The sequence below is a fragment of the Vicia villosa genome, linkage group LG5 (genome assembly GCF_029867415.1).
Source record: "Vicia villosa cultivar HV-30 ecotype Madison, WI linkage group LG5, Vvil1.0, whole genome shotgun sequence".
Taxonomy (NCBI): domain Eukaryota; kingdom Viridiplantae; phylum Streptophyta; class Magnoliopsida; order Fabales; family Fabaceae; genus Vicia; species Vicia villosa.
In genome coordinates, this window is record NC_081184.1 from 146,343,448 (window position 1) to 146,415,536 (window position 72,089).

Consider the following 72,089-nt stretch of genomic DNA (forward strand, 5'->3'; position numbering starts at 1 on the left):
ATAAGACCACAACATGTTAAATTGCTTGCTTGAATCACCTTCCACAAGTTGTCTAACTATTTGCCTTGCCTTGAATTCCCTACAACCTAGGATTTATGTGGAATATCTACGCCTAACATCTGTTACCACGTCATTCAACTCCATCTTAGTGTTATTCTTCAACCCATCCACAATGACCTTAGCAACCCACTCAACTTTAACACTTTTGTTGAAGAATTGTCTTTCACACTTGTGCTTATAATACAATGTTTTTATCCTAAATGTTGTGGATGTTATGACTCTACTACAAAGTATAATGTGGTTACACTTCTTATCCTTACATACAACCCTACATCTATTGACATCATTTTTTTCGAACCTCGCATCCCTACCATTAAGAAGGTTATGCTCTAGTATAGCATCTTTAGACTGTCTCAATAAACAAAACTCCATTCCAACTTTGAAATTATAATTCTTACTAAAAACTTCTTCTGCATTGAACCTGATTACACATGGCCTTTCATCACCACTGTCATCATGAACTCCACTATCCAATTCATCAGTCATGTAGTCCTCCTCAATTTCATGTACCTTGCCCACCTCTTCAGTGATAAACATGGTATTGGCTGGTTCCCTAGGGGCATCACGATTTTCTACAGGTGGAGTTATAATTTCACTATCAACATCTACACCAACTTTTTCCTAAACTCAACTTTTCAAACCCATTCATCCTCTATTCTTCACTATCATCAAAGTGGTCATCCCTCACAGATTCATCACTGCAGTCATTTATTTGTTCCTTCTCTTCTTCACAAGACTTACCAATCCCCTTTGCTCTAACATTATCCATAAATTTGAAGTCTTCTACATCTAGTTTTGGCTCACAATATATCTCAATCTCACTTTTATTCCCAACAAGAACATATGTAGCCAACTCAAAAGCACCTCCATCATCTTTGAATGATTTCAAATCTGCTTAAAGTGATCCTTCATCATGTTTCCACCACATATTAACAATGTTGAAATCAAACTCAGGGGCAACATTTTTCACTATGTCACAGGCTTCAAAGAAAGACCAATAGTCTGGATTTTGACTACTAAAGGCATACACTTCTCCACCATCTTATTTTAAGTCAGGGTCTTTTACAAAACAATCCCTTGTATAGAAAACTACCTTATGTAGCCATTTCTTGTACGATCAATAAACTCAAATTCAGATTTTTACAAATTAGGACAACCAAATACAATAGAAACTACAGATAAAATTACATGTATACGTTGTCGTATACTAAATAACTACGGTTTCAGATTCAAAATCTTTGGCCTATACTAATTAATGTTTGTTTAACTAACATTAACATTACAAAATTTCAAGAAAAGCAACAATAAGAACAAAAGGACATATCTGGGACCACACAGATGAAAGTAGGGAACAAACCCCACGTGAATGTTCAATTTGGGACCACAAATTGGAAAATTTGATGCTGGGACCACGCGAACCTTGCAGAGACGAAGTGTGAATGCGTTTAGAGTTTTAATATGCCAACGAGAGAGAGAGAGGGGGGGGGGGAGAGAGAGGAAATGTGAAGAACAAAGTCAAAATGTCCTCTTGTTTAAGATAAAGTAACGTTATCACATGTCAACACTGACGAATCAGACAAAAACAACTCCATGTTAGCATCTTAACTTTGATACACATAAGCCTTCAATAGTAGAATCTAACGGGAGAGACCAATTGTGCTAACGTAATATTTTATGAAGACTATCGTTTGAAAAAAAAAATTATCGAGACTAAATTTAGAGGGTGTCATATTTATAGTGATTAAAAATATATTTAACCTAAAAAATTATAAAAATATAAAATAGTAATATAGTATGTGATGATAGAAAAAGTTTTGAGAGAATTTGAACAAAATTTTCAATCGATTCAAAATTTCTTTAGTTATTTGAATACCAATAAAATAGTTGATACAAAATTCACAAATTTAATTGAATTTAAAAGAACTTTTATTGTTTTAAAAAAAAATAGTGATTGCTTAATTAAATTTTAAAAAAAAAATATAAAAAAAATTATAATGAAAAATTTTCTTAAAATCCATTAAAATGTAACTATAATAAACATGAACATCGTATGACCACTTCTACTGTATGAGTGCTCCCCCGCCAATACAATTTTCATTCATGTCCAGGTTTAGATTACCTCGTACTGCACCCGCCATTTTTGAAAACCCAGTTTCTTCCTTCTCCTCAATTCCCTTCAAAACCCATTTGCAAAATGAAAACTTTTCGGATACCAAACAGCAATTTGCCACTCTGTGTTCCAAAGGGCGCTTAAAAGAAGCATTCGAGAGCTTCGTATATGAGTTATGGTTAGAGCCTCGTTTGTTCTCGACTCTCCTTCAATCATGTATCTCCACAAACTCTGTATTTTTAGGAAAACAGCTTCATTCTTTGATATTTACTTCTGGGTGTTCCTCAGACAAGTTCATTAACAATCACGTTCTTAACCTCTACTCGAAATTTGGGGAACTTCATGCTGCGGTTAAACTGTTTGATAGAATGCCGAGAAGGAATATTATGTCGTGTAATATCATGATCAAGGCTTATCTTGAAAAAGGAAACCCTGAGAATGCTCAGAAGCTGTTTGATGAAATGCCTGAGAGAAATGTTGCCACGTGGAATGCCATGGTTACTGGGTTGACCAAGTTTGGAGCGAATGAGGAGTCTTTGTTGTTGTTTTCGAGGATGAATGTGTTGGGTTTTGTGCCGGATGAGTATTCATTTGGGAGTGTGCTTAGGGGATGTGCGCATTTGAGAGCTTTGGTTGGAGGGCAGCAGGTTCATGCTTATGTTGTGAAATGTGGGTTTGAGTTTAATTCGGTTGTTGGATGCTCTTTGGCTCATATGTATATGAAAGCGGGAAGCTTGCATGATGGGGAGAGAATTATCAAATGGATGCCGAACTGTAATTTGGTTGCTTGGAATACACTTATGGCTGGAAAAGCTCAAAATAGGTACTTTGAGGGAGTTTTGGATCATTACTGTATGATGAAAATGGCAGGATTTAGACCAGATAAGATTAGTTTTGTGAGTGTGATCAGTTCGTGTTCAGAGTTAGCAACCCTTTGTCAAGGGAAGCAGATTCATGCTGAGGTAATTAAAGCCGGAGCAAGTTCTGTAGTTTCTGTAATTAGTTCATTGGTTAGTATGTACTCTAAATGTGGAAGTTTGCAAGGTTCCATCAAAGCTTTTTATGAATGCGAAGAGCGAGATGTTGTATTATGGAGCTCAATGATTGCTGCTTATGGGTTTCATGGTCAAGGGGAAAGAGCCATCAAGCTATTCAATGATATGGAGCGGGAGAATTTGGCGGGAAATGAAGTTACGTTCTTGAGTTTGCTATATGCTTGTAGTCATTGTGGACTGAAGGATAAAGGACTTGGTTTCTTTGATATGATGGTAGAGAAGTATGGACTCAAGGCTAGACTAGAACATTATACTTGTGTGGTTGACCTACTAGGCAGGTCTGGTTGTTTAGACGAGGCAGAGGCTATGATACGATCCATGCCTGTAATAGCAGATGCAATTATATGGAAAACATTATTATCTGCATGTAAAATCCACAAGAATGAAGAAATGGCAAGAAGGGTTGCTGAAGAAGTTCTTAGGATTGATCCTCAAGACTCAGCTTCATATGTTATACTTGCTGGTATTCATGCTTCAGCCAAGAGGTGGCAGAATGTTTCTGAGGTGAGGAGAGCAATGAAAGACAAGATGGTGAAGAAAGAGCCAGGCATAAGTTGGGTAGAAGTGAAGAATCAGGTTCACCAGTTCTGTATGGGTGATGAAAGCCACCCAAAGTCTATGGAGATTAATCAGTATCTAGAAGAATTAACTTCAGAAATGAAAATGCGGGGCTATGTGCCTGATATAAGCTCTGTCTTACATGACATGGACAATGAGGAAAAAGAATACAACTTGACACACCACAGCGAGAAAATAGCTATTGCTTTTGCTTTATTGAGCACCCCAAAGGGGGAGCCAATTCGAGTGATGAAAAACTTGCGGGTTTGCGGTGACTGTCATGTTGCCATCAAGTACATATCAGAGATTAAAAATTCAGAAATTATTGTTCGAGATTCAAGTAGGTTTCACCATTTCAAAAATGGGGTATGTTCTTGTGGAGATTATTGGTAATTATTTGTTCATTAATTTCCATTTTGGAACATGTTCACGATCATGCAGCAATTGCAAGTAAGAGATACTATGACCTTTTTACTGTAGCAGTTTAGGCTTTCATATTAAAACTTGCTTCTCATCAATTGTTCTAGTCAAATTTTGGAAGGACTCAATCCAACACAAATTTAGAATGAATACTCTTTTTGGTGCTCTGTCTAATACCTTTGATGGGCCCAAGACAGCTTGATATCCCCACTGCGTGTTCTCATATAATGGGTGATTGATTTGAGAGGTTACTAGATAACTGCATAGGAAACATGTTAGTGGTTAATGGTTTGGTGCCTCATATTTAGGCAGTAATTGAGAAGGGGGTATGACCACCCAGAAACGTACAAGATGTGGACTCCACTATTTCATGACAGAACATTATGTTATACGATCAATCTACATTCCATGAAAAGATCATTTGTTGCAAAAACTAAAAATTTGATGAAGGAACATGAGTTATAGAAAAGTGGCATTCTTATTCTTGTCCTTGTTGGCACCTTCATGCTGATTAAAGATGGAATTTTTACCCCAGCTATATCAGGTATGCCTTCTCTCTGAGGCTAACTTATTGTTCGCATTTTAATATTTTTATGAATGTCGATTTGCTAGCTGTTCACCAAAGTAAGTTTATCTATCAAAGTATGTGCTTCTGAATATTATTATGCAAACACAGTTGTGTAGATTTACCAAACCGTGAAAGCAAATGGCAAGACCATTTATTTATGGGATGAGTAAACGAGCACAATGTTGTAGATATAACTGGTTGGAAAGATTTTAAATGACATCATATATCACTTATACTAAAAGGCTCGGCAAAAATATGCATTTAAAATCAAAGCTTAAGAGGATACAACTGGTTGGAAAAATTTGAAAATATTCTGGTAATCAACAAGTATATGGCCACATTCAGAATAGAAAACTTAATGGTTGCTTCTCTCTTTTTTTCGCTACCTCTGTCAAAACTTTTCCCATGTCTTTTTTCCTTCCAAGACCAGCTTACATCTTGCTATCCCATGCTTCTGAAATAAAAGGCCACCGAATCTTGTTCCTGATGCAAATATCTGCGTCCAGTCTATTTCAGTAATTTCCTTTGGACCTGTTTTTCTTTCTACTTAATTTTATGTTACAATTTAAGAATGGTGCAAATTTGTTTCTTAACTTCTGTTAGATCTGTGATTATCTTTAGTTTTGCAGATAGAATATACTAGCCAGTATTTGTTGTTGCAACAACAGCAGCCATCATTGTGAGTCTGGCCACAATAACTGCAACTTTTTCGATTATTAAGCAAGCCCTTGTTCATGGATGCGTTGTGGGAATTAATGTTGTATGTATATCAAAGAAATTCCTCGGCCAGATATATATTCCAGATATTGATTGGGTCCTTATTATCCTTTGCATTGCTGTTGCTTCTGGGTTTGAAAATCAAAATCAGATTGAAATTTCTTATGGTAAGCTGTTCCCTTGTTGAAAATACTAGCATTGTGATGACACTGTCATACTATTTTTTTTTTAAAGTAATTTTATTGTCTTTTAGCTATATTTTTTTTATTAACATTGCATGATTTTGAGTAAATTATAGCAGGAGTTACATGGTGGATGTTACAGTGAAGAGAGATGGGACCGTGGCGCGATGCATGCCAAAGCCAATAGGAAAATAATTATGTGATAATCACGGTGCAATGGGTTGAGATCGTGGCGCGATTCAGCATCCAATCGCAAGCTGCCAAGTGGATTAAATGATGAATTACGGCGTGATGGTTTTGGATCGTGGCATGATTCATGCATGCTGAAACCTACACAATATGAGAAAAACTTGGAAAATTTGCAAGAGTTCAGAATTTTTACAGAAGGATTACAACTCCAAGCATTACTACACGGAGTAGCATAAATAGTAGATATTTGGTGTAGCAAAAGCATAACTAGTAGATATTTCATCATGATTGTCAGCATGCCAGTGTACCAACACGATGTTAGTGTTTATAAAATAATCTCTTAAGAGTTATCTTTTAAATGGTTATCACTCAAATTGCAATGCTGGAATCATCTAAGCTTACAGCTTTGCTTCTGGACCACAATTACTACTATTCTTATAATGTGTATTTATACTGCATTCTTGAGTGGACTTCTATTTCTATATCACAATTAAATTTATAGAAACATTATAATCCTTAATATGTTCTCTATGATTCTGAAGTTCTATTTTTATTTTGCTCCCTCTCATTTTCTTGTTAAAAATTCTCTTCATTTTAAAGTTGTCAGTTGTAGTAGTGTAACATTCTCTATTGTGATAACATGTGCAAGTTTCTATTGCAACATTGTTCTCTAGGTATGTGTCTATTCTTCATACCTAGAGATTTGATTTCTATCCAATTCTTCTGTCCTCTATGAAATTCTAACTTTACAAGTTGATCTGTGTAGGGAAGTACTTAGCTACATACACATGTTAGCCAAATATTTCCATGTTGAAATTATTTGTTGAGGTTAACCATGTAGCCAATTAAAAAAGGGAAAAACATCAACATAATTGCATCATTGCTAACTCCCTAAATTTACACCATGTTACAAAGCTAATAAAGAGCCTCACATGTTGGTTAAGAAATGTATTAAATTTAATGATTGAATATATCAAAGTTTAGATTGATGAATGGTGTTTAAAATGTGGTTGTAATCGGTTTTAAGAACTAACTCATTCAATCCCAAAATTTGTATATAAAGTTGCAATAGTCAAATAAAGCACAAACGAGTTACTTGAATTGATCTAGTGAATGATACATAATGCAAGAAAAGAAAGATTCTTGCTAATTACTACTAGTTACTATTGAGAGTTCCCATCCCTGTAGCTACTTGGAGAGTAGTTGGATTTGCTACAAACCTTGAAGAAAATGCACATAACTTATAATAATAATCTTCATCCAACAAGCTCTCACATCCAGTTGTATCAAAATTCAAAGAATAGCTCAGAGGATCATAGCAGCATTGAAACGAACCTTCTGATTCGGCTACGTGATCTCTTCATGAGAATTTTTCTCATCAGTTTTGTCATTGAACAACAACATGATGATGATCTTGTAGTGGCCACAGTGACAGATTCACCTCAAAAAGAAAAAGTAATAAAGATAATAATTAATAATGGGAATATATTTATTGGTATAAGTTGGGTTGTTGACTGAAATGTAGATGAGGCACGTGAACACTATAATTAGCATAGATTTAAATATGTATAGATGAAATCTCAAGTGATATTTGATTTTGTTATAGTAAATATGGTAATATTTGATTTGATAAAAGATATGAATGATGGCCTCAACCAAACCAAACCAAGTGACGGCAGAACTCTGAGCATATGGTATGTCATGTCCGGCTCCATTTTTTCTTCTTTTTATAGTTCATTTTTTTTCTTATTTATTTCAAATAAAAGTGATTCTATCATTTTAGGAAAATGATAACATGGCATTTAAAAATTATATGAACATTTTCTTAAGGGTCCTATATTTAACTTTTATGACAAAAGACACATTATATTTATTTGCTCATTTTGAATCTTGAAGAGGGGTTAAAAATGATGTTATCACTCTCTTTGGCTTAAAGTGCACATGATGTTTAACTTATATGAAATTAAAGTGCACATGATATTTATTTGCACATTATACTTAAAGTGCACATGATATTTATTTGCACATTATACTTATATGAAATTATTTTTAATAAAATTATTTAACTTAAAGTGCACATGATGTTATTTTTGAATAAGTTGATAAACTGTACCTTAAACACCCTAACATCAAGTTAGTACAACAAGGGCATTGCAATCTAAACAGTAGCATTGTCAAGTTCAATTTGTAGTTGTATTTGTCTTTCACTCTAACTAGTTTTTCCTCCATATACAACAACTAAGTGGTTTTTTTTCCCATGCATCATTCATAGTACTTTATCATATATATGTATTTTTTTTTTATTAAATTGAAGATGGAATAAACTGTGAGTCAGTATAATATGCATGGCAGTGAAGTCGTATTATTTCTGTATACATTGACCAGTTACTGGGTTAGTGCTATGCATATGAATATTATATATGCTTTATATGCTTTTGTCATACCATCATGTGCCACTCACTATATTCTCTGCATCCGATTCTATATTCTATTTCGATGTAAAAATTGATATAATATATACATTTTTTTATGATAATGATCATATTACCGTTATACGTTACTCACTCAATGATCAAAGGAAAGAACACGTGAACAAATATGACTTGGTCATGTTTGGTTTAAAATAAAATTGAAATTAAATTAGTTTATGTTTGAATATTATGACCTAATAGTGGTTCTTGCTAACTGTGTTTAAACAGGGTTTTTTTTTTCTTTCCGAATATTAAACTGCTCTCTTAAATATGTTTTGAAATATTGTTTAAAATTGTACAAATAGATTATCAATTACGAAGCCTCGAGAATAAAAAAAACACAAACACATTTTTCAGTATACTACTGCAATTAGGGGCCGCCCAACCTATTTAGAGATTTCAAGCAAATTGGCATATATTTTACCAACTCAACTATGATGATATATATAACTAATGTGTCATTATATATTTTTATAGTTAAATAAAAAAAATTTGAGGCCTTTTTTTAAGTCCAAAATTTTGAGACCTAAAGCCCTAGCCTAGGTTGCTTGGGCCGGCCTTGACTGCAATCTAGACGATGTTTCCATACTAACCAAGAAGAAATCTATTTGCTACCTTCTACTCTTATGATAAGTTTATATGTTTCCAGACACCTCTAACACGTGTTCAAGGGACGACGATTAATAATATGGTGAAAATGCGAGAAACACAAAAAAGAGGGGGGACCGAGGGGGGGGGGGGGTGAATTAAGTTGCACCAAATATAATCTTTTCATAACACAAGATTAACAGGTGAATAAAAATAGATGAACACAAATATTTTTATCCTGGTTCACTGTTAACTAAGTTACTCCAATCCACCCGTCAAGGTAATTTTGCCTTCCCAATAATGACTTAATCCACTATAACCAAACTGATTATAGACAACAACAATGATCGCAACCATTGTCTTTTTGAGATTTCTGACTAATCCTAGTCTCTCAAGGAAACAACCACAATAAACTTATGGTCAACCTTGCTGACAACCCCAACAAGTTCAGTTGATCCTTATTGTGAAACTACTATAACCGCAACCACACTCTTCTCGAAGGAATCTAATCAACCACGTTGATTACAAGTGTGTATTAAAAAGATGCTTATAATAAGCAGATTACACAATGTTTTAGTACAACAACACAAAAGTGTTGATAAACAAGATACGAACAAAAACTCCTTGCTAAAAATACAAAACTATACAAAGAATTTCTCTAATAGAGTTTGTGCAGTGCTTTGGTGTAGTTTTGTAAAATTGATTAGTTGATTTCAAATTCTTCTAATGGTTTCCTTTGTAGAGAAGGATAGATTCGTTGGAGGGTACAATAGGAAAGCAAAGTACAACTGTAAAATCCCCAACGATCATGGTGGGAATGGGTGATAATAAGTACAAGTTGGATTGTCTTTACGCCACCCTATAAGAGTAGAGATCATAGTTTATGTTAGTACTTTTATGCTCACCATCACACGCAAGTCGTTATTGATCTTCTAAGTCTTCAAAGGCTTCTGATTATATGTTGATTGAAGCATGTTGTAGATGATCAGAACTTGAGTCTTCAGAACCTAAGTCTTTGAGTCTTCAGAACCTATTCAGCAGAACCTTGTCTTCAGAGTCTTCAACACTTGGTCTTCAAAAGCGATGTCTTCAGGTCTTCAGAACTTGTTCAGCAGAACCTCGTCTTCAGCATCTTCAGAAAATGGGACACATAAGCAAAGCTTTAGAAGGCCGCCAAAGCTTCCTTTATAAGTCACGATCAGAAGCTCTTGTACTAACATTCCCTAGAACCGTTTCAGAAGTAGCATTCCAGAATCTTGACTTCCATTGTAACACAACACTAGTATTCTTTCAGAGAGTTGAGGTGAGTACCTGATGACGTCACACACCTTCTTACCAGAGTCAGAACCTGTAAGGAAAAATCCACACATACAGTTGTTCCTTCAGATAACATGTAAAGTTATCATCAAAACTTAAGGCCAGATGCAGAATCAATCTTGTTCTTACAATCTCCCCCTTTTTGATGATGAAAAAACCATGTATTTTGATAGAATAATTTATAATGGGTAATCATTATAAAGACCCCCCCTGAATCTGTTAATACTTTAAATATCATTTATGCTTGTTCAGAGTCTCCCCTTGAGCCCAAGACTCACAAAATAAATTTTGAAGTACAAAATGAAACACAGAGAAGGAATACTTCTCCATTGACGTCTCATCAGAGTCTGACTAGAGCTGTCTGGTATTCATCTTAGAACTTGGCGTACTATCAAAACACTATGAGTATCAGAATCTTGTTTAGTTACTGTCTTATTGCCAACATCCAACATCAGAACTATAACTTTGGTTTTCCAGAAGCTTGATCACACACCAGAAGGTGCCAAACAACACATCATCAGAGGGTTCAGCACTTGAACCATTTTGTGATTGTACATGTCTTTTGACCATGTCTTCGATTATATCTTCTGACCATATCTTAAACTTTGTCTTAGAATATGTCTTCTGACCATCGGTTAGAACACGTCTTCTGACAATGTCTTCTGACCATATCTTATACCACGTCTTAGAATATGTCTTCTGACCATGTCTTAGAACACGTCTTCTGGCCATGTCTTAGACCATGTCATCTGACCATATCTTATACCACGTATTAGAATATGTCTTCTGACCATGTCTTCAAAAGGTTCACAACCTCTAAATTAGTACCAGAAAAAGAGCAGACTTACTACACTTCTAGAAAGTTCTCAACTTCTGAAGTATTAGAGTCTGGTCCTTCAAAATCAGAAGTATCAGACAATTCATTTAATAAAGTAAACTCTTCAGTTTTTCAATGGTCAGAGAAATTTTCAATAAAATACTTTAAGTAAGAATACTTCTGATAACAGTGATCCTCACTAGTTTAAAGTCTCACATCCAAAAACTAATAAAAGAGTCATACATATTAGATAATCATACATTGTTCTGAAGATTTGCAAATCAAGCATCCACCCTTTTTTTTTCCTAAAATTGGTACATAGATGCTTCTCCGAAATTTTATGGGGTGTATTCGGAGTTGCATCTCCGAAAACACTCATGAGTGCATTTTTTAGTTATTTAAACAATCTTATTTCATAAATGCATCTCCGAAAACTTCCATGCCTGCATCTTGGACAGAAACATTGTTCTAAATTCGTATTTTTTTAATCCATTTCAATCTGACTAACAGTGTCATAATTTGATTTAACTATTCTTACCAGTGTTCTATAAATCAACGGTGAATATATAATGGTTTTTTATTGCGAGGTTCTTTAAATTTCAATATTTACATATGACCTTGTTGTATTCATGGGAAACATAATCACATGAATAATTAAATTATTACCTAATTAGGGGTCAAAAGTTGTCACTACAATGGCTTCTTCACGTTTTTAAGTTACTCAAGAAACGTAACAACTTGTTTTTGAAAATTTCAAGCTCGTAAAGGATTTTAATGATCAGTTTCTTGTACGAAAAGAGCAGGGTATAGATAGAAGCTCAGTTAAAAATGTTATGCTTAATCATTTTCAAGAAGTAATCGACAAGGTATTTAACCATTGGATTTAAGTATCTGAAGTCCAATAATTTGAATGAGAAACCCGGGACTTACAATTATTATTAATTAAACGCGTTTTAAGATGCATCTCCTAAAAAACACCTCATTTTGAAAATAAAGGTTAATTTAGAGATGCATCTATTGGTTAAATTTTGACAAAGTGAAAGTATTTCATTTGCGCTTATTTTATGTGAAATCGGCGCGTCCGGAGATGCATCTCTGAAAATTAAAGATTTTTTACTTTTCACCAGGAGTTAGGTAGAACCTATAAGGATGAAAAAAAAAATCTCATAAAATAAAATAAAGAGACAAATATTAGTGATGTGCATAGCAAGATGTACAAGCCCAAAACAAGAAAAGTCAGCGCATCAGTAAAGCCCTAACGTGGATGAATGATTTCAATTAGTGGTCATTTTACAAAATTTTGCTTTATGTTAATTGATGTAATAAGAATATTCTAACGTTAGAGGTGATATTTGATCCCCTTTCCTTCTTGGAAGTTTTTTAGATTTCTTATTTGTTATTTAAAACACTTTTGCCGAGACATTTGAGGCATAAATCAATTACCAATTTAAATTGGATTCTCACTTCTTCATTTTTTTGGATAGATAGAGGGCCTAAGCCCAAAAGAAAAAACAACTATAAAAGAGCATCATTGGAAGCAGAAAGCCCAATGGAATCAGAAATAAAATAATTGGAAATAAAAGAAGGGACATTGTTATAAATAACAAAATCCCTATCAAGTAGCGCATGCTTCATGATAGCGGAACCACAAGCGCATCAAAATCTAAAAAAATATTATTGTCCGTTTAAATTTGTAGTTGAATTTGTCTTTTCACAAGTACTCTTTCACTCAAATTACCTTTTCCTCCATCTAAAGCAACTGAGGGCTTTTTTTAATCTCATTCACTCTTTAGAAGCTTTACAGAGTCCAGACTCCATTCACCAGTCCCTTCCATTATCACAATTTATGCACACATCCCAACAACTATGAAAAATATAATACTACTACAATTCAGTAATACTAGTGTGTTCAAATTAATCATTTACCTTGTTCAACTTTTTGGCTGCACATGCGTGAATGATAAACTGATCATAGAAGAGGTAGGTTTGTCAATGTTTGGTCCAAGTGCCAATATAAATTAATAGTAAAAGTAAAAAATGTTACCAAAACTGAATCTAGGTAACATTAAAAAAAGAAGGGTTGAAGTTGATAGTTAAGATCGAAAGGGGGTCCCATAGTAATAGTTTTTGCATGAACATGGATGGCAGTGAAGTCGTATTATTTCTGTGTACATTGACCAGTGACTGATTAGTGGGATGCATATGATATATGCTTTTGTCATTAACATGTGCCACTTACTATATTCTCTGTACTCTATTGCTTTCATACTGATATTTTTTTCATATGATATAAATTATTATAATACTCCTAATGAAATAAAGTAATGAATTACCGTTATACTTTATGTTCTTGGTAGAAAAGCTTACTCAAAGATCGAAGGAAGTAACACAAAACCACTCAAATTAAGTCACAAGTTTACAAAACCTTTGGGCTTGAAATTAGATAAATACTAAAGAATAGTTTTTTCTTAGAAAGAAGAGAAGGGTTTGAATGAAGAAAAATCATTGAACTTGGACCAAGATAGAAGTTATTTGAAAGTATATGTGAAATTTATATTAAGTTAAGATATCAAAGTTTTTGAAGGGCATGCATGAAAGAACAGGCTGTGTAGTGTCACGGATGTGGTGAAAGGATTTCAAACACCAAAGCCATGTAATATAGAACACATTATTATTTGGTGTTCATTTCGAGGAACACATGAGTAAGAATTGAATCTTTCATCCTAATTGTAAGTACAAGCAATAGGGCAAAACAAATACCATGACTATTCTTCTCATATTTTCAATAATATGAACGAACTGAGAAGAATAATTTATTATTGGGGACAACTTCTCTACGTCACAAAAAATTGAGTAGTGTACCTTCAATCAATCATATAACACTATTTAATTTTATCATCTTTAATTATTTATTAAATGATATACTTTTTGGTTGTTTTCAATGTATTTTAACGCTACCCAACTTTTATGATGGGTAGATAAAAATTCACCTTTATTATTTATTCTTTGTCTAATTTGATTGTGAAAGAAAAGGTTTATAGTAAATTTATTAATATGAAATAATAAATTTATTCATTATCTATTCTTTTATCTGAATATCATTACTTAGGATAAAATTCATTTGATACCAATAATATAAAATTACATATCTATTTATCTATGAAATATATAATTTTCTAAATAAATAAGTATTTTTGTATCGAAGACTTTTTCGGCTTTTTAAATAATATATTTTAGGTTTAAATAGTCTTTTATTGGTCCCTGTAAGTTGGCGTGTTTTTGATTTTCATCTATGTATCTTATTTTTCTTGAAAATGATTCCCAAATGTTAAAATTCTTTTGGTTTTGGTCCCTAAAACTAAAATCCGCAGGAAAGTTTCAAGGAAAATCCTCCAGAAACCTGCAGACTTTCATGCGGATTTTATACAGTAACGAAAACCAAAAACACGCCAACTTACAGGTATCAAAAAACTATTTAAGCCTATATTTTATAAATAAGATATAAGAAAAATAATTGTGATGATAAATTTATGAGTAATACATTATATTTTTAAATAATTACATTTATAATTAATAATTTCGCATTAATAGGAGGTGCAAGTCGCAATCTTTTATCTTGTTTACAAATTCAATACAATATTCTTAATTTGATTTCGGTCAAGATTTTTGATCTAGTTTTAGAGACATTAAACATGTTTTAAAGCACTTGCGACATACTAGTACATCTAAGCCAATTGTCAACGTCTTGTTTTAAAGGGGATGTACTTGTCATACAAATTCCGAAACATGAATATGTTGATAGTCTAGATAGCTAAAAAAAATCATGAAAAGATAATGTTGAAGAAAGAAGAATCTTCTCCAACAACTGACACATTGCATAAAAAGTTAAATGCTTTTTGCAATGCTCTGGATAAATGGTCTCTCACATTTATTGATTTTTTTTTTCATTTTCATCTATTAAGGATCTTAGGAGGGTTTTGGAAATAGGGTCGTGGACTCTAGGGTATCCTTCACATATTCACCTCGACATTGGTCTTCCATCCGAATTTGATTAAAAAAATTAACATAAAGTGTTGGATTAGAATACATGGTCTTCCTATTGAATATTAAAGATCGCGAATTCTTTTTGTTAGTTCCATGATTTTATGATTGGCATAATTTTGCTAAAACATAGTTCTTAACTGATGTTGAGCAAGATGTTGAAACATCTTGACCAACTGTCATGACAGGTTTGGCTGCCATGCATTTTAACAGATGTTCTGCCAGATGTTATGACATGCTATACCAGAACATCATGACAGTTCAGACTAGATTTTAATCCTTGAAGATTTGATTGAAAAATGTGAGTTCTATGAAGATTCAAGCATCCATACAGGCACAGTTAATCAAGGAGTTTTTAGGACAAATGTACATTTGATTTGGTTTCAAAAAAAGGATCATTGAGACTTTTGTAGGTAACTAAGATTTGATTTGATTTGATTTGTTCCTATTTTCTGTGAAGATCTTGCAGCTGATTGAAAAAGGATAAAATTGGATTTTATTCAGAAGTCCAAACCCATACTGCAAGAGTCTATAAAAGGAGATTTGTTAAACCTAGTATAACAAGCATTCACAAATAAAAACTGTGTGCAAATAAGGGTTGGTGTTTTGGGAGTCTTTTAAGGTTTATCTTCTCATACATTGAGGTGGACTTTTAAGCAAAAGAATTTAGTATTATTCTTGATCGAAGCTTTTAAGCAAAAAAAAGAATTATTTATTTAAAAGTGTAATCTTTTTATTTAGTTCCTCTGGTCACAAGGTGTGTGACTATTTTTATCACTGAGGTGATTGAAAGTGAGATGCTGGCATATCTAGATGGTGATTTCTAAGTAGAAGTTGCATGGGGTAGTGATTAGGTGACATATCTGAGATTGCTTAGGCTTTGAACTAATACTATTATAGAGAATTTCCTCCCTATCTTGGTAGCTCCCATATTAGGTGTTATTGCACTGAACTAGATTAACAATTTACTGTGTTCTTTATCATTCTGCATTTTATTTTAGTTTTGATATTTGTGTTGTCTGTCGGTAGATGTTATAGCATCTGTCTTGACATTGTGTGGTGTTACAACATCTGTCTTGACATCTGTTTCTAAGTACCAGAATTTCAATTGGCATCAGAGCAGACACCTTGTTCCGTCTATTAGGTGAGCTCCAAGGAGAATATTTTCTGGTACTATGGATAAAGAAGGAGGATATAACAACATACCACCTCTGTTAGATGGATCAAATTATAACTGGTGGAAAGTCAGTATGGTGGCTTTTCTGAAATACATGGACAACAAGGCTTGGAAGGTTGTTTTAAAAGGATGAGAACATCTTGTTCAGAAGTACAAAGAGGGGAATGTGTCCTTAAAACCTGAAGAAGATTGGTCTGAAGAGGATGATAAATTGGCTCTTGAAAAATCCAAAGCTTTGAATGCTTTATTCAATGGAGTGGACAAGAATGTTTTCAAGTTGATAAATATTTGTACTGTTGCCAAGGATGCTTGGAAAATCCTCAGAATAACTCATGAATGCACATCTAATGTGAATATGTCTATACTTCAGCCTCTCATTTCTAAATTTGAAAACTTGAAGATGAATGATGATGAGACTATCCAGAAATATCATATGAATATTCTTGAAATAGCAAATGCATTTAGTGCCTTGGGAGAAAAGATGTCAGAAGAAAATCTTGTAACAAAAATTCTTAGGTCTCTACCTAGGAAATTGGACATGAAGGTAACAGTAATTGAAGAAGCTCATGACATCAGCACTATGAAGGTTGATGAAATTGTTGGCTCACTTCGAACTTTTGCATCCAGTACTAAAGATGATCTAGATACTGAGGAAGGATTGTCCAATACCATTATTTTACTTGGAAAATAATTCAATAGAATTTTGAAGATAATGGATAGAAGAGGAAGACCAGATGTCAAGAACATGTTATCTTACATCAGGAATGATAATGATTCTCCGAGTAATCCCATACCTGAAGAGAAATTCAATCAAAGCAAAGGCATTCACTATTATGAGTGTGAAAAATAGGCTTTACTATATCTTGTCTGATGACGATGAGTCAGAAGATGAGTCTACAATTGAGACTGCCAAACGGGTGATGTCTCTTTTTGGCAGATGTGCAGATGAAGTAGAATCATGTGATGAGAATGATCTCTATAAATACTAGGATGTGTCCTACAAATATACTTGTGACAAATGTGAAGAAAGTCTCAAGACAGAAGAATAACAAAGAAAGATCATTGTTGATCTAGAGAATGAAAAGAAGGAACTTCTATGTACTGTTTCACATCTTTAAAAATAGGTAACCTTCTTAAATTTCAAGCTTTACCACTTGACAAACTCTTTGAAAAGGATAAATAATGGAGCTGAGATGTTGAAAGAGGCTGAAGAGACAAAAGTTAAATATCAACAACATAAAAGGTCTATAGAAAAGTTCCTTCATGCTGAAAAGAAAATGATGATCAATATGTCCAACCACAAATTAAAGCAAAGGTAGTTTGTATTTGTTGGTCTTCTACATTGAATTCATTAGCAATACAGAGGAAAATATATTAAACAAATTAATAGATTTAAAATATACATAAAATATATCTTTAACGGATTTTCTATCACCAAACATTTTATACCTTATATAATGATATTCATCAGACGGTTTCAACAACTATTATATTTCAGTTTTTTGACCTCTTGTTACTTTGTTGTTTTTGTGTTGAACATTAACTATTAGGGGTGATCGTATCCGAACCAATCCAAAAGCAAAACCGCAAATCGAACCAATTCAAACCGAAACCGCAAAAAACCGCATTTGATTTGGATGATTTTGGATGATTTTTGGAGTGAACCGCGCGGTTCGGTTTGGTTTGCGGTTTGCATTTCACAAAACCGAACCAAACCGAACCAAACCGCATGTTTAACTTAAGTTTTGAATTTTAATAGTTAATTTATTATCTTTCCAAATCCAATTGCATAAAGCCACACCTCACGTTTTGAATTTTAATAATTAATTTATTAACTTAAGTTTTGGCATAATCAACTTAGTTTTTGTATTTTATTGAGCTACATATATATGTAATTGTCTAGTGTCTAATATATGTATTTCATTTATAATGTATTTTTAGTTCTCTATTGTTCTTATAATATAATTTCTTTTGTATGGTATAATATCATATATTATATTGGCATTGAATTAGTTTCCTTTTTCCTTTTATTTCAGTACATTTTTATTTTATAGTGTAAACCGCAGTCAACCGAACCGATCCTAACCGCATTGGTTTGGTTTCGTTTGGTTTGGATGACTTATTAAAAATCAACCGAACCAAACCGAACTGCATGCATTTTTATCTCGCGGTTAGGATGACTTTTATGCTCAAAACCGAACCAAACCGCACCGCAAACACCCCTATTAACTATAAACTTGCCTAATATTTAATACAATATCAAACATCTTTCTTTTCAAAGTCATGAATATGTCTTTGGACAGAACCATGCTCATTATAATCTCAACAATAGTTTTCTTCTTTTCAACATCTAAACGACCGACAACTAGATGACTTGTTAATAACTTGCAATCGATTTCAAGATTATGTACATCACATACCATATTAAGTATTCAAACATTTTGTGACAAATAGTACTTGCACAAGTTAAAAAGGCACCGACATTTCTTTGATTTGATTTCATCACGTTTCAATTTTAGATGTATTTCTTTATACTCACCGCTTCTTTCAAGTCATCACATCATGAGCTTTTCTTCTACCAAACATCTTGATGATCCATTTAAGCATATGAATACGTAACGTAAATGTCACCGTAATGATAAAATATTTCTCAACTTCAATTATAACAACATCGGGTTTAAGAACACATGTTCAGTGGCGGAGCCATAAATTTTAGGGAACCTGGGCAAAAATTTTACACCCTGTTTTTACTAATTTTACACACTGTTTCTACTAATTTTGCTCTTGATTTTGTTTAAAATTTTTGCCTTGATTTTGTCCAAAAATTTCATACCTTGTGTTTACTAATTTTGCCCTTAATTTTGTCTAAAAATTACTAATTTTGCCCCTGAGATTGTCTAAAAATCTACTATTAAGTAGGGAGTATACAACGAAAAGAATGATTTATCCCGGATGCGTGCCCGAGCTCGCTGGGCTGTATATCGCCCATGCACATGTTCATTAACTTCTTATACATAATTTGCATCTAGACCCACAACATATATATATATATATATATATATATATATATATATATATATATATATATATATATATATATATCTTTCTTTTCTATTTTTTTTCTTTCCTCTCTTTTTCTCTTCTTTCATTTTCTCTCCTTCTTTTTTCTTTCCTTCTTCCTTTCTTCTACTTTTCTTTTGTAGCCATTTTTTATAATTGAATACCTGAAACACGATAAAATACCGCCATAATAGAATATAAACAAATAAAAACTAAAAGAAGAAAAGAGAACCAAACAAACATTCCTAGATTTGAGAAGATCTTTTCAAAAAAGATTTGAAAGATTCAGAATGATCATTCTCAATGATATCAACATTACCAAAAACTCAAATAACGAAAAATATAAATAAATATAAAAATATATTATCTATAATTAAGAGCAATAATGAAATTTATGGAATAAAAAAACAAAATTGATTAAATGTAATAATTGAATATAAAGAAAGATTTTTGTGAAAGTTTAGAATGTTGAATTAAGATTAATAATTTCCTAGGATGCTTCAGACTCAAGAGTTTAAAACTTAGTATGTCTGAAATTGTTCATTTGAACCAAGTCAAAACAAAGTTCTTAAAATTAAAATCACATTCTCTTTTTTGAAATGAAATTATGGAAGTTAACCAAGAAAGGAAAAAAAAATTAAAGGAGCAGAACAGAAGCCCGGACATGACATACCATATTCTCTGAACTCTGCCGTCACTTGGTTTGGTTGAGGCCATCATTCATATCTTTTATCAAATCTAATATTGCCATATTTACTATCACAAAATCAAATATCACTCGATATTTCATGTATACATATTTAAATCTATGCTAATTATAGTGATCACGTGCCTCATCTACATTTCAGTCAAACCAATTCATATAAATATATTCCCCATATTAATTATTGTTTTTTTTATTACTTTCTCTGTTTTTTTTATACGAGATCTATCAACAGATTTGCATTAACATCTTTATTCATATTTTATTCAATATCTTACCTCACTTTTTATATAAATACTAACTATAACCCTCACACACTGAGTGAAGCTAGCTTACTTGCACTCACCAAAAAATGTGGTCTATGAGTTCTGAAAACAACACTTCCACCATGAAGATGAAAGATGAATCTACCACCACCATGGCAACAAAGTCTGAGGCATCTACAAGATCATCATCATCATCATCATCATCATGTTGTTGTTTGATGACAAAACTTGTGAGAAAAGTACTCAAGAAGAGATCACATAGCAGAATCAGACAAGGTTCGTCTCAATGTTGCTATGATCCTTTGAGCTATTCTTTGAATTTTGACACAAGTGATTGTGGGAGCTTATTGGATGAAGATTATTATTATAAGTTCTGTGCATTTTCTTCAAGGTTTGTGGCAAATCCAACTACTTCATGCCATGTTCTTCAAGTAGCTTCGGGGAACTCTCAATAGAAGTTAATTAGTTAGAATCATTAAGAGGATTAATTTTCTTCTTAAAATGTAGTTTGAGTTGAGATCTTGCATATGTATCATTCACTCTAGATGAATTAAAGTGAACCGTTTGTGGTTTATTTTACTATAATATATTAATATTATAATTTACGAATCTTGCTTATTTGTTTTTATAATTTTTTCGAAACTGTTATATAAATATTTATGTCAGTAGGTAAGATAAATAAACAGATATTAATATATTAACTATTTTCATCAACTTGAATTGACAATGGGATGAGCATGTTGGTTACTTAATTAATAATTATTTTTTTTCTTCTTTTGGACAATGTCTACTCCTAGTCAAAAAGAAAGTATAGATCATGACCTAGGACATTGCGCTCATAACTTTATTTTTTAAGTATTTCAAATTAATAAATTTATATGGTACTCTCTCTCTCTTTTTTCTTTCTTTAATGAAGTTTCACAACTATTTTTAACAAAAAATATACAATTACAAATAAAAAATGTTTAAACAAACACAGATAAATAAATAAATAGCTGAGTTGATATCATTTAATGTTTTTCTGTTTTATTTGTAACTTGTAAGTGTGGCTAAATATTTTTTTTTTATTTGACGTTGTGTTCAAATAATATTTCTCAACCTCCTTTTATTTTGATTTTTTAAGTGAAATTTAATATGGATTTGATCCAATAGTGGACTTTACTATTTTTTTTTTAAGTGGAATTAATATGGATTTGATCCAATAGTAGAATTTACTATTTTATTATTTTTTATTTAAAAAATTAAGAATTCACAAATTTAAATTTTTTTTTTTTTAATTGTAAGGTGGTCTGAAACCACCACAAAATATATTGAAAAGAAAATGAGAAGAAACAGAGAAAAGGAAACAAAAAAGGGGGGGACCGAACCAAAACCCCTTAGTGAGAAATCCTATAGCAAGGAAGACCGATACTATTTCTAGCGAAATCCATTAGAATCTCCCTATGAACAAAATCCCACCAAATAAAATCATGGACCTGTAAACCTAAATTGGCTAGTCTATCCGCACATTGATTTCCTTCCCGATAAATATGAGTGACAAAAAAATTGATGGATCTAGTATGTTGAAGAACATTCTCCCATCTGTTCCTCATCTCCCAAGGCACGATGAGGGGTTTAGAAAACGCCAGGAGCACCAGCTTTGAGTCAGTCTCTATCCAAAGATTATTCCAATTGCGCTGCCTAGCGATTTCAATAGCGAGAATAGCGCCATACAACTCAGCCGAAAAGGCATTACCAGCACCAATAAATTTTGAAAAGCTACCTTGATGTTTTCCAGTATGGTCTCTGAAAATGCCGCCACAAGCTGCACGCGAAGGCGCCCCTGAATACGCGTCATCCGTATTGCATTTTATCCATTGCATAATCGGGGGATGCCAAAGAAATTCCTTGACAGATAAAGCTTTAGGAGGATTGACTTTGATATTAAAACTCTTGAGAAGGTGGAAGTCCAAGATAGAGTTCGACCCGGCTTTTGATGTGGCGTTGCCCGTGGTTGCAACATCAACCTTAACAGCATTGAGAAGAGAATTCCAAATTAAGGTTTTATCCTCAAACCGCCTAATGTTTCTAGCTTTCCAGATTTGGCTGACAATACTAAGCGTCGCCGCAAGCATAACAATCTTACTCTGGGCAGATGAAACTTTGTTATGGGCAGCCCAAATATCCTCAACAGAGCAGAAATTGTGCGACATAATCGACGATAAGAAATTCCATAACCTGGCAGCAAAAGAGCAAGAGAAGAACAAGTGATCCGCGGTTTCCTCGTACCTGCCGCAGAGAGAACAAATGGATGGAAGGTTAAAACCCCTTTTCGCCATATTTTCATCCGTTGGAACCTTTTTGTGGATCAGCCTCCAGAAAAGCAAAGAGTAAGAGGCTGGAATATGGGCATTCCAAATGGTCTTCCCCCAAGCAGTGGCTTCATACTTGCGAGACTGGAAAACGTATGTAGATTTCAGAGAAAGAACTCCATCTGTGGCCGGCGTCCAAGCTAAGAAATCTTCTTTTTCCGAAGCGGACAGATGAATATTAGAGAGGAGATTAGCTAGCATGGGATACTTTACCTGAACATCACCCGGAATACACCATTGACGGTTCTGGATGTAAACCGCAGCTTTGTCATTAATGAAAGGAGAGGAACCGGCAAAGGGGAGAATCGAATCAATTGCAGCCGAACCTTGCCAATGATCAGTCCAAAAGAAAATTCTGTCACCATTTCCTATAAGCCAGCAGGAATTTGTTTTCACCTCTTCCATACACCCTTTGATACTACTCCACATGGAAGAGAAGATATGGTACGAAATATGCCGTCTGTTACGAAACACTCTAGCTCTAAGCAAGCAAGCCCACTGCTCACTAGAATTAAAAAGGTCCCAGCAATGCTTTAGATTGGCCGCCTCATTAAGAGCGATTAAAGAACGAATTCCCAGCCCACCCTCGTCAAAAGGCCTACAACATTTATCCCAAGACACAGTGACTGTTTTGCGAGTGTCGATGTCGCCACTCCAAATAAAATTCCTGGCCCATCTATGGATATTCTTCAAAACAGAAATTGGCCAAGAGTAAATCAGCAGAGTGTGAATCAACATGCTTTGTATCACAGATTTCACGAGAACCAGCCTGCCCGCAACAGATAATAAACTAGCTTTCCACGCCGAAAGTTTTGAACGAATTCTATCCGCTATCCCCTGAAAATGAATGGGTTTAGGTCTGCCCCGGAAAATAGGAGCCCCCAAGTACGTGAACGGAACATGACCAGTATTGAAGCCAAGGCTAGCAGCAATGCAAGAATGACGCTGGTTGGAAATGGACCCTGCATATATGATAGATTTGGAAGGATTCACATGTTGCCCAGACGCAGAAGCATAATTCCTAAAAAGAGAAGATAGAGCTTCTATAGATCTCTTGTCCCCTTTGCAAAAAACCATGATGTAATCGTAGTAGGAAGTGATCACTTTTCATGATAGACATGTAGCATGTTCTACTAGGCTGAATCATGTGCACACTCTATGAATAACAATTATATTATTTGGTTTTTATTTTAGAGTTTAGAAGCACAAGTATAAGACTGTAAGAATACAGATGTTATGTATTTTTTTATAAACTTATTTGATCTAACTATTAACCAGAACGTTGATTTTTTTTGCCAAAAAAGAGTTAAAATAATTTAATAATTAGAGCTTTGGAGGACACTTCTACATACACATAATAGGTTGTTTTTAGAAATTTTATAATAATTTTATAAATTTTTGAAAATACCTTACCATATAAGTTATGCTATGTTGACTAATACTTATATCGTACTTAATAAGGTTATTTTAGTAATGATACTCATTTTATCATTGAAATCAACATAATTAATTATTTTCTTAAAAAGTGTGAAAAACTAAAAAAGGACACCTATTGTGAGACGGAGGGAATAGTATATGTTAAGGTTCATAAATATGATGAATAATGTCAAAGAGGGACAATTTCTAATTTCAAATGCCCATGTTATGGAGGGACAATTTCTATTACGTTGTTAATGTTTATTCTTCATGTAACTTAATTTGAAGACGAAGCTATGGAAGGAAATTATCGAATTTAAAAAGAAGTTTGTAGACGGAGAACAATGCTTGTGTGGTGATTTTAAATCGATAGTTTGTTTAAAGGAGAGGAAAGAGGGTCTCAACTATAACAGGACATTTGAAACGAGAGAATTCAAGGATTTCAGAGAGGAATTGAATCTTATCGACTTTATGTGTAAAGGAAACAAGTTCAGTTAGTATAGTGGAGATAGTTTCTTTTGTCAGGGCTTCTGATATATAGATGAGGGATAGTGGGTCAATTGATAGGAAAAAGGGACATCTCCCATCGTTGTTCAATTTGAATTATGATCAATAATTATGTCTGGGGACCTAAACCGTTCAAAGTCTGTGATTGTTGGTTCGAAAACAAAAAATTCATTTTGTTTGTGGAGAAGGAGCGAAAAGTTTAAGAGTAGAAAGAAGGTGTGATTTTGTTATTAAAGAAAAACTCAAGATGCTTAAAGGTCTGTTTGGTTCAAATGAGGGAGAGAGGAGGGGGGATTTTAATGGAGGGAAGGGAAAGGGAGGGACGATTTTTTTTTAAATTATATATATGTTTGGTTCAAACGAGGGGAGGGGAGGGGAGGGGAGGAATTATATTAATAATTTACTTTTTTATCCTTATGATTTTATATAAGTGATATAATATTAACAAGTGAAAATTTCATAAATATTTTTTGAAAATAATATTTATAATTTGAGTGATTAAAAAGTCATAACTTATCACATAACGTCACTTGATTCATATTATAACTTTCTACACAAATTAAAGTATGCGTTGATGTGAAATATAATCCCATGCATTCGGCAAAATTGCCGCATTCATGCAGTCAGGGCATTTTAGTCGTTGAATCTTAATCAAACGATTTAGAAAAAATGGATTTACTTTATATTATAATTTTAAATCGCCTCCTTTAAATCTAAACCGTCCGATTTTCATCGAACGACCACCAAAGCTTGAATGCGTAACTGTAGGGGCACTGACCGCAGTGGAACTGAATCTGTGTTGATGTGTGGATAACAACTTTTAAATACATAAAATAAATTATTATTAAATATTATATATATATATATATATATATATATATATATATATATATATATATATATATATAGTAAAAATAGAAAAAGAATTAACATAAATAAAGATAAAAATAAAAATAATAATAATAATAATTAAAAATTGCAATGATTATAATTTTTATTAAATAAAAAACAATTTGAAGGCCAAGAATAATTATAATAAATTGAAGTAATAGAGAAAAATCACAAAAAATAAAAGCAGAAACACAAAAGAAAACAATGATTTTGAAATAATAAAATAAAATTGAGGATATTTTAGTAAATATATTAATTTATTAAATATCAAAAGTCACATTCTCTCCCATCCCCTCCGATTCCCTCCGGTTTGGGGGAACGCAAAAAGTCTGATTTTGAGGGATTTTGCTCCCCCCTCTCCTCCTACCCCCCCCCCCCCCCAAATAGAACCAAACACATTTCATTATAAATGTTCCCTCCCCTCCCATCCCCTCTCCTCCATCTACCTCGAACCAAACACACCCTAAAGGAAGTCTAAGGAGATGGAACTTGGAAGTTTTTTTGGTAGGATTAACTTGAAAGTGGAAGAGGAGAAAGAAGAGATTAACAAAGTGGGTGAGTTGCTCACTTATTGTAAGGAGGATCGGGTGGAGGTGCTAGTCTCTAGAAGAAGTAAAACATCTATTTTATTATGGAAGAAGCTAAATTTCAAAGAGAATATGCTCATTCAAAAGTCTAGGGTGAAGTGGATTAGAGTTGAATATTTGAATAGTTGTTTCCTCCACAACATTATGAAGGGGGAGAAATAGGAGGAAATTTTTATGGTCTATTCACACTTATAGTGGACTACTTGAATTTGTAGGTGGGGTTAAGGAAGAAGTTAGGAAGCATTTCAGTGAGAAGTTCAGGTAACCAAAGTTCAATAGACCTCAACTTGATGGGAATGGATTTAGGTTTCTTTCTCATTCTGATAATTGCATTTTGGAAGAAACTTTCTCAGGTTGAGTTGTGACTTTCTCAAGTATATGATGAGAAGAATGAAGTTTGATTATTTGTGGATGAAATGGATAAAGGCTAGCATATTCTCTAGTTAGATGTCTGTTTTGCTTAATTGGAGCCATATTGCAGACTTTGAAGATGGCAGGGGTTTAAGGTAGGGTGACCCCTTATCACCTTTCCTTTTTGTTATTATAACAAATGACTTAGCTGGCTTGGTGAGAAAAGCTTATGAGGTTGGAGAATTTAGAGGTTTCAATGTTTAGGAAATGTTTAAAGTTAATATTCTCCAATTTGTAGATGACACTTTGTTAATTGGAGAAGAGATTTAAAAAAAGTGTGGTATATAAAAGCAGTTTTTAGAGGATTTGAGTTTGTTTTAGGCTTAGGAGTCAATTTTCACAAGATTAGAGTTATTGGAATTAATATTAGCACTCACTTTCTATCAGCTGCTGCCAATTTTTTTATCTTGCTGGGTTGAAGTCAAAGCCTTTACTTTTCTTGGAATTCCTATAAGTCAAACCCAAGGAGAATCAAGATGTGGAAACCATTGATAGAAAAACTTAAATCTAGATTGGAACAGTGGAAAGGAAGATTGTTATCATTAGGAGGCATGATTACAATTCTAAAGTCACTTCTATGTAATTTATCGATCTTCCTGCTATCTTTTTACAAAGCGCCAATGAAGATTTGGAGAGACGTAGAAAAAACTCAACAAAGATTTCTATGGGGAGACAATGAGGATAGAAGGAGAATTCACTGGGTAGGATGGAGTCAAGTGTGTAAACCAAATCGTCTAGAGGGCCTTATGGTGAAGAGAATAAGAGACTTCAACCTTGCCTTGATGTATAAAAAGAGATGGAGGATTCTCGAGAAGAAATGGACTATTTGGACGGATTTGTTGACAGTTAGATACGATAATATTACTCACCAAATTTTGATAGCGAAAGTAAAAACTTCAAGATTCCAAAATCTTCTTGGTGGAAGGACTTAATTACAATTGACAGGAGGGATGCTAGTTCTGCTTTTGTTTTTGCAAAAAATCTTAAATTCATTATTGGAGAAGGAAGCTCTATTCCCTTTTGGAATGTTGTATGGAGGGGAACTTTTAGTTTGAAATCCATATCCCTCGATTTATACCAAGTCAATGTTGCGGGTTCATTCATTTAAGACCAAGATGACTGAAAGATAAAAGCTTTTGATAAATTATGGAAAACTCAATTTTCGTTTAGAATAAAAGCTTTTGGGTGGAGGTTTTTCCTAAATAGGCTTCAGAGTAAGGATCAATTGAGAAGGAGAAAAGTATTATCATCTTACCACGAATTCTGTTGCATATTTTATTTTAGGAAGAGGAGAATTTGGAGCATTTATTCTTCAACTGTCAAGAGGTAAATAAGATTTGGTAGGAGGCGAAGATGTGGTTAGGAACATCCATGAGGTTTAAAGGACCAATTTCGATGAAATTCTTTTGTTGTAGCAATAGCTTGAAGAAGATCAAAATAAAAAATGAGAAGGAAGTGGTTGTGTGATTGGTGGTTCTTTGGTATGTTTGAAATCTCAGGAATGAGATTTTATTCAAAGATTTGATTTGCAATGTATGAGATTTGGTTTGGTCAATTAAATTGATGATGTGTAAATGGTCTATTATAGGAAATTTTTGTTTTTCCAATTTTACTTTTACGAGTTTTGTATAGATCTCATTTCTTGTTTAGCCTATGTTGCTGTTGGTTGAGAATTTTTCCTTCTTCGGATTTTCCCGAAGGACAAGAGTATCCCTAATACTATTTTAATAGAATGTTTGCTTAAAAAAATTTATTAATACAATTCAAATTAATGAGTTCTCAAACGTAAACAAAATTTATCGAGTAAAATAAAGTTGATGGATGAATAGAGTATAAAGATTGATTAATATATGTTTTTAATTTAATATTTGAAAATGATTAATATTATATATTTTATTAAAATAAAATATAAAAAAATGATTAATATATATATATATATATATATATATATATATATATATATATATATATATATATATATATATATATATATATATATATATATATATATATATATATATATTGAAAATAAATGGTCAATTACTTTAATTTTATAATTAATACAATACTAAAATTGATTAATAACACAATTTTATATTTATGTTATAAAATAATTTTAATTTTTCAATGAATAATTTTTAAAAAAAATTGTCAAAAAAATGAAAATAATGAAGACGATTAGTATATAATAGATAGTGAACTACTTAAATGAATTAAAATATAATAAATGATGGTTAGTTAATGAAAAAAATAATAAATATTATTTTGATATTCTAAATAAACAAATAATTTGAGACTAATAATAAAAATAGAAAAGATGGTTGTAAATTGTAAAACGGAGGGATTACTATTTAATTACTATTTTCATCAAAGTTGAATTAACAATGCTGTCAACATGGGCATGTTAATGATTATTTTTCTCCCTTTGGAACAATGTCTACCCGTGGTCAAAGCCAAAGTAGGACATAGTCTAGAACCTTACGCTCAAACTTATTTTTAATTTATTTCAAATTAATATTACCTCCGTTCCTTTTTATAAGAGACAAGTCATTTTTTAGGTTCATTGAATAACTAATGTATTTGGTCTCTTTATAGACTAGATACATTGATTATTCAATGAATCTAAAAAGTGAATTTTCTCTTATAAAAAGGAACGGAGGTAGTAATACTAATAGTAATGGTACTCTTTTTTTCCCCATGTAGCACACTATTCGACAAGTCATATATAATTAGGGGTGGCAAAACGGGCGGCCCGCCCCGCCCGCCGTTCGCTCTGCCTTATGCCCGCCAAAAAACGAGTGGGGCGGACATGTCAGCCAAGTAAAATGGGCATAAAAATCATGTCCGCCCCGCCAATATGGCGGGTTGGCGGGCGGCGGGCTTACCCGCATATTTTTATTTATATTTTTTTAATGGATTAATAGGCTTTTTTTACCTTTTAATTAAACTTTTCTCTTATTTTTTAAAACAATTTTTTATTTAACTAAAAAAAGAGTGAGTTTTGGAGGAGCGGCAGGCTTTGGCGGAGCGGATAAAGCGGGCGGCGGGTTTTGGCAGGGCGGACTTTGGCGAGCGGCGAGCCTAAAATCTCTACCCAACCCACCTTTTTTGACGGGTGCGCGGGCGGCCCGGCGGGCCCCGGCCCGTTTTGTCACCCCTATATATAATCACAACAAATTTCACAATTACAAATTAAAAATGTTTATACACACATAAATAAATAAATCACATTATTTCATATTTTTGTCTTTAAATTTTGTTTATTCATATGCGTATTTTTGTCTTTAAATTTTGTTTATTCATATGCGTATTTAAATATTTTCTATTTAAAGACGTGTCAAAGTAAGCGTAAGTATTTACTGTACATGTTTTACTTCGATATTTTTGCGTGTGAATAAAAATAACAAAACTGAGAAAAAGATATCGAGTGTTAGATGGAATTAAATGAAAAGGAGTTAGTTGCAGTAGAAGTGATGAGATTCCAGCATAGACATAGACATGTAGCATGTTCTTTTAAGGACAAATCATGTGTACATACATACACATACTATGAATGGCGATTTTTAGAAGCATAGGAGTGGGAGAGTGTGATAGCAGCTAGCGATGTTATTTATTTCTTGATACTTGAGCACCCATGTGCTGGGTTGGCTACTTTCCCCTAGTGTATATTCTTTCCAACTCTGGTAAAAAGTATCATAAACAAGGAAAATAATAACATGTGCCTAAGGATAAAACTAATTAATAAAACTAATCTTATTTATTAAGATATTACTATAAATTATAATTAATAAAAAATTAAATAAAATGAAAGTTAATAAATAGGAGTATAATAAAAATAATAATAAATGTTATTAATATTATAAAAGAATAATTATTTTAAAATAAAAAAACGTGCAAATAAAACAATTTTTATAAGACGGAGAAATAACATTTAACTATTATGTTATTATCACACAAATACTTGTTGGTATTATCAAACAAAAATTCATTCAATTTAATAGGTAAAAATATGTCTTAAAACTTTAAATTGAAGAAGAGAAGAGTCATAAAACGGATGTCCAGAGCAGCAGTCGGAGGAGGAGGGGCTAGAATTGTGATGGCGTCCGATGAATAAAAGATTTTGGATCAAAAGAAAAAAATGTGTTTCATTGTGTATACACAATACAACTTAAATTATTAGAAAATATATAAGTTTTGAATAATGAGTTTACATACCAAAATTCTCTCTCATGATAAAAACAAAGTATTTGGCTTTTCTATCACTCGCTGAATTGGTTAGAGATTATCAACCTGCACAGTACATCTTATTTGATGTGGTGTCATAGTCAGTTGCAGTAAACATATTTAACTATCAGTAAGGCTCAATTAAACCATGTATGTTAGAACATTAGGAAGTAAATACTATAAAAATTATTTTGCGAGTTAACATGCACAACGACTAAAATAGTTATGTCAGTTGGTTATTAGACCGTCATCATTTTTATTAGAATTATCAATCATAAAAATTAAAATAAAAAACAGGACAACTAAATAAAATAACATAAAATAAAGTAGAATAAAAAAAATTTATTCGGTTCCCTTCCATGCAACGCTTGTTTAATGTCATTAGCTTGACGCCTCATCATTTAGGTTATGGTGATATATATGACACAAATAACACATCATTTTTTTTCTTCTTTTGTTTGATATAGGAATCTCATGAACTTGTGGTATTCATGATGTTGCTTCTAAATTCTCTTAAGTTTGATTTTAGTGAATTAGAGATAAATGTGATCCAATACTTTTATCATTTTATTTTCTTTCATCTGCATTATTGTTGAAATAGTTTTTAGGGATACTCTTTTGTTGAAGATTTTTTTGGTTGGGGATATATATACCTTCACAAATTGTTGAATTCAAAGTTTCATCCAAAACTAGATCATCCTCAAGTTGCACTCTTTCTCTTTTCCCATATTTTCTTTTTACTTCAAATCTTCTATTCTTAAAATCATCTATTTCATCAGATGGCATGTATTCTTCTTCCAACTTTAACTCTCTCCAAACAAATATATCTGGGTAGAAGTTAGTTTCCTTACATTCGTTCAGAATATTTCTTACTTCCTTCTTATATGGTTTAAAAAATTTAGTCGCTTCTTCTAAAATGATTTCAGAATCAGGCGACCAACAGGTAGGAGATACAGGTGTTAATGTATCAAGAAGATAATACGACTACAAAACTCATACAATTTCTTAGTAGAAAAGTATTGAAGAATTCATGAAGTAAAAATAAAATAGATTTTTTTTATAATTAAATTAAAATCAAAATCAAATCAAATCAAATAAAAAACAAAAAATTTATTCTAAGCAACAAAATTTCAACTAAAATAAAAAACTGTAAACTTTATAATCTTTGGCAGTATCAAACAAAGACGGCTAAAACTTGATCGGTAAACTAGCAAGTGTACTAATATGTCAATATAGTATATCAAAAAATCTCGATGTCATTCCTTATGTGTTTGCTCTGCTTCAAGGTGTTTTTCTCATTGTCAAGAAATAAGAATATCGTCCAAATAACGTTTCCTTCATTTAAATACGAATTTGGGCCTCCAAATGTCAAAAAAAAAGTGTTAGAAACATGTTTAGAGGAGTGTGGACACGTTTAGCGGGAGTTTGGATATGTTTGGGAACATTTGGAGGCATATGGATGCTGCCAAATGTATTTGGAAGCGTTTGGACACTGACTTCTTTGCTAAATGCATTATACCATATGAGAAAAATGTTGAGTAAACATAAGGATAAAACATTGAAAATGGTGAATAATCAGCGGCTGACTGGTGTTTGGTGGCTGCATGTGTGATGGTTTAGAATGTAGTTTGAGATAGAGGAAAACGGTAAAAATCCTAGTAAGGAAATTTAGAGAGACAATGGTAGAAATTCTTAGAATTTGATAAATCTTTTGAGGTATCTTAGGGGGTTCAAAAAACTTCTAAACACAATGAGTTTGTGTGATTCATATATATATATATATATATATATATATATATATATATATATATATAGAGAGAGAGAGAGAGAGAGAGAGAGAGAGAGAGAGAGAGAGAGAGAGAGAGAGAGAGAGAGAGAGAGAGAGAGAGAGAGAGAGAGAGAGAGAGAGAGAGAGAGAGAGAGAGAGAGAGAGAGAGAGAGAGAGAGAGTTTAGGAGATTGAGAAACACTTGAAGTAAAAAATAGGTTTGGTTCTTGGGAACTTGGGTTATTGTTTTCTTTTAACTAACTTTTAATCTCTTGTAACAATTTTTTGAAGTAACTGAAGTTGCATGTCTCTGCTACATTAACGGGGAGACTTTGTGTGTCTCTGTAATATGGTTTTGTTGCTTGTCCTTTAAACTTTATATCGGTTTTATTCTTATATCATTGAGTCTCCTCTTCAATTGCGCATTTTTTAGGATCAAGTTTTAGATATGTATATTTTAACATGCATAATTCAAATTGTTTGTGTTTAAGTATGAATATTTTACTTTAAGTCAATTAGTCGAGTTTTTGGAACAAAGACCATATTTGAGATTTGTTCAAGTCATGACACAAGTTGAATCTCAAAACAACTTTGAGGGAAGATGATATCTGACATGTTGCACCTATGTCAATGATTTAATTGTTGGCTAATGGACTTACACTAGTGTGTATGGAAGATTAAGGAAAATCTGAGGATGATGCATGAATGATGTGAGGATCGGAAGTGGTTGATCAAAGCTACCAGTTTGTTGTACATGTCAGGACTGATTTCAACTTTGCTATCTGGATGATCAGCATTAATGAATGATGAATGATGATCCTCATCATAGGTATCCACATTGTTGGAAAATCCTACCTTATCTTCGAACCTAAAGTCGGGTGGAAATCCATGTTCGAAATAACATGTATCAAGAATGTGACTAGTTTTCCCACAAAATGAGCAGACTTTGGAATTTGATGAGCCTCTGCCTTTGTAATTTGGCTTGCCATGACCTTTGCCTTGTGTTTGCTGAAATCTTCCATTAGCTGGGGGGATTATGTGGGTATGTCAAGAGAATCTTTGAATTTTTCAAAAGGAAAGAAAGTGGTTTACTGTTTTTGTTGTTGCAAGATTGAAGAGAAAGCCCTTGTAACATCCTGTAGGGGGTCTAGCATAAGGATTTGAGATTTGACATTGTTGAAATTCTCATTCAACCCCTTTAAAAAAATTGATGACATATTTCATATCTCCGCTACTTTTTTATTGTGAAGTGTGCACCACAAGTGCAATTAAGAAGAATTCTAAGAACTTCTAGGTCTTTCCAAAGGGTTTTAAACTCATTGAATAGGCAGTCACTGATTTCACACTTTGTCTCATGGAGTGGATTTGCTGGAGTATATCACACAATCGAAAATGATCCCTCTTGGAAAAACGACTGTAAAGATATGTCCATTATTGAGCAGCATTATCGACATAGATGGATGGTACTTTGAGCGATATCAGGAAATAAAGATGATGAGATTCATGAAAGAATAATGTTGTTGCGCCTTTTTCCAAGTATCGAAAAGAGTATCATCTTCTTAGGATCATCAAAACACAAAAAAAATCCCACTCATACCTTACATCAGAATAAAAAAACTCATTAAAATTCAATATAAGATCTTCAACTAGCTCTCACATTAGACATCATTTAACAATTTTGGATAATCGGGACAGTCAAGTTCATATAAAAATGATAAAATGGAACAATGCATCGCAGACTCGTCGTTCATGTATATTTGTAGATCATGTATAATTGTTGTCTGTCTTTCTACAATGTGTCTGGAACTGTCGTATAATGGTTTCAATTTAGATTTGACACTCCAATTTTTTTTTTACAATTATTAGTGTTATATAGATTTCTCTAAATTTGAATATTACGACGGTTTTAACATCACAATTCTCCTAAACTGAGTTTTACTATAAATTTTGATTTCAACCGCCACAATTTTCAAATGACGTGGAAGTTTGTCCGAATAGTATAATCTAAACAAACATACCATGTATGTTTGAATTTTACTATATTATGGAAATCTATAAGATTTGAGAAACATACACTGTAATGAACAATTTCTGGAATTAGGGTTTTTTTTAAATAAATAAAAAAACAGCCCAAAGCAAAAATCTTTGAACAATTCTATCAATCGATTCTACCGTTTTTCGCGATCAGACATATAATGATTCAGCATGAATCGAAGCATAGCAAAGGGATTTGAGATGTAGAAATGGGTCATCCCACACTCTGACACTCGCATATTATGCAATTAAACTTTCTTATTCGTTTTCTTTCTCAAATAAATTTCTAACTTAATAGACTAGTAGAATTAAGCTCTTCTAAGGACATGGCATGACCTCAAAAGGCATATCGTTGAATGTGTTTGCAGTATTAATGTCTGCATCAATACTTCACAGCTCATACTACATTATTAATACAATGAGTGTAGAATGTTATGAAAAAAAAAATTATAATAGCAAAAATCTACCATAGTAAAATAGACAAAAAAAAAAAGAGGCAATAAAGTACAAACATTACTCAGCAAGCAACACTATATATTTCATTTCACTTGGAGAAAAAACTTTACATGTTCTCAACAATACTATATTTGCTACTTCACTCACTGTCATACCTACAAAAATTCTAGCACATTGGTAAAAAGGCTTCAGCAGCAAGAAAGAATATGGTTTCCGATGTTAACCAAAGACACTACTACAGTTCCGTTTCCTGATCCCTCGCAGCATGATCTGAGACAGTTCCCTCAGAAGATGCTTCCCCTCCATGGGGCTGCTCAACCCTGGAGGGATCTGACTGAGTCTTGCTGGAATCTCCACTATCAGGGACTTGTTCTACTTTATGTTCTTCTGATGAACACCAATTTTCCGGTGATACTTGCCTGGGCTTCTTACTTCTGAAGGCACCTTCTGAGTCTTTGAATTTGGCTCTGCCAACTGGCCTTGTTGGCAATGGAAGCTTGCTCTCAAGATGAGGGCCAGGAGAAATACAGGATGCAACCAACTGGAGCACTTCAGGAGAAGGAGATAGTCCCGAGCTTGTCTTTTTCGATAAGTGTGATGAGTTTGCCACTTTTAAATTAAGAGGGGGCAAGTTGAGGTCAGAATCAAGCTGCTGAGGCCCTGTCGGAGGAGGAAATGATGGTGGAAAAGGAGTTGAGCTTGAAGCACCATTATCACCATGGTGGCTGCTGTGAAAGTCTGGACAAAAATCTGGAAGAAACATCTTGGGCTTGTGTGATTTTCTCTTCCTTTTCTTCTTGAGACTACTCCTGGGATCCTTTGGTAAGGAAGGTGGTGGTCCAGGGATCACAAATGGAGGAATTGTAGGCTTATCATCTCCATAGAGCATGCGAACTGAATGAGCAATGGCCGATACTGTGGGAGGAAGTTCAGGATCAGGAAGTTTGGCAGGGGAACTCACAGCTTGTCGTAACCAGTGGGGAAGCTTATCTTTTGAAGAACTACATCCCGCTACTTCCTCCCCTTTTGAGTTCATGTGATCTGGTATAATAGGATTGGATAACAATCCTGAGCAAGTAGATTCACCTTTTACTACATTGATACTACAATCACGTGCATCGTTTGGTGATTCATCCGGAAGTACAGGCAACTTTCCACGCTTGATGTTTCCACGCTCATCCTCCTGTTGCTGTATATTAATGTTGCCTGAGCAATTCAAACCTAAAGAACTCAAGCTGGCTGTTCCAAAAGAATTGAGTAGAAATGGTCTTTCTGTTGGCACATAGGAGGAAGTTCCTGGTCTATCAATTGTTTCAGCAGAAGCATCATCAAGAAACTTTCCTCTGTGTATATCATGGTTCCAAGATGGAATAGATGCAAAGTGATCATTTTGCAGACTAGGTCGATCCATGGTTCTAAAATGTGGAAGACCAGATGCAGCAGGACCACCTAATCCTAATTTCATGTCAGTCAAATGGTTTTGAAATTTTGACGGCAAAATAAATTTGCTGCCTTGCAAGGCCCTTTCCATCATTGCATCAGAAATTGGAAAATGAGAAGATTTGGTAGACTTGGTTGTCTTGGAAGATGATCTTTGCACAGGAAAAGCTGGCCCCTGAAAGACCTTTACTAGTTCCTCCTCCCACCTCACTGATAAATCTTCGCATGTTTTATACTTTGAAAACTTTAACTTGGTATCTCTGAGCATGGCATCCCAATTTCCCCTTCCATGCCTACGAACACCAATCCAGAGGGAATCAAGTTCATCTTCAGACCAACCATCTGATTTTGACTTTTTTTTCATTAAACTATTTGGTCCAGACCCAGTTCTCATCATTATGTTTTCAAGAACTTTCCGATGGTTTTCTGAAAATGATGATAGTGTGGTTGGCTTTTGTCCTAAACCCAAGGTGGGTGGAACATCCCTGTCTTGCTGATTATATCTAAATAAATCTTCTGGGGGCATTTTAAAATTAGGTAATGTTGGGAGGTCTTGCATAGATCCATTCAGAGCTTCAAGTCTGCCTCCTATCGACAAATTAGGTAAGAGCTCCGGATGAGAATTTGGAATGTTCTTTGTAGTGAGTGGAAATCTTGCCAGCAACCTTTCGTCGAAAGGCAGTTTTGGCAGGGCCATTTTCTCCTGGAAAGCAGAGAATCTAGCACTTGGACTCTCAAATGCATCAGATTCCTTTCCTTGCACGGGGGGTGGAAACTGCAACAACAAAAAGACATCAATCATAGTGACATGTGCATAAAGTCAACAATGATTGAGAAAAAAAAACCACTAGCATATTAAGAGAGCATACTGGAAGAAATGGGAGGAAGTTATCAGGGATGCTATTTCTGAAACTTTGTTGTAAATTTTCTGTCGATGCGTCCAACAGTTTGGTGTTTGCTGCCTTTTCCTTACTTCTCGTCTCAGCATCCATGGATGTCCCAGTGCAAGGGGCGAGGCTGAATGGAAACTCTTGTCTGGCGCCGTGCCTATTTTGTCTCCAGTTTAACTTTGAAGTGTTACCCTCTGATGATTCTATTTGATTAGCATTAGGAGCACAGAGCCCTAGAACGGGCAACAAATTGTTGCTTGGCATAGAGTTTGTCACATTAATCCTCCCCCTGTTGTGGTAGTTTGAAGGCAAAAGTTCAGGTAAAGATCGGCCTGGATTATTGACAGGAATATTGAAGGGATGTCTTTTATGTTTTGAAAGCTTTTCGATCCTTGATAAGGAGTCAGTGTTAATATCTTGAGCTTCTGAAAGTAGACTATTTTTATTATCCTCTATGTTGATAGAAGTTCCTTCTTGAACTGAATGTATCGGCTCAGCTCCTAGATCTCCATCTTTGGCTATCAATGGAGGATGCAAGAGTGACACGGTACCTGGAAGTCCTTCAGCAGACTGCGATTCTTTAACTGCGTTCCTCTGAGCAAGTCTTTCCCTCTGCCGAGCACGGAGTTTAGCACTGTTGATCATTGACAAGTGCAAATATTTCAGCATTAAAGACCTATTTTATCATGATTCTGAAAACATTTGGATATAACAGTGCCAATCAAACTACCAAAGACATGAAATATCCTGGTCCGTGTGTTTGAAAATTACCAATTACAGAGAATAATTTAAACCTTAAATGCTTGAGTGCCCAAATTACCACTATCAGTGTCCAACAACAACAAAAATACCATTATCAGTTTATCATTAGCATGCAGGATTTGCCAAGAGCGCCACGTAAGTAGTTTCCAGAAGTCAAAATGACAGCACAAAAGGTTATATTTACACATGCTTTTTTTGTTCTAAAAGAAACCAGTTAATAAAGAAAGGAGGAAATCCTTTTTGACAATGTACCAGAACACTATTAGAAAAACAAACTCCTCAATATAAATAAAATAATGCATTTTGAAGTAATTGGTATTACATACTTAGGTTGAGAAAGGGAAAGAATGGGAAAAAAATCTGATTCTTAATTTTCTTTTCTTTTTTTTGAATTATGATGCTGAGTGCTATACTCAGGATTGTTTGTGTATTGAATTGAACCACTATAACTAATCAGATCTATGTACAAGAATAATACAGCAAGCAAAAGTACAGAGAATTATAATCAGATAACACATTATACATATGGTACTGATGACATATCGATAATAAACAATGGTACTGATGACATATCTATACTCTCTAATCATGTTGAATAATAAGTTTAATTCAGAAAGCTTGAAAAATAAAACATACAATTTTGTCTTCAGGGCCCGTCCGGCTGGTGTGTATTCGCGCTCAGGTTCTGGTGCTTTTTCCTCCTCACCACCACTCTGGTAGAACAAACACATCAATAGAAAACATTAATGAAACATGATTTCTACAAGGAAGAATAAAAATGTTAAGAAACTAAATAATCAGAGCTAAAGTGGTGAAGCAGACTAACAATCTAAATTTTAACAGTCAGTAATTAAGCAAGTGATTCTCAAAATGTGATTAGGGGTCTATTTACAGCCTTCAACAAAACTAATAACTAAAACTAATATAAAACTAAGCTGGAAATAAATAGAGACAGGAAGGAGATGACACTCAGTCATTCTACATATTTCTAGCGATTTTCCTAATATTTTAATGGTATTTTTCGTTCACTTTGTGTGAAACAGAGCAAAACAGGACATGATTCAAGACATGGAAAAGCTCAACTCAATTCAAACTCACTCTAACTAGACAAATTCTACAATGTTTCATGGTGAAAGTTACAGGGACGAGAAGTGGGGCGAGGCATAAACACAAGAATTGGAAGAAAATTGTAAAATTGAAGAAATCAGCAATTTTCCGTTAATTTCATGAAACTAATGTGTTTTGCATGCTACTGGAAAAAATGTGCCACGCCAAGCACATCAACGCGCCATGTTAAGGGAATCTGAAGGAGGCCACATAAGCAAAAGCAAGTGAACGTAGCGCATCTGATGCTTCGTGTGGTACTCTTGTGCAAGCCAGATTTTTAACCACTGCATTGTTTTGACCATATATAGATTTTCGTAAGTCTGATTGAGGTGAAACTTGCGGCAAAGGAAAGCTAACTCCAGGGCTATAACTTTCATGGAGAAGTCAAAGTTTAATTTGGTCCGTAAAAGGACAAAAAACCGGAGAGTTGTGAGAAGCAGTGAATAGTGACAAACCTTCCTGCTCCACGTCAAGTACGCAGGGTTTTCAGTATATGAGGTCGATCCTCAACAGTGAGGTATCTTGGAGAAATAACTGGATTTTAAAGGTGGTGATGAATGTGTACGATGTCTTCAACTTGCTATTTCCATTAGAAAATTTGAATCATTACGCTTAATGCTGATGTGTTGAGAAAAGGTTTTGGAAATATTCTTCGTTGTAGATCCATCATCCAGTATGGAAGATTTTTTCATTTCAGAAGGTGAGGCCATGGATATGAATCATAGGCTTTGATAATTGATACTACATTAGAAATGGAGAGGGTGATGATTTCATCATCTTGAATATTCTAGAAAGAGAAAGGATAGAGAGAATTCTGTTTCTGAGATAGTTATGAATAACAGAAAATGATTATATTATTACAATGAATAGCTTGATGCTATTTAGGAAGCTGTGACTGACTGACTTAGTTACAACTCAGTTACAGCTCAGCACATGGTTTGTCATAACCTATGAAGCTCCGACACGCGTACGACACACGTATGACACGTATCATACACGTTTTTGAAGTGTCCTACAGAAAAAAACAATTAAAATGCAACGGACATGGATACGACACGCTATTTCAAATAACGGACATTGCGACCTCTCAAATTCTCATTATGTAAAAAAATAAAAATATTTTTTACCTTTCATATTCCATTTCCCCACTCTAAAAACAACTCATATTCCTTATTTTTTTCATCTTCTCTGTTTGTTTTCATCTTTTTTTGTTTTCATCTTCACCGCTCGCCGATATTCCACTGTCGCTACTGTTGGTATTCCACTCTTTCTCTTCGGATACTCATTCCTTTTCTTTTTTAATTGAAAGTACCCAATTTAAGTCTTTTTTGTTGTTGATTGAAAGTACTAAGTTTAAATATACATAAATTTTGGTTCTCATTTTAGACTCTATAAATTGTGCTCATAAATTGCATTATTTTATTAATATATATAGTCGAGTCCGTGTCCTATGCTTTTTACATTAGCGGTGTATTCGTGTCCGTGTCCCGTGTCCGAGCTTCATATGTCATAACTGCCTTCTAGACAGTTCTAACTAACTAATTTGTTTGCTGATTGCTAATTTGCTTTGCTAGTTACAAGCAAAGCAGTTACAGATATAACTACTATGTTATATACTCTAATAGTTTTGAATATTATCAGAAACCAACACTTCTCATCAGTCATCACCTCCCAATTGGAATTAATAAAGCTTACTAAGAAATAAATTATGCTAACTAGCAGAAAGAAAGCAAATTACCTCACTCACTGCTTGGATTGGGTGTGGAGCATATGCTTCTCGATATGAAACAGCTTTCCTCTGCCGCTTCCCTCGACCAAGAACAGCTTCTTCCTCACTCTGATATTTCTCCCACCTAGGAACCAGATTAAATGTACAAGAAAATTCAAGCTAAGACATTAGTCACGCCAATTGATGGCTAACTATGCTGTCAATATAAATGCAGCCCAATATGAGTTAATTTTTGCACACATTTATAATTATGTCAGTTATAAAGAAAAAACCTGTTCCGGTTTTGCCTAGAAGATTTTATTTATTTAAAATGGTTTCTTGTAAACTAATCATTCACCATCATAAGATCAAAAAGTTCATTGCACACTACTTCAGTCCTCACAGGTAGTTACATGTAAACAACAAGTAATGGTCGGCCTACATTTTGATTTCATGTGATGGGTGTTTTTAAATACAACTGATTTCTAGGCCTTTTGTCTTCATTTGATCACTAAAGCTTGTAAAGAAGAAAGCAGTTTGACTATAAGAGAAAGAAAACTAAATACAGAACATGAGGATTGTGAATATCCTTAAGGGATGTGAAACAAGGAATGAAAGCAAGGGAAAAAACAAGTCACCTCAAAAGATGTACTCATTTTCTCAGAATATCCAATATACAAACCTCCATAAAAAAAAATGTAAGATTTGAATTTCTGTGTCTAATCTGACCATAAAAGCCTGTATTTACAAATTAATGTGATTTCTAACTCTTATCCCATTTAGCAGACTAATTTGGAATTTTACACCTAATGCATATTTCACACATGACTAACTACACAAATCATGTGACTAATTCTAACAGAAACCACGAACAAAAAATCAAAGAAAAACCAAAACCTAAGCCTTATTACACCATGTGAGGCTGGCTTAATAGAAGCCAACAGATACAAGTAAAACTAGTCTTAATAAGTATCATAAACTTTTGTTTTCATTTGAGGTCATTTCCAACAAGGAGGTACCGCTGCTCTTATCTACAAGCAAGAGAGCTCTCCAGCAACATAAACAACCCTCTCATATATATTTTTTATTTAATAATGTATCTTAAAATGATATTTTTCATTATTGCTAAATAGGTATTTTCCTATACAGCATAGTCCTTTATGCAGAACTTGAAAATTGTCAAATAGAATCTCCTTACCTCAAACGCAATAGACGGTCCCATTCATTTTCTTCACCGCCAATCACTGCATTATCCTCTTTCTTCTCAGAGTTTTGTGTACATGTGTCATCAGTTCCATGAGGAGGGGACTCACCCTCTACATGTTCTTCAGTCGGTTCGTCATTCCACTCAGGGGCCTACATAAAAAAATCAACCACGATAAGGAACGGAGTATTTAATATACCACCTGTATCTACGAGCATGGGGAAACAGTCAAAGTAAGAGTAAATAAAGAAAAGGTGCAACCATAATGTAGATTAGGCAAGATGTGTCATTCAAAGGAATCCAACTCAGGGCACTGTATGTTCCTAGGTGATAATACATAGAGAAGTAAAAAGCATGGTTGATGCTAGGTCAAGCGCAAGGAAGCATTGGAGAACCACCTCTTAAAACCTAACTATCAAAAGGAAAGAACCGAGCCACTTAAATACCCCACCGAAAATCTCATACTACTCGAAGTGGGACTAAACTACTCAAAGTGGGACTTAAGCACCATATAATACCCAAGTCCCTATCATAGCACCACCCTTGAGAGTCAAAGTCTAAGGCACTTTAACCAGCCTTTCTGGTCAGGCCCTTCGTAGGTATTTCTTCCCGACTACCCGACAAGCAGCTCTGATGCCAATTGATAAGTATTGAAAGGGAACTCTCCCTTAAAAACTAGCTAACAAGGAGAGAGAACCAAGCCACTTAAATATTCCACTGAGCATCCCATACTACTCAATGTGAGAGTAGGATTTACCAACTTGAACGGGAGTTTGAATTGTAGGAAGATTTTCCATTATTTCCTTTTATTTATATGGATTTATTTCCTCTTCTTTGCACAACTATTTTTTATATTATTCATTTGAGGACAGATTCTCTATCCTTAATTATAGAAAAGCAATTAATAGAAATTATGTACATTAAGTCCATAAAATGTAAGTTGTGTTTTTATGCAAAATCTAGTTTCCAGTCAATTATATCTCTCTTCATGAGTAAGATTCTAGGTTCTACACGAAACTCGGAACCAAATAAATACTGTGACTACTAGATATTAGTCAATTACTTCACCTTCATTGAGCCCAGCATATCATTCTCAGAATCCCCTTCAGCAATGTCTGTTGAACCATCTTGAAGGTTAGAACGATCAAGCAATTTTAAAATGGCATTTTCATCCCACAAAATCTTGCTGCTGCTCTCTGTACACTTATCCTCGTATACGTCACCAAGACCACCAGTCCTCTTCCGATGCTTGTGTTCTATATCTGCTACTGCCTCATCTTTGTTACTATTATTATTCTCACTTGTATCTTTTCCATTCAGGCCACAAGAATCATTGAAGAGTTCTTCAGTTCCCCATTTTAAAATATCTTCTACCTCTTTTTGAGACCCAGATTTACCTTTAAAAAGCTGATCAAGCATCAATTTCTTTTTAGCAAGCTGCAAGATGCGCTCTTCAACGCTGGCACGAACCACAAGTCGGTATACTAACAGTCTATTTGATTGCCCAATTCTGTGTGCTCGATTCATTGCTTGGATATCTGCATGAGGGTTGAAATCAGAATCATAGATGATGACAGTGTCAGCAGTGGCCAAATTTATCCCAAGTCCACATGACCGAGTGGATAATAAGAAAACAAATCGACTTTTGTCTTGGTTGAAGCGTGCAATTGCTGTCTGACGATCTGCTACAGACACAGAGCCATCCACTCTCTCAAATGTTCTAGGCCCAAATTCTATGTTCAAATAGTCCTCCAGGATGTCAAGAAGCTTTGTCATTTGTGAGAAAATAAGAACTCTATGACCTTCCCTATACAAAATCTTTAGCATAGAATGCAAAAGAGTCAACTTTGCCGAAGCCTTTATTCTCATTTCATGAAGGAACTCAACAGATCCAGAATCAGGCTCAGTTCCTGGTATGAGATATGGATGATTGCAGACCTTCCTCAGTTGCATCACAATGTTCAGCATAGATGTCGGAGCAATACCTTTCCCAATATTTCGCAATACTTGATAATTCTTTGTAAGCATTGCCCGATAATATTCAGCTTGGATGGATGACAGCTCAACAGGAACCATTCTTTCTGTCTTGGGAGGAATATTTTGCATGGCATCCTTTTTAAGTCTACGAAGCATATGAGGAGAAACTAGTTTTTTCAATTCATCAACTTTCTCTGCAGACGTAAGATCATTAAATCTCTCCTCAAATGAAGAGAGGGAAGGAAATGATGCTGGCTGTAAGAAATTAAGCAAGTTGTACATCTCACCAAGGTTGTTCTGGAGAGGGGTGCCTGTCAACAGAACACGATGTTGAAAAGAGCATGAATTTAGCAAGCTAAACAACTTACTTTGTGAATTCTTCAGTCGATGGCCCTCATCAACAACAAGAACTTCCCAAGGAACTCCCCGAAAATGAGGATAATCGGCAAGAACCATTTCATATGAGGTTAAAAGCACATTAAACTTATAGGCTTCTGTTTTCTTATTCAGCCCACTTGGATCACTTGCATGCCATTCATACTGTCGAATTATGGCTCTTGCTTTTGCACAGCCATGATATTGAACAACATTCACATCTGGAGCCCATAGCGAAAACTCAGCGAGCCAATTGCCCATAGTGACAAGAGGTACCAGAACCAAACAAGGACGTGAAACTTTGAATTCAAAATACAAAGATGAAATAAAAGCACAAGCAGATATTGTTTTCCCAAGCCCCATCTCATCAGCAAGTATCACATTCTTGGACTTATACCAGCATTTACGCAACCAGTTCAGAGCCTCAAGCTGATGAGGAAATAAAGAACCCCCTTTTAGCTCTTTAGGTTGCTCTGCAAGACTAACTACATCGTTTAGACGGTCACTACTTTTTTTAGTTGAATTTTCCTTTGATGCATCCCTTTCCAATGTGAGAGTTTCAAACATTTTAAAGCGTGTAATCAAATGAGAAGAACTTTGAAGCACAGGTTCATCTAAACTTTCCCAAGTGCACTCATCATAAGGATTTCCAGCCCACTTAACATATACTTCAGATACTCCATGTTTGGAAGTGCGAATAGCAAGCAACCGCTCAGGAATCTTCCATTGTTCTTCACAAATATCTATTGTAGCCGTTCCATATTTTGCCTTGTAATTTTCAAGTTTTCTCTTTGCAATGACTTTTAAATGGGATTCAGAAATCCAACTATTATGAATATGAGACTTTCCTACCCACTTAACTAAAAATTCATAGGAAACTCTCTCTCCATTTGGACATGAAGATTCAACCCTAATAGCATCCTGAACTTTATTATCAACACTGCTACCCATTCCCTTTGGTTCAGTTTTAAGAGAATCGTGCATTTCACAATTTTTAGGAAGCTCGCTGTTGCCGTCCCCTCTTAAAACAACATTAAGATTTTCCCCCGTCTCCAACTTGTCATTTTCCTTTTCCAACTGTTCAGCAGATACAGCATAATCATCCCGATCTGTACCATCCTTAACACATGAGCCTAAATCATCAGTGGCTTTACCCAAGGAATTTGTGAGATCACCATTCTGACTTTCCTTTGATGTTGATCTCCTGTATACATGAATATTTTCCACTCTATCGGTGTCTTTCAACCTTCCTTCATCAGAATTTTTGACATTTTGAGGATCAACAAGGTCTTCAGCTATTTCAACACCCACATCATTATCACAAGCAGAATTATCTTCTACTAGCCTTGTCTGGTTTTCTGACATTACCAGATCGTCCGAAGGTGAATCATCCCCAACTTTCAAGGATAAGTGCCGTACTAAGTTTGTGTTCTCACCTTGTATTCGACACCCTAAGACTCGATCAACCTGTGAGATGGATATACAAGTTAAAAAGAAAGACATGATAATCACATACAAGATAACAGGGAATGCATTTTCTTTCAACAGTGCAGAGATGGTTACCTGCAGAGATTCAAGAATAGTACTGTCTTCATGCATTAAACTTCCATCCAAGTGGCTTCCTACTTTATCAGGCTCATTTGACGCGACTTTCATTGCCTGAGAGTTCTTCTGCATCCAAGCAAAAGCAAATAATGCTTACAGCTACCCGCAAATACAATATCATATTAACACTAATAATAAATATATTCTATCTCAGCTAGTATATCAATACATATCAAGGATAAATAGAAGGATTAATATAGTCAGAAAGTAAGCTTAATATACTTTATCACATTATAACTGCTATGAAACCTATAAACCCCAGCTGCTGCTATTTCTAAATCTAACCCAATGCCGCAAACCTTTAATACTTGAAGAAATATTTCTACTTTCTTTTTACCTTTCCCCTACAGTCTGTAACATATCTAAAACAAACCTCACTGAAGATTGTCTAAATCTGTTAATGTTCAAACATACTCTTATAAACTACTGTGAATGTATTTATACAGATCATCTCATATAGTTATCTCCTCTATCCTAGTCATCTATAAACTGCTAGTGTGTTGTCAATCTGCACTCTCATTCTTTGATTTTGTATTCTAGCTTTACTTTCCTAGCTGAAAGCTTACAGCGACCTAGGATATAGGAAATGCATAGAAATCAACAAATAAAATAAGAGTGAGTATTGAAGGCAAATTATGCAGCCTATGCCATTTGAAAAGATACAGTTGCAAAATGATTCATACTAAAGACCTTTACTGTTGCCCACGTTTTTTGCCAGAATTTAATGCCACAATCATTAACCCTTTCATAATTTAGATATCATAGATGCATTCTTAATGAATTTCCAATAAATGAATAAAGTGCCACCAAAATAGTATTCTAAGTACATATGGTATGAATATGATAAGGAAGGCGGGTAAGAAAGTAAGAACAGTATTTCATTTCACACAGTCTCCCATGATCTGTGATTGATGTCAAGCAGGGTGAAAAGAAGGAAAATTCTTGATTATTAAAAAAGGACAATTCTTAAACTCTAACCAAATATTAAGATAAAGTGGATTTTGAAACTTTAACAGCAGTCAAATTAATATTTGTAATTTAATGACAAACATTTTAGATGGGTGAATAAAATATTTATAATATTATGCTAGTATCTATTCAATGTATTTACCAATAAAATTGTGTCTACAACTTAACAAGAACTTTCCATTAAAATGTGCAATAAGTAGTTATTCAGAAGTAAATTAATTGAATAAAATGTTTTAATTTTATAGGTTCTTAGAAGTAAAACATCTTATAAGAAATAAGAGGCAGAACATGTACCTTAACTTTCCGCTGGGCATCGGATTTCTTTTCTCCAACATCCCCTTTTGATATAGATGTAGAAACTTTCTGTGTTTTGGACTTCTGCTTCTTGTGTATTTTATTATTTCCAGACTTTGACTTCAAAGAAGTAATGACAAATTGTTTCCCCTTTTCAGTCCTACGCCTCTTTTTATTAGCATTATCACTAATAACTTTAAGCTTCTTTTTCCGCATTTCCTCTCCACCAACAGTAATAGCAAGAACAAGTGTTTTTCTAAAAGGAATTTTATCACCAGATAAATTAGGCTTCTCCTCCAGCAGGTCATCATCATTAGCATCATTTGTATCTAAATTAGAAATTTTAGATGGCGACAAAACTTCCTTATCGGGTGAAGCGGACATTGTGTCTATAGGTGTGACTGTTGGGGACAAGTTCACGTTTTTATCATCAGCATCTACGCATGATGAAGTTCCTTCCAAGCAACTTTCATGAGATGGGTCTGTTAGCTTGTCGCTACAAGTTGCATCCACTGGGGAAGACAGTGGTTTCAATCCAAAGAATTTTCCTCCCATAGTTGAAATAGATTTTGCTTTGCTTGACCTTTTTTTCGAAACATGCTTATTTCCGAAAATTCCAGAAACCTTTTCCAGGTTGAGGGAGTTAATTCCAGCTTTTGATTTTACAGGTACAGTCTTTGTCCTGGCTCGTTTTGAAATTGAATCCAGGTTGTTTAAAGGCTTTAGTTGATCATTTTCATCAAAGCAGCTTGGGCATTGCCACTTCCCCATAGGGATGCGCTTCAGGAGATAAAATCACAAATTATTAAAAAGGGAAGAAAAAAACATACAACCTGAGAATACTTTATAATTAATGTTAAAAGCTCAATATAAATCCAACTCAACAATCATACCTTAAGAGGAGGATCAAGACACTGTAAATGATAAGTGCGAGGACAGCTATCACAGCACAATAAGTTGCCACCAAGATCACAGATCACGCATTCATAGAAATACTGGATCAAAAGTTTTATTGTATCACAGTTAGAGCATTCAAACTAATAGAATGTGAAAACAAAACACATAAACAATACTGTAATTAATTGGAAGCATCCCAAAAAGATTTTGCCTATAAATGCACAGGATAACATATGCAGCTAGAAAATGAAATACATAACAAACAAAATAAGAGGAAATTATTCACATGACAACACATTCAAATCTAATCCCACTGTGTATGTCCCATATGAAATTTTTTTATTAGAAGAAAAAAATGTGTTGACAGTATATCCTCTTAAAGGTAAAAATAAAGACTGATATCGGAAAGAGCACCCTAAAAATCTCATTAGTTGAGCACCATAAAAGCCAACATCCTTCCCAAATAACAGGCAGTCGTATGTACTTCAGATATTTTTACATTTCTCTCCTACCATTAACACCAAACAAAGGCATACACAACACATAGCCATATGCATCATACCGCAGAACTGCCAAGCTATAATAATGCAAAAGGTGGTGGTCATTTGAATCAGAACAAATAAGAATATGATGTGATCTTAAAGAACTAAAAAGTATAATGAATTTGGTGTATCTAGGGTGATCTGTTTGCTTATATAGCTTAATAATTTTAATCAATCAAGCAGCTGAATGGGACTGCTCGATAAATAATGGACATCAATGACCATAATTATAGGTGACAGAATATTTACGCATTTGTTGAGTTGGTAAATCTAACCCTCCTCAAGCTAGATCACATATATCGATATAAGAGTCTCACATTATATGAGATATGGCCTAAAAAGTATTTATAAGTGGGAAGCATCTCTCACCTTCCAAGCCAGTTCTGCAAGGTTTGGTTAAATCCAACCCAAATTCTAAGATGGTATTAATGTTAATCCAAGATCTGTTAGGCCACTCGCTACTGGGCCACACGGGTCATGCTTTAGATGTCTGGTTATAGACAGGATATGGGAGTGTTGAAGAGTTCCGCATTAGATGAGAATGAGATTATGGCCCAAAAAAGTGTTTGTAAGTGGGAGACATCTCTCTTCTTGATAGTCTGTTTTGTATGGTTGAGCCTAGATATAGCATATGCACCAAGTTTGCAACAATTAAAATCAACTTGAAGCCCTCTAAGGGAATCGGTAATTAAATCTTGGATATAACTTCGGGTGGCCGCTTTCTAGGTTCTATCAAGGCAATTATTCCTATGAACTTTCTAGATTCTATCAAGGCCATTATTCTACTGATGGAGATTTAGTGGTGGCTGGCAGGTAGCACTGTCACTAAAGTATCTTGTCATTGTTGGCAGGGGCTTAAATGGTCTTCTTGCAGTGATTAATGATCTACATGAGAGTGTTGCCTTCATTGTTCAGCAAAGGAATAACACTATCTGCTCTTGAACGTCATTGCCTCCAATTCAAAGGTATCATTTATCAATGAGTAGAAGAAAAGTGGGAAGGTTGAATTGCAGTAAATCTGAGTTGAGGACAAGCAGGGAAGTGATTTACAGTGTGAGCAAGTCTAATGAGAAACTGGCAGGAGAAAATAACTCACTCGTGCATTGGGGAGCCATTTGTGGACAGATTTCAGTAACTGGCATGTGAAGAAAAATCAAAGGTTCATTAGCAGCAATCAAAAGTTGGGTCATTCTGAGCAAACAAACACTCATGATGTGTAGGCTAAAAATCATTTCAGGAGGAAAAGAAAGTAGCTAAATACCAAGAGAGAAACCAGTTTAACCACTTAACAACTGAGGAAACAAAAAATTCCAAACAGAAGCAGATATAGGGGGACAATAAGGGTTCCTAATGGACAAAATCAGTGCCCGGCCAACTGGAATAGAACAATTATGAGACAGACAATATGGAAAAGAAGTTCTGGATTGTGTGGGAGCCCAGGCAGTGGAATACTACACGAGTATGTCACAGAGGAAGGTGCTGGTACTGCTTTTTAACATATAAAAATGAGGGCGAGTATGCTGAATCATGTGTATCTAGGCTGGACACTGACCTCTTATTTTTAGTATTAATATAACTACCACAAATCATTAGTTGATTTGCAACCTAATAATTGACTTATATAAAACGGTCATTATTATGTTAGCCGACCATGTATTAACTTATTTCCAACTAAAACAATGATAATTTCAAATTCCATACCCTCTTTGGAAATCAAAATGGCCCTCAACAGTGAAAATGACATGGCAGAAGTGATAACAAATCTAGCAATGAAAGTCTAGACTCTCAAAGACAAAGCTATCAACAGTGAAGCAATCCAAATATATGGAAATATAAAATTAAATACTTGGAGTACTCTCAAAGACATAAATCTTTCATCAGTAAAGTAATCCAAATATATCGAAATATAAAAATGAATACTTGGAGTGATTCCTGTTTACCCCTTATTTATAAAGGTCTAACTCAAGGTAAACTATCTCTAACTAACCAACTGGGATTAATATGTAACTCACCCCATCATATCCCTTCTTCTTAGATGAAAATTGAGAAGTGCCTTCTTCAGTCTTTAGCATACATTTAGCTGAAGCATTCCTAGAAGAATCAGATGCTACTGAATTATCTTCTTTACCATTGGATTGCTCTTTACCAGAGGACTGATCCTGTCCTACAGGAAGTTTTCTCCGCTTGCGCTTTAAAACCCAGTTCCTGTTAAGCATTTTAGGTACAGATGATTTGATTTCCTTCTTCATTCACATGTGCCCTGCATAAAGAATCAACCCTTTGACCATCAGCGAGTCATCAGTAAGTCCAGAACAAGTACCAGCTTAAGTCACAAGATAGGTCTTAAGTAAGATTGAAACTCCAAGGTTGAAGTGAATAACATAGTAGCTCAATAGAAAAGTAACTTATAATTTGCTACTTGTTATGATAATGAATAGGTGCATGAAATGTAGAATAAGTTAGTGCCGCAATATCGATAGAAGTTTGTTCAAATTTCGCTACGCTACAGTGCTATAGCGCCTATAGCTGCAAGTATTTTACAATATTTAGTACTGAATAGCGCATTGCAGAACAATAGTGATTTCTTCAATGTGCCATAGCACCAATGTCGCGGCTATTTGACAACATTGTGCATCTTACGACAAATTTTGTGAGTTTGGTTGGAAAACATGCTAATATCCGTCAGCAAGGTTTACGAACAAATGTGACAATCAAAGCTAAGCTGAAGCTTCATGATGTGCACAATATTGATGTCAAAATCAAAGCAGATGATGTTTCGTTCAAGAATGAAAATTTTAAGACAAGAAATAACCTCTACTCTATCCCCCTCCCAAAAAATGCCAAATGTTTACATGAATAACAGCATTACCTTCCCTTAAGGAAAATTGCAATCAATATCCTACACCAACCCCATTGCAATGTTAGGTTAGGCCCCCAATCCATTTGTAATTATATTCACACACTAAGCAACAACAACATCTACAACCAACCATCCTCCTCCTCCCAAAAAACATATAAGCATTCACAATAGCACTCACAATCTAGTTTTGCTATCCAAAATCATTTGAGAATCAAAGCTGGATCAGATTATCCATACCAAAATAGCCAAGCAAACAAGGAACACTTCCCTTAAGGAAAACAATTAAATGTACTAAATCTAATCTAATCCAATATCCAGTATAATGAAACGTACGCAATAAACAGCTAGTCACTGAATGTTCAAATAACACACCACATAAAAAAAATAGTTATCAAAACCACCAATTAACTCCAAAACGTTCAAGCATTATTATCCACATTCAATTCAACTTAAAGCAAGACCCATAAACCCATTTAATATACTAGTCGACTCAATAAACCAGTTCAAAATCCAACTAACATTCATGCTAATTAAAATCACAGCAAAAACATCAATTAAACACCATGAAACTATAGCAAAAACCAAACCACACCAGCTGAAATTAAACAAACACAAAAACCCCAAAACCAGCAGAAAAAACAACAAATAACAGAAATCAAGAAGCATACCAATCTATGTGATGGATCAAACAGCAATAAGGAGATGAATTGCATGAGATTGAAAAACGATGAGAAAGGGGGAAAGGGAAGTGTTTAGGGCAAGGAGAAGATGGATACAGCACCGAGAGATGAGAGAGAGATTCGAGGAGAGAGAAAAAACGAGAAAAGGGCAGACAAATGTATAAATAGAGAGAGAAAAATTAAAATGAGATAGATATGTTTGTGTTTATAGAGAGAGAGAAAGTGAGTTTTAGAGAGAGAAAGACACATACAAATACGGATTCGCCGGGGTCATAGGACAAGCTTGCGATCTGACATGGCAGTAGAGAGAGTTGTTGCTCTTTCAACCCCCAAAAACCACTCTTCCACTCTATCCATGACACGTGGCATCACATTCACTGTTTTCCTTTGTTCTTTCTTCCTTCTTCATTTTGCATTTTCCATTCTCAATCTCATCATCACAATCACTACAATCTTTAGAGAAACTTTCCCTCTAATGCGATTTATCTATGTAGTACCGATACCTCTAAAACATATTCATATTCGTACTCTTTTCTTTTGCATTTTTATCGATATGTATAATTATATTTAATTTATTTATTTTATAAAATTAGTATCGATATCGTCGTATCAGTATCAGAGTCCTTGTCCGAGTGATGCTCGGCCGTTCGTCCGAACTTCCTAAGCTTTGAATTTAATATGATGATCATTCTCGTGATCTTTGCTGCATGTTATAATGGAGTGTTTCAATTTTTTGGTTAATTAATTAATTATTAATAATAATGATATACTAGTACATGTCTTTTTTCATTTTTTAATTAATTTTTTTTGTTATGTATAGGAGGATCTAGTGTAGGGATAGGATTACGACTATGTCCTTTCTTCTTCTTTTTAATTTCTTTTTATAAGTGAATGTACTATTGTCCTTGAAGTTTAATTATTCGTGCGTGCTGATTTTAAAAAGTGGTTTATTTACTACAATTAGTTTATTATTACTATTATTACTTGTTGCTAATAGTGAACAGTAATCAATATTATCAAAAATAGGATTTACTGTTAGGTTTTGTCTTATAGTAAGTAATTGTCAAAATCTAAATAAGATTCTCTTTATTAAGGCAATTTCGTATTTATATGCTTTTTTTGAAGGAATATATATTTGCTACTTTGAAAACAAAAATTAAAATTAGATTCTTAAAATCTATGTGGCTTTAGATGAGAAAGTATTATTAGGATTTAATAAAGTGATCTTTTGATATTTTATGTAGAAGCTAAAAATTAGTATATCTTAAAAAATATTTGTGGCTTAAGAGTATTTGTGATTTTTTATTCTTTAAATTCTTTTTGTCAGATAAATCTATTGAATTTATTAAATTATATTTTCTCTCTAAATACTACTTAAATTTATGCTGAAATTAAAATTAAAATTAAAATTAGTAGAATCCAAAGCTTTGATGAATATAGTACTACTAAAGTCTAAAGTTTAACTATAAGATGTGAAAAACATTGTTGGAAGGAAATATGATTTATTAAAATATTAACTTGTTTTCAATAATTAAATTTATTTTATTTATTTGTGAAATTAATCCATTATTTTAAATTCAAATTGTTTTGATTTCTCCCTTATACTTTTACACTTAAAATTAATGATAATTTTATTTTTTTAAATAACAAACTACATGATAAATTATCATATATGAACCTGTTATTGCACTTTATAAATAAAAGTATAAGTTAAAAAATAAAAAATTTCATCAATTTATTATGAAAAAAACATGATAGAAGACTAAAACAATATGAATTTAAAATAAATAGACCAAAATTGTTTGAATTTAAAATAGAGGATTAATTTCATGAATTATGCAAAATCGAGAAAATCGAGGGACTAAAACTATAATTTAACCATAAATTTATTTTAAAAAAATGAGGTAAGAATAGGATTTAAAATATGTAAGTAAAAATGTCAAGTTTAAATTAATTAAAATATAGGAAGAAATTACTTAACAATCAAAATTAAAAAAAAAAAAAAAAGAGTATGATTAACAATTACAAATATTAATAAAAAGTAAGTATTAAAATTTATATATGGAGCTCAAATTTATGTTTATTTTGGATTGATTTGCAAGAAATTGATATTAGATCCTATTCAGACGGTTTTTATGAAATGTTATCAACGACATTTAATAAAATTTTATTTTGTAAGGTTAAAATTTTTATTTTTTCTAAGGAGATTTTTATTTGTTTCAATTTAAATATAAATGTTCTTAATGTATTTGGATGATTGCAATCGTTGTGTGATGTGCATTGACGGTTAAAAATACATGTATTTGTCAAATAGTATAGAATATGTGGCAACCCCATATTGGTAGAAGTGCTCAGAGACTTTAGTATTTTTTTCAGTGGTTTAAGACTTGCTCATGGTGGTGAGAAATCCTGTTTGGGGGTATTTTTGTCTATAGAGAGAGCAAGCTCACGTGAGGTGAGAAGCTTTGTATTCTTAGGTGTTTCATGTATGTTATATGTTGTACTTCCTCATGTTATGGATGAAGTATTTATAAAGGCTTGTGGGCCTAATTTAGGGGACTCCTAATGTATCACCCCAATTTATATTATATCTTTTATTTAGAATTTTTTGAAAGTTTGTGTGATTTATTTGATTAAATTAAATTATTTTGGATGGTTGGGGTGTGCGACCATGAGGTAGAGGGGTGTGAAGAGTAATTAGAGATGAGTGGAGTAATTTAAAATTACTAGAATCATTTAATAATTGAAATAAAAATAATTTTTGTTGTTTATTTTATTAAAATAGGAGAATAGAGAGACAATGGGTAAAGTTGAAAATTGGGAGAAGAATAGGGACCAAATAGAGAGTTAGAGGAATACGTGAGGGTGGAATGGGAAATCTCAATTGGAGAGTGGTTATTATAAATAGGAAAGTTAGGAAATTATAGGAGATTTTCTATTAATACGTAAAAAGTTGGAAGAGACGAAAGAAAAGTTAGGGCAATAGGAAGGAGAGGAATGGCTTTGGAGAAATCAAGGATTCTCTCATCTTTGCTGGAAAAATTAGGTAAGGGTGGGAATTCAGTTCAATAATATGGGTATGGATTTATGGGTAGGATATGATTTAAGTTTCTTTTGAATTAATGATGATTGTTGATGTTTGATGAATAAAATTTTGTTTTTTTATGGTGTTCATGTATATTCCCCATTGCTCAGTTTCGATGGTTTTAGGGATGAGTACAATATCTGTGCGTTATTGAGTTCAATTGTTTAATTGATGATAATTTATTAATACATGGTGAAATTAGGATAGCAATTTGATTCATTTTGTTAGGGACTTTAAATAAGCAAATTAGATGATAGGAGGTGTTTGGAAGGAATAAGAATTGAAACCATATTGATACGTAACAGTAAAAGATGAATTTTTGGAAAGAATAATAGGACCAATCGGTTGGCTTATGGACAGAACAGCTGAACAATGGATAGTTCTGCAACATCCACCTATTGTTTCGCCAAGTATTTTGATCATAACTTTTAAACTGTAGATCCAAACAAAATTCCACTTGAAGCGTTGGAAAGCTAAAATGATTCCTATCTAATGGTAGTATACCCATAACTGGATAGGTCGATTTTTTGATTGGATTTATCTATTTTATTAATGAATTGTTGTGTTGTGTATTTATGTTATATGATAATGATGTAATTATGTGTTACTATCGTGATAAAGTTGTTAATGATGGTACATGTTCTGATATATTCATGATATAATTTTGGTGATCATGTTGTTGGTGGCATACACGGCCAGAAGAGGGACCAAGTGTATGTGTTGTTGTTGCATGAGTGAGAGTCCATGCATTCATGTCGTCTGAACTTCGGTTCTTTGTGATGAGCCTTGATCATATGGTGATAGTTCGAGTGCGAATAGCTAATTCCTATGTTAGGGGATTAGTGAAGAGTTACCTATGGTGGTGGTAGAGATTTTGGCGTGCTCCGGTTCCAAGAGGGAATCTGGAACACCCCAAATCTACCCCGAAATGAGCAGGAAAATCAGAGTGCCAAAAATCTTATAACCAAATCATATATCATGATTTGAGGCGTCATATTTAATCGACTAATAACACATTCACATATCATGCTCATCAACATAGATACATAACACATATAAAGGAGGGCAATATCCAATGCATTAATCATCAATACCAATAAGTAATCACATCGCAGCGAAAATCAAATATCAACGACAATTTAAGTCATAACATCATGGCCAACATGGCGCAATATACCCAACAAGTCTCAGCATAACATAATGATAAAAGCCAACAAAAAGTAAACAATAAGAAGCAATACATAAGCAAGTAATCCAACATCCCCCTGAGTGCTACGTATCAGAGCATCGACACACCGACTCGAGCTATAGGATACACGACTACTCTGCGTAATAACCTGCACGTTACCAACAGAGGGTAACATTCAAACAAAGGGGTGAGATATCATTCATTATAAAGAAACGTGTGATAATATCCAAAGCATAGTAAAGATCATACATATATCACCACTTCTCATCACATAGCATGTTATACAGTTCAATTCGCTAAACATCTAGCAATACGGTAAGACTATCAAGTAACAAGTATAACATCATATTTCATTTACAAATATAATGCGAATACATCAAACAAGCATCTCATCGCTACGTCTCAACAACATCTCATCACCACATCATACAAACACATATTGAGCATAACATCACATGCCCTTTAAATGCGACTTGACTTATGCAAATGCATGTGGTACCAATTTGGAGTAAAACTCCCACCGTCTCAATTTTGCCATTGGGCACACCGTCGCTATTTGCCAATAAGGCCACCGTCGCTTTTGCCAAAAGGCCACTGTCGCTTATGCAAATGGATGGGACACAATGAATGCAACATCCACACCAACACAACACATACAACACGGACAATACGTCACAACATCACTCAAAATCACCATCGAACATCATCAATATAATGTCAAACTTCAACAACTACAAAATCACCATCATTCATAAGAATTCATCACGTCATAGTCACATCATTAGGTTGCATCATCATACAACAACAATCCATCTCACAACAACAATTACACCATACAACAATCCAAATCAAGAAAAGGATTCACAAGAGTTTTCGAAGATATTCAAGCATATACAATGAAAAGACATCAATTAGAGTATCATGAAGGTTCAAACGGCATACAAAAAGGAGTTACGAATCAAAAGATACATCATTTCAAAGTTTGGACAAGTTTTGTGAAATAGGGTCCGCTTAGCGGCCCATAAGCGCGCTTATGCTTCTAAATTCCATAACCGCGCTTCAAGCGGCGTGTGGCAGAAGCTTTTTCCGAAACAGACTCCACTTAGCGGACTGGCTCCGCTTAATGATCCTTTTCTTCCAGATAGAACAACATCTGATTAGTGGGCCCACGTATGCTTAGCGGGAGCGCGATTTTGCAGAAAAACGATAATAGTAACAGACCTGCATAATCACTTTTTCTCCAGCCAAAACTCATTCTAAACAGCAATTAAACAAGTACAAACACGAAATCTACCATCATTTATCATCAAACATCATTAAAAACACATTTCTAATCACAAATTCATGCATTTTGTTCATAAACCCTTACATTTCTACACAAAGATAATCTATGGTTCAATCATACAATCCAACCCACCCTAAACATCATCATACATCCCTTTAGCATGAAAGAATCCCACTCTTACCTTAGGTTTTGGATTGAAGTCAACTCTATCTTCAACCTTGAGATTCTCCTCTTCTCTTGTCTCTTATCTTCTTTCACTAAAATCCCCAAATAAGCTTCTAATTTCTATTTTCTCTAAAACCCTTGTTTTCTGAAACTCTTACTAACTTTCTAATTGCTAATGGGCTCTAACTAACACTTCCCACTTACTAATATCCACTTAGGCTCAATAACTCGTCTAACTCGCTAACTCGTGATATTTACTATAAAAACTCAATGAATAACACGAAGATCACATAAGAGAATAATTAACACATAATAATTAAGTAAATCACATTACTTACAATTAAATAAAATACTTAAATGAAAAACGGGCGTTACAGAATCGATCCTATGGTGGGGATTATTGAGTGAAATGAATATAAGTGTTCATAATTTGGTACCACATGCATGATGAGTTAGTTGTCCATTGCATTTGCAATTGTGTTGCATCTTGATGAAAGCCCGTGAAAAAGTATACATGTCGGATGTTAAAGACGAAGGCCCATGTAGCGGTATGCATGTTAGGATTTTAAGAGTTAGCAGTTACTAACAATTGATAATGTACCTCGTATATAATAGAATTTCAAATTTATAGTCAAGGTTCGCAATTTATTTTGTTCTCTTTAGAACTCATACATCGTATTCATTGAGATATATAACGAGTGTGTGAGAAATGTATGATCTTGCATTCCATTTTTAATTCAAGTATTTCAATTTAAACACTTTTACTTTATTTCTTTTGATGTTTTCATTAGAAAACCTTTTAGCACAAGTATATTTTCTCGAATGTTTTACATAAAGTACCCTTTAGGGTTTTCGATTTTCATCCTATAAATAAACTAAAGCTTGTGATTGTTTACTCAAAACATCGATCAACAGTGACCTAAAATCAATAGATTTTCTATACCATGAGTGGGTTGGACCTAACTCATTCCTACAAAATCGCACGGTAAGGTGAGGGTGTCGCTATATATAAAATTTTCAAACTCTATATATAACCAATGTGGGACTTGAGATTTTCTCAATACACCCTGTCACGTCTGAAACTATTGGGCTTAGTTCTTGAATATTAATAGTGGATGGGCTATGGTTCGATCGACAAAGCTTGACGTAATCCCTACAAAACCGGCTTGTAAGGTGATGATTGCCCATTACTTATAAACAAGTCTTTCAGACATATAATATTCAATGTGATACTCTTTAATACACACCTTCATGCTCAGGTTTGGACATCTGGAGCATGTATATAAATGGTTGGTAACTTGATAGCAGAAACCTGATAGCATGTGAACCAACAAATCTTAAATGAGGCTCTGATACCATCTTAGAATATATGTGTTAGGCCTAACCCATCCGTAAAAACATAGTTGTAAGGTATGGATGTCACTCTATATAAGCTATTTCCAAGTTAAGGGATGTCCAAAATTTATAAATATTATGCAAGTTATATCTCTAAGCAGTGTAAGACTAAATTCACCCCTTTTAAATCTCACACAACGTAGGTGTTGGAGACTGCAATGAAGGCAAGTCAAATGTCGCAATTAAGTGACTAGAACAAACCGCAATGAAGACGAAATTTACAACAAACATATTTGCTACAAGGCCTCAAATTGGCACACAACTCAACTATCTTGTTGTGTTAGGATAGCCAATCTGCAAGACATATTGTAATAAAATCTTCATTCCATAATAGTACAAACTACATAAATATTAGATTGTCAAGAAAAAAATCGGCAACATCTCTTTATTCTCCTTTCCATTACATCATCTCAGCAATTAAAATACATATTTAAAAAAAAAAAACTCTTGATCTCACTCTCTTTCATACTTGTGTTTTCATGTCTGACTTCCTTAACATATGTGATCCAACTTGAGAGAAATAATAGATTATAGTAATTTTTGTTAGTTAGTTAGCCTTTCTATTGTAATTGTTAGTTAGTTAAGACAATTAGATTGTTAGATACGTTGCTAAATCACTCTCTATGTAATGCTAATGGTACTTAAGTATCTAATTATCAATTAAATATCTGTAATAATTTTTTTACGATGCAAGAATTCATTCATTCACATTCCATTTTCAATTCTTCAATTAACTTTCAAACTGAAAGTAATAATTTTAATTAAGTAATTTAAATATAATATAATATAAGTTAATATACTTGCTTACTAACTTGCCATGTAGGACGTCGAATCATCATTTCATTAAATTATCTGACATCAAACAAAGATAATTTATGCTACCGATTGAAACTATGGAGATTATTAAAATATGAAAATTTGGGTAGACAATAAATCTAGGTATTTTTTTATCTTTATTGCCTTCTCAGAAATTTTTGGTAAAATCTAAAAATGTTCCTACAGATTGGAGATGCATCTTCAAACACACTTATTTTTCATTATACTTAATTTTAGTTTGGAGATGAATCTCCAAACACACACATTCTTCATTATATTTAATTTTAATTCGAAGATGTATCTTTGAAACTATATGTCAAATGCTTCAGAGATATATATTCGAAAATGACTTTGATATTTCAAATGAAAAACAAAAATCAAGACAATAAGATCATCATTAGTTAATCGAAAATTTATAATTGATAATTAAACAGCTTGACATTAAATTAAAACATTCAACATTACATAGATAATTAGTAATCAAAAATTAACATTACACATCGTTATAAACAGGTAGTTCTAGACGTTGCAACATGTTGATAATATCTTTGACGGGTCTTGTAATATTTGCATCTACATCAATCAGACGCTTTATTTCATATCAGTGAAAAGTACTCCACATAACCTCTAAATTTTGTATCCGTCTTCAGTTCGAAGTTGATGAACTATATCTTCCTGTCGCTGTCAAACGAGGGTGAACGATACTCGAGCTTGACAACTCATCAATTTTTTAAATATCGCATGAGCGTGTTCAATTTGGTTATTAGGTCGGCGCGAGTGATGTCCTTGTAGACCCTAAACTGAAGTGGCGGCTTCTCACCATTGAAATACATAAATGCAAGATGGAGATATGTATTCGTTTTCTAATATTGGGTGTTTTGTAAATTTAAAAAAAAAAAAGAACAAGGGATGAGAGATACCCTATTTATACAAAGCTTGGATCACTTTGGACCTTAGAAACCTTATCATGTCAAAAGAGCACTTTCGGAGATGCATATCGGGATAAACTATATTATTTTATGAAAAAAGGCTTATTCAAAAAAGTGTATCGATTATAATCTAAAATGCATCATCGCATAAATCTATGATTGGTTCCTCCTTCGAATTTTTCTTATTTGATTCTCTTTCAAGCTCACTTACTTTGGTGAACTCTTCCATCCTTTCCAAAAATTGATCCGACTAAGTTTCTGCTTCTTTTATGGAATGTGTCGTCCACTCCAAGGATGTACTTGGTATATGACACCCTAGTTTCAAATAAACCTCAACCAAATGTAGCAATTATGAAAGCCATCATAAACACATGTTGCGTCTGGAAGAATCTATAGGTGGGTCACTCCGAAGTGGAAAAAATGTCTCTGAGAAACCATATCTTGTCAGATCGATACGCATCATATCATATGCACTTGCTATAAGATAACTCATTTCAGAAAAGCGCATCCATTTTGAAAATGGTGTGGGACCGCTAACACAAGGAGTAAGAGCATCTTGAATTGCATCAAAATGTTCTTTTTTCCTATATAACATTGTGTAGAATTCCCTATGCACCGTCAACTCTTTCAAAAGAGTTTGGCAAACAAGAAAGTGATTCTCCTCTCCTTTTCTGAGCAAGCCGAATATGGCCCAAAAACCGCAATTACCATCATCCTTAACATTTACAATCCGCTCAATGTGCTTGTGCATAAAAAGAGGCATTTCTTCAATAAAGATTATTTTCGACATCGGTGGTGAAAAAGGTGGTTTGTTAATGCGAGCAACCTAGTTCACACTTTTTTGAGATTTTGGAGTTGGAGAATATGGAAAATATGATTCAAGAAGTTCAAAGTATGAAGGAGCCTGCTTCGTTAAATTGTCATCTTGTGTCGATTTAACCTTTTTAGGGGAACCATTGGTTTTAACCGATTTCAAAGGAGGTTTCAAATTTGTGTCTTTGAATCTGTGTTCTAACATGGTAATGCTACAACCATTTATTTTTGTATTTCATTATGTTGGATTTGGAGCATTTGGTTCACGACGCCCTACTCTCTACAAAAATCGCCCTTACTATCACCCAACCATTTCTTCAGTGTCGAATGTGCAGATTCGAATCTGTTAGTTGTTGCGTTATCGGGGTGTCTAATCTAATCGGTCCAGGCACAAACAATTTTCTCTTTCACTTGGTACATAATAGTACTCTCAACGTATTTAAAAAAATCTGGATATCTGGAACTCACACTCCTAAAGTGCATTATAGAGGCAACGTACAAGTCTTCAGTGGATGAATTTAATATACCACTCCATACATCCATTATCTTTTCCAACACCACACCAGGTTTGACCATTTTTTGTCATCATCCTTGATTTGTTTGATGCCTACAGCGGGTTGGAGCCGACTTCTCACATTTTTTGTTATGTGATATCGACAAAGTAATGCGTAAGATGTAGGAAACACATTCGCAACTTAATTCATCAGTGTGGTGTCTCGATCTGTGACAATTACCTTAGACATGTTTTATCGATCCTTCAATAAGGTCTTGCACATTTCCAATGCACATGTAACGTTGTACTCTTTTTGGATTCCAAAAATTAAATCCCACTAAAAAAGTCTTCTTTGTAGATGTAACACCAACAATTTCCAGAAGCAGAAGTCTATACTTGTTGGTCTTATACGTTGAATCAATTATGAGGACATTGGAAAATATGTTGAACAACTTGATACTTTTGGGATAAGTCCAAAATATGTCACGAATAGTGACTTTATCCTCACAAACTCTGTACCTAGAAACATTGTTGTTGTCATCCAAAAGCTTCAGAAGTTGTTGCATTTTGAACCTTTGACCTTTTATTGTCATGTTGTTTCGATAACGCATATTGTATACCTACTTGATATTTGAAACACTTTCAGGTCTTTTCCGTTTCAAATCTGCAAGTATGTTTTTAGGCGCCACGTTAATGAAAGACATGTCTGAAATAATTATCTTCTCCTCCTGTTTAAGGCGACATACGATGAGATGACCGACTAGCTCAGTTTACAAGGCATGATTATGTAAACCCGAAATCATATTAAATTTTCATGTATCATTCACCTTACGATATCTGCGCAATTTAAATGGACACTCACATTTTCTTGATTCGGTGTCATCATATTTCAACTTCCGAAATCGGTGGAACGTACGTGCCATTTCTCCCGCATCTCATAGTTACAAATGTTCGCCTTCTATTAAAACCATTGTCAGACCTTCTATTACAATTCGAAAACCCAATTTCCCAGCCACCATACAGACCCGTTCAAGCATATGTTCTTGAGTAGTAAACAATTATTCATTTGTAAACTATTGACCAACATCTATCTCGACATCAACTGGTCTAACATATTCATTCACTTCAACTGATTTAACATCATCCTTCACTCGCCAAGTTTTACATTATTATTTACGGCAGCTTTGAGAAACATATTCGGGTGCATCATATCTAATTCAAACCAAAACAGAAAAATAGTTTTAAAAAATTACAGTAACAGGAAAATTTAGAGATGCATCTCGGAAACATATAGCAAGTAAATTCGGAGATGCATCTTTGAACTCAACATTCATTTTTTCTACTAAAAAACAAGATAATACAAACAATGAGGTATGAAATGAATGAACTTTACCTAAAATTGCAGCTTCTTTTGCTCTCTTTGATGTGATACGCAAGAATGATGATTTGAAGTCGAAAAGTTGATAGGGAACGAAAGTTTTTTTAAAGATTTTGGGTTATAGAGAATGAATGAAGTATGGGAGAGCTGATCATGCAAGGTGGTGATATATTCAATTTCCAGCTTGACATTTTTGGATATGCATCTCGAAAGTTTCACAGAATGACTAAATGATAATTCTCATTGAAAAATGCTAGAAAAATGGGTTCAAGAATGCATCTCCAAACTAAATTTTGACAAAAATCAATCATGATGCGTTTGGAGATGCATCTTAAGAAGTTTCTGAGGGCAATTTTGGATTTTTAGATGTGTTTCACACCATAAGAATCAGGAAAGAATTTCCCTAAATTTGTAAGAATCAAATTTTGGAGGGGCAATTTTTTTTAACGATATATACTTTTATAGAATAAAAAATTGATTATATTTTCAAATTACCTTTTATATGAACTTGTTTCACAACTAATAGTGTCATTTTATTTCTTATAATTTTGTATATTTGCCTAAATGCCAATTTAGTCATTAAAATAAGTGTTTTTATTTACAAAGTAAAGTAGGTTAATTTTGCTTCTTTTTTACTACATATAACTACTTATTTTGTACCTACAAGTTGGTTGCTTCCAAATGTGACTTACCTTTTAAGATTGTCATCCTTAACCATTAGATGCATCTTGTACAAACTTGTACAAAGTAATGTTTTGCCAAACAATCTATTGGCCAACACTTCAAGAAACTAATGGGATATATGTCTTTGTCTTCCCTCTTTTCCCATCTAGGACTCGTAACATTTTCATGCAGTGGTAGTAATAACATATAAACAAAATTATGTCTTGTAAAAACAACTCATGATAAAAGTCTGCATGAACATTTGATATGCAGGTTTACCATCCAACAAGCAAGAGTTTCAAAAGCGCCATTCGGATATATAAACCATATTTGGCCTGCCTAAAGTAAGCAGCTCTTGGATCGGCATCAACATCCACTGTGATCTGCATGAAAACAAGACCAGATTTGTAACTCACAAAAACTCGGTGCTTATTCCCCTAAAAGGGCCTCTAACAAGTCACAACATTGAATATAGAATGCTTACTTCATCAAGTCTTGGAAGAGGGTGCATAATCACAGCATGTCTCTGCATTGCATTGAGAATATTCTGATTCACAATAAACTTGCCTCTAGCTTTTTCATAAAGGTCGAGTCTTTCTCCGAATCTTTCTTTTTGAATACGAGTTTGATAAACAACGTCACACTCCGACGCCACTTCCACTAAATCAGAACTTTCTTCCCAATCCACTCCTTTTGATGTCAAATAGTCTTTTATATCATCCTATAAATGTAAATATCAATATTGACATACCAAGGTTGAAATTAGAAATGACAGTATATCAAAATCTATATTTACATCTGTTCAGATACATTGTGATTGGCACTTAATCTCAATTTATTTTCTAATTTGAAATTATTTTCTGATACCGAGCATACTCATCAGTCTTAAACATACACTGAATTAAAAAAAAGAATGTTCAAACATTACCTTCATTTTTACGACTTCAGGAGATACAAAATAAATTTTCACATCCTTGTACTTTGCAAGCAAGTAGGCCAATGAACGAACAGTCCTCCCATTAGCTAGGTCTCCCACAAGCCCGACTTTTATACCATCAAGCTTCCCAATCTCTCTTTCAATGGTATAAACATCCAAAAGGGCCTGAGCAGTGTTTGAAAAAGTAACTAAGATTTGAACTCAAATTATTATAGTGTAATCGTACTTCAATTACAGTCTAGCCTAAATTTTACAAGGCCTTGAACCTGCCTGTAGAAGTTTTATCCAGCATTAGAAAAATAGCAAGAAAATGATTCTTAACAAAAATGAACACAATCTCTGTAAGAGCGTGATGAAAATGTTCTTAAAAACACTTGCAAATGAAAAGACTATAATAGTTCACAATAAGCTAAAGTTAGGATCTACAAAAGATACGAGTTCAAGCTAACATTTTGGTCCTCTATTAATAATAAGGCATATAACACTAATCTCATATTCTTCAAAGTATGAACTACTCCTCCTTCTTCTTTGGATATTGTCAGATCTCATCCTATGCATAAAAATAGGGTACATAATTTCTTCTTTTCAAGATCTGAAATGCATGTATTTTTTCAGAAATGTTGTGTTAAACCGAAAAATAAAATGCATCCATGATACAACTAGAAGTATAGAAAAATGAATTAGCAATGACACAAATATCTTAAATCAGTTGCATCTAGCAGAATAGTCTACATCCTATCAAGTCTATTTGACATTCTCTGTGGACAGGTATTAGAGTAATTATAAAAAGTAATTGCTAGTATGTCAAAAACTTTTTCAGGAAGTTGCAAAAAAAACCAATAGTTTTCACAAAATAATATAACTCAAAAACATAGGAACTTTGGTTGCAACAGAATCCACCATGGAAACGTGCATACCTGGGACGGATGTTGTCCAGGACCATCCCCTGCATTGACTATTGGAACGCCAGCTATAGCTGCAGCTCTTCTCGCAGCACCACTTTCAAAATGTCGAAGCACAATTAAGTCAGAGTAACCTTCAACTGTTCTTATTGTATCTGCAAGCAAAACCATCATGATAATCTTTAAAGCACAAAATCCAAATCAAACTTGAAATAAAAGCAAATAAAGGGAATTCAATAAAAACCTTCAAGTGTCTCTCCTTTAGCCGCGGACGAAAATTCTCTAGCATTTTCAGTTGTTAAAACCTCTCCACCTAGTCTTCTCATAGCAGACTCAAACGAAAGTCTAGTTCTCGTAGACGGCTCATAAAATAAGGTAGCCATAAGATAACCCTTTAAAATCTGGCTTTCAGGAGAATTCCTCTCAATATTCTCCATATCACGCGCAACTTCAAAAATAGCATTTAGTATATCTCTATCAAACTGCTGCGCTTCAATTACATCATCAAGTTGAAACTTCTGCCCCTCGGAAAAGCAACGGATTCCATCTCTTTGCCAGGTTTTTTTCATTTTGTCACATTTTGATAAACTGTTTATGCATAAAAATCTTGATATGGGATAGCATGTTGATTGTAAATAACTCGGTTCCATGTAGGAGATTTTACTATGACAGCTTATAAAATCTTTAGGGCATTTTGATATCTTTGGAGCAAGCACCTCCATATGCATTGAGCAAGAGAAAAGTGAAGACGAAGCAGCCATTTCAGAAGAAGCCACCCTAAAAAAAGCAAATATATTATTAGTTGGCTAAACATATATTGTATAAACCTTTCATTAACCAACATCACATTGGTCCGGGTGGAACTGGACTTGGATCCCTTAAGCAAGATCTCGGGTTTGAGCCATTTGAATAATAAACATGTGATTCATATGGAAGACCCCACTATAGGTGGCCAGCTAGGTTCTCTGACAAAGATAAGTCATCGGCAAAGTCATGAATACTTCACACCAATGATATGGTTGCCAAAACAAAACCGTTCACTAAGAAACTTCTCATATAAAATAGTTTATCATAGGAGGAAAGATAACACAAATCTAAACCAGCAGAACATAATCAGAGAAAAGACTAGCGGAAAAGTCTAAGCTTCAATTTCAAAACCACCAACAATCTCAGATAGCATATACAAAAATTTAAAGTATTAACCAAAGTGGCAAAAAGTGCAAAGTGGTGTTCAAAGTAAAACAAAAAAAGCATTCTAGCAAAGGGTTTATGAAAAAGATACGTAAAGCATTAAATCAATCAAAAACTACAAAAAAGAAATATCAACAAGCAACTCCCTAATCCACATATTACATTAAGAAAACCCCCCAAGCAATTCATGAGCTAAACACTAATTAAACAAGTAAAAGATCACATAAACTATCTCTGCAACAGGGGTTTCTCCAGTAATAGCTCATAAGAAACAAAACACAAATCATCATTTCCCCCAATTCTAAAACAATAAATATACTCAGGCACTCTAAATATTCAAACCATGATTCAAGATCCTAATATGAACTATACGGAAATAGATTCCCGGCAGTAACCATGTCACACAGTTACTAACCTCGAACATCATACCTAAATCAACAGGTTTTAAATTGATTTAGATAGCATGTAATATGTGTTGTCTGAGCTCAAATTAATACTGAGATTAATTACTGCATAGTGTCATTACTGAAAGGAATCTGTATCCGAAACGATCTATACCAACTTAATCCAATCCTGGCCATTAAGGTTAGGACAGTCATAATGACACAATTGCAAATAGTAGAGACTATTTCAAGCATCCCACATGCTAGATTGTAAAATTATCCCTTAAACTTAGTATTCATGACAAAATTCAAAGATATCATATCATACAACAATTTGATGATAAAATTCTCTCAGATAGAGAAAAATCATCATTCCTAGTGTCAAAACTGGATAATTCAACAACTAAACCATACTTCAAACACACAAACAAAACAACAAATTACAGACCAATGGATAAAATGGCAAAAAAAGTTGCATGATGATAATAGTATATACCTGTGTTCAGTGACAGTGAATTACAAGAGGTGGCGATTTTGTGTATAGAAAGATCTTCTCGGTGACTCTCACAATTTTGATCAAATTATAAGAAAGGAACCTAATTTCCGAAAAATGATAAACATGAAAAAAAAAAAAAAAAAAATCAGAGAAATACAAAATCAATTGCTTTGACACTAGGAATTGAAAATAATGGCATGTTTAATATTTTTAAGTAACATCTAAGTTATATAATAATTTTTAAATAGTATTGAAAATTTTCAAGTTAGTGAAACGTCAGAGGAGAATCAATTAGATCAATTAAGACAAAAAAAAATTAAAATATTATTATAGTTTTATTGTAGAATATTAAACAATAGATTAGTTTTTATTATTATTACTTTATATTAATATAATTAAATTCAAAATTACAATATTATTATTTTATGTAAATTAAATTTCTTTATAAAATTTATATAAAAATTTAATATATTTTGATGCTATCTTTAATTTTTTATATTTATTAAAATTGTTTTGTATATCTTTATTAAATAAAAATAATGAATCTTATTCTCTTTTAAGAGAATAAATTTCAATCATATGTTGTAGTTTGATACATTGTGGTTATATTTGTTTTGATTACTGGTACGTTTGTTTTAATTAAAAAATAGACTTTTTTTGTTTAATATTATTTTTATAAAAATAAATTTTAAAATATTAAAAATAATTTAGTTCATTTTATAAATTAAAAAATTAATTTTGAAATCAAATAATATAAATATATATATTATTAAAGATTATAATGGTCAAAATAACAAATTTCTCAAAATAGTGTATTTTAAAAATAATTTTTGTAAGAAGTTATTTAAAATAGCTTCAAATTAAAGAATTTTTTTAAAATTTTAATATTAAAAAAAATTAAAAAATACCTAAAATAATATTTTTTTTAAATTGTTCAAATTAATTTTTTATTTGAAACTTTAAAAAAATATTAAACTATAAAACCATTATTAAAAAACTGAAACAAATTGATTTTTATGATCAACAAATAAAAGAATCATCAAAACTATATTTACTTTACTGACCAAAAAAATGTTCACTTTAGAATAAATAAATACATCATCAAATATTAGAATTTAGTTTTATTTAATTAAAAATCTTACTCGTTCATCAATTTATTTTTCATGAAGATTCATTTTAGTCTCTCACTCTATTATTTAATAAAGTGACTCTCATTTACAACTATACAAATTAATTTTTATTGTAGTAAATTGATTGGCATGTTAAGTAATGTAGTTTTGCCTAACTCAACTCTATAAAATCGGTTAGTAAGGCGAGTGTGAGATATTGGATCGAACTCTAGTATTGTCGAAGGGTAGCTTCTTGGTTCGACAGTCCGACAGAGTTAAGCATGAAGTCGAAGGGTTGCTCACATGCTGGTGTCGAAGTGTGCATGCTGTAGTCGAAGATGGGTCGAGCATGCAGATGTCGAAGATGCTAGGGTTGTTAGCATGTTAAATTAGGTTTTAGTGTTTAAACCCTAATTTGTTAAGTTAGCTTGTTTATTAAGTTGGCTTGTGTAATGGGCCTTGCTGAAAAAGCCCATTAGTTAGTATGTTAGGTTTTATTATAAATAGCATACTAGTCTCTCATCATTGCTAAGCTGCAAATCCTAATTTAGGGTGAGAGAGGTTATTTGTTATTCTTGTAAACTTGTAATCTTGTTTTAAGAGAAAGTAAAAGAATAGCAGTTATAACCAATTCTTGTGTTCCTCTTCTTCATTGTCCTTTATTCTTCCCTTATTTTATACTTTGTTCGCGGCATTGAATTCACAACAAATTGGTGCGGTGTTAACAAAGGTGTTCTGGGCTGAGGCTGTTTCGACAGCAACATATCTGATAAACAGATGTCCTTCGACAGCGTTAGATATGAAGACACCTGAAGAAGTTTGGTCGGGACATCCACCAGATCTCGACAAACTGAGAGTATTTGGCTGCGTAGCCTATGCTCACATTAGGCAAGACAAGGTCGAACCTAGAGCTCTGAAATGCATGTTCATGGGATACCCTGAAGGAGTCAAAGCTTATAGGCTATGGTGCCTAGAGCCAGGTCACAGGAGGTGTATCACCAGTCGAGATGTAGTTTTCAATGAAGCTGAAATGGCTTTTAAGAAAACTGATGATGTTGGTCGAAGTACAGAAACATCTGACGAAGAGCTGGAACAGGTAGAGATTCCTGTTGAGGTGGAGCATGTTGATGCTGAATTGCATATCCCAGATGAAGTCGAAGAAGAAGCAGAAGATGCTGAAGTTGAGGAAACTGACGATGACTACCTATTGTCGAGAGATAGGTCGAGAAGAGTCATCAAGCCACCTCAAAGACTTGGATATGCAGATCTTATAGCTTATGCCTTAATCTCTGCAAGTGAGGTTCTAGACGAAGAACCTAGAGACTATAAGGAAGTTATGAGGAGTCGAAATAAGACTGAATGGCTGAAGGCCATGGATGATGAGATGAAATCTCTTCATGATAATCATACTTGGGAACTGATCAAGAAACCTGTTGGGGCAAGGTTAGTCAGCTGTAAATGGATTTTCAAAGTTAAGGAAGGAATTGAAGGAGTGACGTCGAAAAGATACAAGGCAAAGTTAGTTGCAAGGGGTTTGGTCGAATTAGGGAAACAAAATCTGCTTGGTGGAGACAAAGTCGAAAAGCTGAAGTTTTGTGAACCCTGTGTACTTGGAAAATCTTGCAGAGTGAAGTTCAACAAAGGCAAACAAAGAACACATGGATCCCTTGATTACATCCATGCTGATCTTTGGGGGCCTGCAAGGTGTCCATCACATTCAGGAGCAAGGTATTTTCTATCCATAGTAGATGATTATTCCAGAAAATTATGGGGATTCATCCAGAAGACTAAGGATGAAACTTTTGAGAATTTCAAAAGTTGGAAGACTCTGGTTGAAAATCAGACTGGCAGAAAGGTCAAGAGGTTGAGAACCGACAATGGCCTTGAATTTTGCAATGAGGCATTCGACAGTTTTTGTGCTGCCTCTGGTATTGCAAGGCATAGAACTACTGCAGGTACTCCACAGCAAAATGGTTTGGCTGAAAGGTTTAATCGAACTATTTTGGAGAGAGTCAGATGCATGTTGACTAGTGCGGGGTTAACAAAGGTGTTCTGGGCTGAGGCTGTTTCGACAACAACATATCTGATAAACAGATGTCCTTCGACAGCGTTAGATATGAAGACACCTGAAGAAGTTTGGTCGGGACATCCACCAGATCTCGACAAACTGAGAGTATTTGGCTGCGTAGCCTATGCTCACATTAGGCAAGACAAGGTCGAACCTAGAGCTCTGAAATGCATGTTCATGGGATACCCTGAAGGAGTCAAAGCTTATAGGCTATGGTGCCTAGAGCCAGGTCACAGGAGGTGTATCACCAGTCGAGATGTAGTTTTCAATGAAGCTGAAATGGCTTTTAAGAAAACTGATGATGTTGGTCGAAGTACAGAAACATCTGACGAAGAGCTGGAACAGGTAGAGATTCCTGTTGAGGTGGAGCATGTTGATGCTGAATTGCATATCCCAGATGAAGTCGAAGAAGAAGCAGAAGATGCTGAAGTTGAGGAAACTGACGATGACTACCTATTGTCGAGAGATAGGTCGAGAAGAGTCATCAAGCCACCTCAAAGACTTGGATATGCAGATCTTATAGCTTATGCCTTAATCTC

The 72,089-nt window shown here is 33.9% G+C and overlaps 4 protein-coding genes across 8 annotated transcripts; 2 read left to right on the forward strand and 2 right to left on the reverse strand.

Annotated features, from left to right (window-relative positions):
* Positions 1-2,118: 2,118 nt before the first annotated feature.
* On the forward strand, positions 2,119-6,448 carry LOC131603042 (pentatricopeptide repeat-containing protein At2g41080). 4 transcript variants are annotated; one of them, XM_058875288.1, is made up of 3 exons: positions 2,119-4,747; positions 5,393-5,655; positions 5,787-6,448. In XM_058875288.1, exon 1 carries the CDS (start codon positions 2,128-2,130, stop codon positions 4,174-4,176), a length of 2,049 nt encoding a protein of 682 aa, XP_058731271.1. In that variant the 5' UTR covers positions 2,119-2,127; the 3' UTR covers positions 4,177-4,747; positions 5,393-5,655; positions 5,787-6,448. The 4 variants fall into 4 exon arrangements, with proteins under 4 accessions (XP_058731271.1, XP_058731267.1, XP_058731268.1 ...); XM_058875284.1 differs by having other exon boundaries at positions 5,401-5,655; positions 5,787-6,447; XM_058875285.1 differs by having other exon boundaries at positions 5,401-5,655; positions 5,790-6,447.
* A 9,820-nt stretch (positions 6,449-16,268) lies between these two features.
* LOC131605679 (uncharacterized) lies at positions 16,269-16,961 on the forward strand. Its single transcript, XM_058878008.1, has 2 exons — positions 16,269-16,337; positions 16,419-16,961. The coding sequence occupies exons 1-2, from the start codon at positions 16,269-16,271 to the stop codon at positions 16,959-16,961; spliced, it is 612 nt and encodes a 203-aa protein (XP_058733991.1).
* Positions 16,962-34,989: 18,028 nt separating this feature from the next.
* Positions 34,990-52,677, reverse strand: LOC131603043 (protein CHROMATIN REMODELING 4). Of its 2 annotated transcripts, none has more exons than XM_058875290.1 (11): positions 52,505-52,677; positions 50,726-50,973; positions 48,168-48,269; positions 47,275-48,054; positions 45,970-46,077; positions 43,123-45,873; positions 42,049-42,206; positions 40,881-40,995; positions 38,672-38,748; positions 37,253-37,907; positions 34,990-37,158 (listed from the first exon to the last, which is right to left on the reverse strand). In XM_058875290.1, the coding sequence occupies exons 2-11, from the start codon at positions 50,960-50,962 to the stop codon at positions 35,179-35,181; spliced, it is 6,963 nt and encodes a 2,320-aa protein (XP_058731273.1). In that variant the 5' UTR covers positions 50,963-50,973; positions 52,505-52,677; the 3' UTR covers positions 34,990-35,178. The 2 variants fall into 2 exon arrangements, with proteins under 2 accessions (XP_058731273.1, XP_058731272.1); XM_058875289.1 differs by lacking the exon at positions 52,505-52,677 and adding an exon at positions 52,242-52,484.
* Positions 52,678-64,482: 11,805 nt separating this feature from the next.
* On the reverse strand, positions 64,483-68,524 carry LOC131603044 (aspartate carbamoyltransferase 3, chloroplastic). Its single transcript, XM_058875291.1, has 6 exons — positions 68,374-68,524; positions 66,548-67,080; positions 66,319-66,458; positions 65,393-65,566; positions 64,949-65,185; positions 64,483-64,847 (listed from the first exon to the last, which is right to left on the reverse strand). Exons 2-6 carry the CDS (start codon positions 67,062-67,064, stop codon positions 64,740-64,742), a joined length of 1,176 nt encoding a protein of 391 aa, XP_058731274.1. The 5' UTR covers positions 67,065-67,080; positions 68,374-68,524; the 3' UTR covers positions 64,483-64,739.
* Positions 68,525-72,089: the final 3,565 nt, after the last annotated feature.

Coding starts and splice junctions, on each gene's coding strand:
- LOC131603044 (XM_058875291.1), bottom strand. CDS start 67,064: ATGGCTGCTTCGTCTTCACTTTTCTCTTGCTCAATGCATATGGAGGTG. Junction 66,459..66,547: donor TAAAGGAGAGACACTTGAAG/GTTTTTATTGAA, acceptor TTTTGCTTGCAG/ATACAATAAGAACAGTTGAA. Junction 65,186..65,392: donor CTGAAGTCGTAAAAATGAAG/GTAATGTTTGAA, acceptor TTACATTTATAG/GATGATATAAAAGACTATTT.
- LOC131605679 (XM_058878008.1), top strand. CDS start 16,269: ATGGATAAAGAAGGAGGATATAACAACATACCACCTCTGTTAGATGGA. Junction 16,338..16,418: donor CAAATTATAACTGGTGGAAA/GTCAGTATGGTG, acceptor CATCTTGTTCAG/AAGTACAAAGAGGGGAATGT.
- LOC131603043 (XM_058875290.1), bottom strand. CDS start 50,962: ATGAAGAAGGAAATCAAATCATCTGTACCTAAAATGCTTAACAGGAAC. Junction 46,078..47,274: donor ATGCCCAGCGGAAAGTTAAG/GTACATGTTCTG, acceptor GCTTGGATGCAG/AAGAACTCTCAGGCAATGAA. Junction 45,874..45,969: donor CTATTCTTGAATCTCTGCAG/GTAACCATCTCT, acceptor TCCATCTCACAG/GTTGATCGAGTCTTAGGGTG.
- LOC131603042 (XM_058875288.1), top strand. CDS start 2,128: ATGAGTGCTCCCCCGCCAATACAATTTTCATTCATGTCCAGGTTTAGA.